Here is a 72,089-nt window from a genome sequence, read left to right as displayed (position 1 = left end):
GCATGATATGTGCGCATGAACGTTCGGCAGGCCCGATACGGCCGGCCAAACATTCATGTGCACATAGGGAGTGAAAAACACTCCTCCCCTTCAGCAGAGCAACCCCACCCCGCTTCCCAAAGCCACTGTGCCTGCAACAAGAAAACATAAAATGATAATAACATTGAGGTATTAGCATTTTTTTAAACTGCTGAATAGCAATGGGGCGACGCTCCTCCACCTTAGCGGATTAGCTGCCACTGGTCGCTAGTCATAGTCATACCACACAATCCTGCTATTCGCTCTGAAAAAAAAAAATGTCACTGGCTTAGCAAGGAGTTCCTGAGCAGTGATGCCCGCACCTCCTCTCAGGGCTGTAAGTGGAATGAAAAAGTAGGGGTCACTGACAAGGGCAAGGCTTTTTTAAATAAAGGCGTGGCTTAAGCATATATACTAAAACCCTACCCACACATTGGCATCAAATCACAATGTGACCATTGGTCTGTGCATTTTGTAAATAGGCCACAGATTAGAAGACCATGTAATCAGAACACCTTTCGCACCTGATAAGCACTGAGCGAAACTTACACTGCCTTTCGCCACAACTCAGTTTTGCCCCCTTATAAACACCTCAATTCGACTTAATTCAAATTATGCACAAGACAAGAGTAAAATGCTGCCTGAAAAAAACAAAAGTAAATACATCCTGGAAAAAGCAAAAACTCATATGCAAATTCAAGAGTAAGTAAAGCATGTGAAATGTAAGGAGGAATGACATGGATTACCTTAAAGTTTTTGCACTCATTGTTCAGAAATCGATCAATGTTTTTGCATGAGAATTCAAGGACATGAATAAAGGTCCCGAAAGGGACTAGTTTCAATGTCCATTTTAAAGTACTCCTGGGTTTGAGATCCAGAGAGACCTGGCCCACTTAACGCCCTGCCTCCTCTCCCTACCAATTGAGATGCTCAGGAGAAGAGAACTAAATCCCCATGAAAGATAAATTGGAGGGATGATATTTGAGGTCTAGCAACTTAAGCAGTGCATCAATGTTTTGGCAAAATATTTTTCCTGTGAGATTATTCCCCATTCACTGAAAAATTACCGTTATTCAGAAACTTACAGTAACCTGGTGCCACTGCTAGGTGGCGCTCGCAGGCCTTTGCCTGTGCTGGACCTATCAATCACTTACACATATTCTCAGTTCTCTAAGGATTGAGGTCCTCATTTTTGGAAAAGCCCACTCCTTAGAGTTCAGAAAAAGTTTCAGCAGTGTCACTCTCATAACCAAAGTGGAAGACGGGGTTGGCCTGGGATTCCTGTGTTCCAGGTCTTGTCCTGTGCTCCCTGGGAGGCTGTTCGAATGAGGCCACATAGTGCTTTTATGCCATTACTAAAGCATCTGGAAACGAATTACATGTGCAACAACTAGTTTAATATGTACCACACACGGGTTTTGGGTTACTTTACAGGTGATCCAAGGCAGTCAGTGATGAGATCACCTAAGTTGAGTTCACACCTGATTTGAGAGAACCACCTCTCCTCCACCACTGTATGGGGGCAAGGCTCTCAGAGCTCCATCATGCCTGATGTCACACAGTGCCTGCTTAATGCTAGGAGTCAGCATGTGGCACACTCCATAGGACCCCTGGTAGACTCCACTCTGAGGGCCATGATGTGGAATATCAAAAGCCTGGGTAATAAAATCAAGCATGCAATAGTCGTGCAATATCTGGGAAGACACGCCCCATGCATTCCCTTTTGCAGGAGACACATTTGAAATGCAACAACCACTACATATGGGTATACTCTACTGGCCCATGCAGGTTTCACAGCGGGCTTTAGAGGGGGTTCACTATAATGGTTAAAACATCTGTCCCCTTCATTCCTGGCCAGACCTGGTAAGATCGCCATGGCAGCTTACGTGGCACTGACAGGCACATGGGAGGGTCACATACTTAACCTGTGCTCAGTTTATGTGCCAGCGATGCTTCACACTGATACCCTGCAGGCACTCAGTGCCCAACTGCTTGAGATACCACATGGCACTCTAATAATGGGGGAGGTATGTATGCTACCATGGACCCAGAGAGGGACAGGGCGAAGGGGTCCCACACTGGCACGGAGCCCATATGGGATTTGTGGATGCAACGTGGCTCCTGGATTTGAGGCGCTGCGCAATCCCATGGAGCGGCAATATATATACTACTCTGCTGCATGTGGCAGCTACTCCCACCTGGATCAAATTCTTACCCACGGTACACACGCAGGTCTATTTCGTAACACAACGCATAGAGCACATGGCATTACGGACCACTCCCGGTAAATGTATTGCTACAGGGTCCTCTAAAAGACACCATTCTGCTGCCTGGTATTTTAAAGACAAAACATTTAAGAACAAAGCAAGGGAGCAGACGAATAAATATTGTCAAGATAACGAGGGAATGGTCATCTCTGATTGCACTCTGGTTGAAGCTTTTAAAATCAATCAATCAATCAATCAAAGCATTTGTATAGCGCACTACTCACCCGGAGGGTCTCAAGGCGCTAGGGGAGGGGGGGTCCGCTACTGCTCGAACAGCCAGGTCTTGAGCTGCTTCCTGAAGGCGAGGCGGTCCTGGGTCAGGCGGAGGTGGGTCGGGAGGGAGTTCCAAGTCTTGGCGGCGAGGTAGGAGAAGGATCTTCCCCCTGTGGTGGCTCTTCGGATACGGGGGACGGCGGCGAGGGCGTGGCCGGTCGATCGAAGCTGGCGTTTGGGAGCGTAGAAGTTGAGGCGGCTGTTGAGGTATCCTGGGCCTTGGTTGTGCTGGGCTTTGTGTGCGTGGGTGAGGAGACGGAAGGTGATTCTCTTGTTGACCGGGAGCCAGTGCAGGTCTCTCAGGTGACCGGAGATGTGGTGGTGGCGGGGGATGTCCAGGATGAGTCGTGCTGAGGCGTTCTGGATCCGCTGGAGTCTCTTCTGGAGTTTGGCGGTGGTTCCGGCGTAGAGGGAGTTGCCGTAGTCCAGTCGGCTGGTGACGAGGGCCTGGGTGACCGTCTTCCTGGTCTCGGTGGGGATCCATCGGAAGATCTTGCGTAGCATGCGTAGGATGTTGAAGCACGACGAGGAGACGGCGTTGACTTGTCTGGTCATGGAGAGGGAGGAGTCCAGGATGAAGCCCAGGTTGCGTGCGTGGTCTGTTGGTTTGGGTGCGCTGCCTAGGGTGGGGGGCCACCAGGAGTTGTCCCAGGCGGAGGGTGAGGATCCCAGGATGAGGACTTCAGTCTTGTCCGCGTTCAGTTTCAGGCGGCTGTCCTTCATCCATTCGGCTACCTCCTTCATCCCTTCGTGTAGGTTGGCTCTGGCGGTGGCGGGTCGTTGGTGAGGGAGAGGATCAGCTGGGTGTCGTCGGCGTAGGAGATGATGTTGAGGTTGTGCTGGTGTGCGATGGCTGCGAGGGGGCTCATGTAGACGTTGAAGAGGGTTGGGCTGAGCGAGGAGCCTTGTGGAACGCCGCAGATGACATCGGTAGCTTCTGATCTGAACGGGGGAATGCGGACTCTCTGTGTCCTTCCGGCGAGGAAGGAGATGATCCACTCCAGTGCCTTCTCTTGGACTCCGACGTTGCTGAGGCGCTGTACTAGGGTACGGTGGCAGACAGTGTCGAAGGCCGCGGAGAGGTCTAGGAGGATGAGGACCGCTGTTTCTCCGTTGTCGAGCAGGGCTCTGATGTCATCGGTTGCTGCGATCAGGGTGGTCTCGGTGCTGTGGTTGGCCCGGAAGCCAGACTGCGAGAGGTCGAGGGATCCGTTCGTCTCGAGGAAGGCGGCCAGCTGCTTGTTGACGGTCTTTTCGACGACTTTTGTGGGAAACGGGAGCAGCGAGATGGGTCGGTAGTTCTTGAGGTCGGTGGGGTCGGCTGATGGCTTCTTTAGTAGGGCGCTGAGTTCGGCGTGCTTCCAACTCTCCGGGAAGGTAGCAGTGTCGAAGGAGGTGTTGATGATGTCCCGCAGGTGGGGCGCGATGACAGCGTCGGCCTTGTTGAAGACGTGGTGAGGGCAAGGGTCGGTCGGAGATCCGGAGTGGATGGAGTTCATTGTGCGGACGGTGTCTTCCGTGCTGATCGGGGTCCAGGCGCGGAGGGTGGTAGTGGGGGGCGGTGGTTCGGTCGTGGCGTGCGTCGGTTGAGTGCTGAAGCTGTTGTGTATGTCCGCGATCTTGTTGTGGAAGTAGGAGGCGAGGGAGTTGCAGAGGTCTTGCGAAGGGGTGATGTCGTTGTTTCCGGCGTTGGGGTTGGAGAGCTCTTTAACGATGTTGAAGAGTTCCTTGCTGTTGTGTGCGTTGTTGTCCAGTTGTTCCTTGAATGCAGTTTTCTTGGTGGCGTGGATCAGTTGGTGGTGTTTTCGGGTGGCGAGCTTGAGGGCAGTCATGTTGTCCGGAGTTGGGTCTCTGCGCCAGGCTTTCTCCAGGGCTCTGCAGTTCCTCTTGGAGCTCTTGAGCTCGTCGGTGAACCATGGGGCTTTCTTGCTGCCGGGTCTGGTAGGCGGGGTCCTCAGAGGGGCGAGGTCGTCTGCGCAGTCGCTGATCCACTTCGTGAGGTTCGTGGCCGCTTGGCTGGGGTTCGTTGCGCTGGTAGGTGGGTTCTTGCTCAGGGAGGTCGCGAGCTGGTCGGCAGTGATCTTGTTCCAGCTTCTGCGAGCAACCTGTTGCTGTTGGTGGTGGATCGTGGTCCTTTTGAAGCTGAAGTGGACGCAGCTGTGGTCCGTCCAGTGGAGTCCGGTGGCGTGGCTGAAGGCGATGTCCTTGCTGGATGAGAAGACGGGTCGAGTGTGTGTCCGGCGTTGTGGGTGGGGGTGGTCACCAGTTGCTTGAGTCCGAGGTTGGCGAGGTTGTCCAGTAGGGTGGTGGTGTTGCGGTCGTTGTTGTTCTCCAGGTGGAAGTTGAGGTCCCCGAGGAGGATGTAGTCAGCGGAGGGGAGGGCGTGCGGGCTGACGAAGTCGGCGATGTCCTCGCTGAATTGTGTGCGTGGTCCCGGGGGTCTGTAGATGAGGGTGCCTCTGAGGGTGGTCTTGGGGTTGATGTGGATCTGGAAGTGCAGGTGCTCAGTGGGTGCGAGGGAGTCGTCGGTGTTGGTCGTGATGCGGATGGAGTTCTTGTGGATGATGGCGATTGCTCCTCCTGTCTGGTTGACGCGGTCCCTCCGGATGATCTTGTAGCCGTCTGGGATGGCGATGGCGATGTCGGGCGCTGAGGAGGCGTTCATCCAGGTTTCCGTGAGGAAGGCGACGTCTGGGGCTGTGGTGTCGAGCAGGTTCCAGAGCTCGACGGCGTGCCTGTGGATGGAGCGGGTGTTGAGCAGGATGCACTTCAGGTGGCTGCTGCTGTTGCTCGTCGAGGACTTGGGCCCTGCTGGAGTGGTGTAGGTCCGGATGCAGGTGAACTTGCAGGAGGTGCAGCAGAAGGGTCCGTGGGTGCGTCTTGGGGTGGCTCAGTAGCATCCCGGGATTCGGCCGGCATTGAGTGCGTTGAGGGTGGCGGCGTCGTACGTTCGGCGGGGGCCGGGGGTCCTAGCGCTGGGCGCGATCCAGACGCGGACGGGCGCAGACGGGCTTACCTTTGGCGCACCTTCGGCGCCAAAAAATGGTTATATGGTGCCATGCTCAGGCTCTGATATGAGGGGGTAGGAAGGAACAAAGACCAACATATGAAGACCTTGAAAGGGTGATAGCTCTACTGGAGACTAGGGTGCTGCATGCCAAGATGCATGACTCTCCCATAAGTCATCAGATTGAACTTAAACACAAGAAATGAGAGAGCTAGCCGAACATATAGCTTAGGCACAGGCAAGGGCAATGCAGCGTAGGCTCTATGACGTAGGAGATAAGGCGAATAAACTGATAGCTTGGTTGGAGAGATGGGATACGGAGAGATATTGGGTCCAGGAAACTCACATACCCGAGGGGATGGTGCATAAGACTGGAAAAGCTATTGCAGAAGAGTTCACAGATTCTTATAAACTACTCTATATGTCTACTTCCGTTGGGTCTGGGAGGGATTGTGCTGAGCTTGTTGAGGACATCCATCTCTCCACTTTATTGGCTGACAATGGGAAAGAGCAGGAACAAGATTTCACAGTTAAAGAAATAGAAGGGCCCATCAAGGATTTACAATCTGGCAAGGCTGTGGGGCCCAAAGGCCTTGCAGTAGAATTGTATAAAGGTGTGGCCGACAAGATAGTGCAGTATATGCTTAAGATGTTTCAGGCAGCTAGAAGGGAGGGTTGCCTGCCGGTGGACCAACGACTGGCCACCATAGTAGTCATCCCTAAAAAAGGTAAGCCCCCTGAAGTATGCAGTTCAAATAGCCCCCTATTGCTTCTCAATCTAGAAGTCAAGGTACTGTCAAAGGCCCTGGCAAATAGGCTTCATACAGAGATATCCTCTGTAGTCCATCCTGCTCAATGAGGTTTTATGCCCCATAGGAGCACTACATCGAATATTAGATGCCTGTGCGGGGTGCTGCACATGACTAAAGCTAGGCAGGGGGAGGGGGCTGTGCTGTTTTCGCTTGGCGCACGATTGGCATTTGACAGCATTGAATGGCCTTATTTGTTTTCTGCCCTGACAAGACTGGGCTTCGACCTAATTTTTTGTGAGTGGATTAAACTTCTTTATTGTGATCCACTTGTGAGAGTGCATGTCAATGATGCGGTTTCCCGCTCTTTTGTCTTACAATAAAGGATCGAGACAGGGGTGCCAACTGTACCCAATGATTTTGGCGCTCACGCTAGAGACTCTGGCTGCTTGAGTCTAACAGGATCCGCTAGTACTAGGCATTACTGGAGAGGGGAACTAGGAAGAACATATAACTTTATATGTCGGTGACATACTATTGTATGCTATGCATCCCCACCTCACAGTCAACAGACTCCTACATATATTCCAGTCTTTTTGGCAGTTACTCTGGGTACTAAATAAATTGGGACAAGTCTCTCCTCTTTCCTCTCTCGGGAGATGTCCACGACTTGTTGGCCGGGAGTACACCACTGACAGAGAAAGAAAAGTTTAAGTACCTAGCTATTCAAATATCGCGGAATGCCGATGACGTTTTGATTGATAACTTACTCTCACAGCTAGAAAAACTGCGGAGTCACGTGGCCAAATAGAGGAAACTACCAGTGTATTTGATGGGTAGAGCTGTCCTATTTAAGATAATGGCCCTGCCGTGTTTGCTTTATGTCCTACAGAACACTCCATACTAAATACCATTGGACTTCTTTCAGAAAGTGGACTGAGAACTGCAAAAACCCCTATGGGATGAGGCAGTTCAAGGATCGTGCTACACAAACTTCAGAGAGGAGTGTTCCAGGAGGGGCTGGTGGTCCTCGACATTAAGAAATACTACTGAGCTGCCCAGTTGATAGCAATTAATGATGGGGTGTTTGCGGACAGGGATGAGCCTACCTACGGGTGGATCGCCAAGAGATAGGAAGCTATGGCTCCCCAGTAGTGCTGTACTGCAGGAAGCAGCAGTGGCAACTACCACTCCACACACAGGCAGTGGTTTGTGCATGGCGCAAGGTCAATAGATTTTTCGGGTGGTAGGGCAAACTGACAGAAAGAACCCCATTGTGGGACAGTGACTTGTTGGAGGAAGTGGGGGGTCTGTAAGGATTCTATAAACGTGGACTCCAGGGTATAGATCATCTTGGGGATGTCTGGAGAGGTCAAGCAATGATTTCCTTGGATGATCTGAGAGTAGAATACCAGATGACCGACACAAAAATATTTCATTACTTACAGCTAGGACATGTGTTGCGCTGTCATTTGCCTGAGGGAGAGCAACTGCCAGAGTACTCACCACAGGAGGAACAGCTGATGTCTGACCAAATGACAAACAAGGCGGCCTCCTTAACTTATGTGAAGCCCATGAATAATTCACCAGACCCCTTGAGGGAGGCGTCGGAGATGAATCTGGGACTTTTGGAAGATGATGACTGGGTGGAGCCAATTCAGAGTCCTAGAGGGGTAACTATCCGGGCCCGCTACTGCCTCATACAACTATGAATTCTTCACAGATCATATTCCTCCAGGGACCTTATGTATTGGCTGGGATGATGTGACTCAGACCAGTGTGCAAGGGGCTGTGGAATGGTAGGGTATTTCTGTCAGATTTTATGGGCCTGTCCCAAAATCCCACTGTACTGGTGGAATGCAACATGGGTCTTGGCTGAGGTCAGTGGCCTGGAGCTACCACTGGATGCACAGCGGCATATATTATGTGTAACTGGGAGGTGGTATGGCCAAAGTATCATAAAAACGTGCTAATGTTGGTGGCCACTGTGGCAAAAAGGAATATAGCAACAGCCTGGGGCGCGGATTGCCTCCAAGAGTGGCAGATTGGTGTACCAAAGCTGAGAAAGTTGTGAATCAGAGTTGGGGATGCCCACAGAAGTGGGGAAAGGATTGGGGTTATTGGTAGGCATACATGGGCCACTGAGTACATATCATAGGGAGATTCTGGCCCAGGTGATACAGGTGATACAGAGACATCTTGGGAACTACCAATGTAAAGTTGTGCAAATCTTCTGGATACTTGACTTGGTTATTTATTTGAGGTTATCAGACACTGTTAATATGGTGTACTTTTATTCTTTGTATCATCTGTTTAACACTATTTTATATACGACTCTGTCAATGCATGCTAAGCAAATGTTCAATAAAAAGAATTTATAAAAAGGATACCTGGTGGCGGAATGGCGTCTCCTGTGTGAGCTCCACTTCAGTGCGGTACTCTTTGCGACTTGTTGAACCTCCTCTGCCTCCCGAACCGGAATGACGGGACAGACTTCTGTGCTGGATGCCGCGGGGAATCCGAGGAATATCTCCTGAAGGATTTCTACCGCGTTTTACCCCTCCAGCGGCACCGGTAATTTTACCGATTCTTGAACGCGAGCGGCCGCCGTTTTATGTCACTGAGCTCGCGTCCCTCTCCTTTCAATATTTCGATGATTTCCATATACATTTGATACTCTTGACTGCAACCGGCCATTGTAACCCTTTTTTACCCAATACTTGGCATCTTTTTTTGGATTAACTATGTGGGACTTCTGTTTTCATCATTAATGCTGCAGTGCAATTCTTTCTCCTCAGATGTGAAAAGCCGCCATTTCATGGTCGCTAGGCTTACTTCTACTCTTCTTTAATTTGCTTTGCTGCCTCTACTATCTGTGAAGTTTATGATATTATATCCCATACTGCCACGTGATGTCCCGCATTCATTTACTACAACGGGCACCTATGGTTTACTATGCTATTTTCATCATCCTCAAGGTTTTGACAAACATGGTGCTCCACAGCACATGTTAAGCCTCATATGTAGTGTATTTTGTAAAGCGCACAGCTGCCCCAACAGGGCGTCCCGGCGCTGTATAACGCTGTGGAACCCTTCCTGGCTCTCCCTGTGAGACGCCCCTCCTGGGCACTCTCAAGGTGAAGCCAAGCATCCCAGTGTTGTAGGGGCCGTTGTGGAGATTAAGCAAGCTATTGCCCAGAGTCGCAGCGTGGGACCCATGATTAGAGTAGGCGCAGAGGCGAGAATTATCGAGTCCGCGGACATTGAGCCCAAGGCCCTGCCGCGTCGGGACTTGAACCCTGGTCCCGGGCCTGATCTCTGCTTCAGAGTCTGCCGCTCTAACCAGTGAGCCACACTTTTCCATATGTGAGCAGTCCTGCTATTTCCTCTCCATACAATTATACTATTGTTTTTTTTTCCATACGCTGCAAAAGATATTGGCTGCATGCAAGCTGTTCTACTATACCAGTGACTTTGATTACATTGATGTCCCTGTCCTCATACTAGCACTGCCATTTCCTTGATTGCATTATGATTAAAGGCGACTCTGTATTTGCTGGAAACTCCGCACTGCTTTTCTGTTGAATCTCTTCAGTTGCCTCATGCTGGTATCATCACCTTGACTTACTTGTTGCATCTACCTCCTTGTCATTTCTTTGGTGTTCTCCTTTTCATTACACAATGGCAAGTGACCTACATTCTGCTAAATCTTCTGTAAACAAAAAGACATTAAAATGACCCACCCTCTCCCATTCATTTTTCTCAAAATCCTGTTTTAGACACCATACTTGACGAAGTCCGTGGTCTCCAACCTTTTACGACCAATGAAAAACTGAAGCAGATCGAAGATCGATGGATTAATATGGAGAGTAAGGTGTTGGACCTGGAACAACTGGTTAGTGACTTACAAGATGTCTCTACCAAGATACCTTTACTTGAACAGGAAATTCGCAAGTTATAGCTTCACACTTAGGACCTTGAAAATCGTAATCGTAGGAATAATCTACGCCTTTATGGTTTACCAGAAAATATTGAAGGTCCTAACATGGTCTTATTTCTACAAAAATTTCTTCTGGAACTTTCAGACCTTTAACCTACGTCAACTTCCCTCAACATACAGAGAGCACACGGTCTGGGTCGTCTTACCTCTAATGCTTCTAAACCACATGGCATCATAATGCTTTTTCTTGAATTTACTGAGTTGATGCATGTTCTGATGTGGAAAAGCAGTTTTTCTGTAGAAGTCTTTCAAGTACTGCTTGGCGGTAGTCGCCTCTGAACCATTCAATAATTATGAAATAAAGAGGCGGGCGCTTGAAACTGGAAAGCAGGAAACAGGTTTTTATTTCTCCAAAACAAAGCACGTCAGATCGGACAAACAGGGTATCGTCTCGAGGTGCTCTAACTGCATCTCTGTGGCCTGGCCTCCTTTACTGTAGTTTATTGCTTTATTGCATGAAGACACATTCTTAACATTACTTTGAAGTACAGTATGACATCTCAGGAATCCCCGCTCCAGGCCCGTTCCCACATGTATTCACAGCAGAGGCCCCCACCCCAATCTCAGCAGGTGATGACTATCGCACAGCTAGACATTCCGTTGGGAACCGAAATGTGTGCAATCGGTCGGATCTCATGGGGTGGTGACACTGATTAATCCCGGCTTCTTTGATGAAAGGCGAGATTCTACAGTAGGGGGGCAATAAACTGCATCCGCAGGGATAGGTGATGGCCTGGGATCGGGTCGGACAGTCGGGTACAGAGGAAGGGGTTATCAAAGGGGCTGTTCGAGTGAAAGGGATGAAAGAGAATGTGGGTCCGGCACAGGAAGTGGCTCTGGGGCAGGGTTGCGCTGCAGGTGCGTTTATGGTTCAGGCATGTGTGCATGGGGGCTGCCAGCACGCGGGGGATGCTAGCAAGGTCAGGGAGACGTGCAGGCAATCGGCAATGTATGAAGTGGCCATGGTGCCTAAAATGGCTGCCACTTACGCGCTCATACAGGCCTAGGTTTGAAACAAGATGGCGCCGGTGATGTTCATAATGAAATCTAAACTTTAACAGTGAAGGCAGTCAGACTTAAACGCCGTCTTATTTGGTCGGGTCATAACATTTTCATTTCCCAGGACATTTCTAATGCAACAAATGCCCGCCGCAAAGAATTCCTTGCTCTTTGTCCCCAAATGCGCCAACTTAACATCCAATATGGGATTCTCCACCCATGTCTCTGCAAGTTAACTCACGATGGTCGATCACGTTCATTTGAAGATCCGGGAAAACTTATATCTTACCTTCAAGGTCTTCCATCGTATGGAATGGATACTAATGCTTGAACTTTACCTCCAATGTTCTGTTATTATATAAATTCATGCTAATATTTGATTTTTCTCTTTTTTAGGAATGTCGCCTCTTTTTGACATATTTTCATAACCACTTTTTTCTTTTTCTTTTATGGTTCTGTGTCCCTTTGCTTCTTATGAGGTTCTTCCCTTCCTCTCATCTTTCCCTTTTTTTAGGGAGCCCTCCTCCACTGGCACTTCCATGCTCTCCTTCTGTCGACTGCTTTTTGTCTCACAGATCTGGATGTTATTCCTTGATCTGTTCTCTTCTTTCTTCCTCCTATTTCCTTTCTTTTCTCTCATCTTCTCTTGCGTCTTTTCCTCTCTGTTACTATACCAAGATAATGTGGGACTTTTTGTAATTTTTGTGTTATGTAATTTTTTCCTGTGGTGTGTTTTCTCTTGTAGTATCCTTGAAGTGTATCTGCTCCAAATGTGCCATACCCTCCCTTTCCTCCATTATGTGTAACTTTGTCACGTGGAACGTCAGTGGTCTTGGGAGTTCAGTCAAAAGACAAAAGGTACTGTCTCACCTCTCCAAACTTAATTCTCAGATTTCTTTTCTTCAGGAAACTCATTGTAATGATGTAGAGTCTCTTAGGTTGAAAAGACAGTGGGTGGGACAAGTTGTTTTCCCTCCTGCATCTAATATAAAAGGGGGTGTTGCTATATTGTTTCATAAAGCTTTATCAGTACAGATGTTATCCACACAAAACAACGATGATGGACGATGGATAATGGCGAAGATTGTGGTACAAGAGAAAACTTTAGTCTTGCTCAATGTTTACGGTCCCGTGAAACCAGACCCCAAATTTTGAAATGACATTAAAATCTTATTGTCCTCCATGGATTGCCCCACTATTATTGTTGCTGGTGATTTCAACCAATGGTTAGGTCCTTTTTCTGACAGATTGTCCAAATGTAAATTTTAACTTGATAAATCCCATAAAGCTTTTCAATCTGCCATTGCTTCCTGTTCATTATATGATGTTTGGAAAACGTGTAATCCTGATTTGCTTGAATTTACTTTTTTTTCTAATGTTCATTTCACCCGTTCTAGGATTGATTATATTTTGGTCAGTAAATCTTTACTTCCCTCTTTTCAAAAATCTGAAATTGGATCTATTTTTATATCGGACCATGCCCCTGATTATGCTGTTTTGGACCTCTCCCTCACCTCATCCCAATTTAGCCGTTGGAAACTTAATACTTTTTTGTTATCAGACACAATTTTCATTAAAGAAGCCTCCACTTTCATTAATTAATTTTTTTAAATTAATAACCCATTGGATACTTCCATTCCTAATAACTGGGATGCTTTTACCATCTCTTTTCGTGCCTTCACCATCTCTTTTGTGTAAAAAAAAAAAAAATCCACACAGGGAAAATATGAAGCTCAACTACAGAAACTTAAAGGCTTACAGCATACGTATTTTACCTCCAGATCACCCACTACCCTTCATGATTTGATTTCAGCAAAAACTGAACTTAACAAATTAGCAACGATTGGCGCTTGTAATATTTTGCTTAAAATTAAGTCTAAATACCATGGAGGTCAGAACAAAGCGGGTAAAATGTTAGCTAATTATTTAAAAATTCAATCTGAACGTAAGAACATTGGCCGTATTCTTGATGAATCTACTACCAAGCTAGTCTCATCAGATGAAGAAATTGCTGATGTCTTTCATATGTAAAAGGTAGGCAGATTTGAACCGATAACCTTTAAGTATTGCCCGGCGTTAGCCGCCTCTCATACCACTCGAAGTTATCAAACAAAGAGGCAGGCGCTGGAGACTGGAAGGCAGGAAACAGAAGTTCATTCCGACGGAGCAAAACACATCAAATCAGACAACAGGGTATCTTCTCGAGGTGCTCTAACCGCATTTCTGAGGCCTGGCCTCTTATACACAGGTTTATGGCTTTATTGCATGAAACACATCTTTGTCAATACTTTGATGTATGGAAAGACATCCTCGGAATCCCCGCTTCAAGCCCGTTCCCACACACATTTACAGTAGAAGTCCCCACCCCGATCTCAGTAGGTGATGACTGTCGCGCAGCGGGATATTCCGCCGGTTCCCGGAATGTGTGCAGCTGATCGGATCTCATGGGGTGGGGGGCTTTGATCAGTTGTAGATCCTTTGAAGAGGACAGCTTCCTACTGTAGGGGGCAATAAACTGCATCCGCAGGGCCAGGTGATGGCCTGGGATCGAGCCGGACAATCGGGCACAGAGGAAGGGGGTTCATCAAAGGATGTGTGGTTATAAAAGAGATGGAGGGAGGTGTTAGCCGGGTACGGGATGTGGCTCTGAGGCAGGGCCGCGCTGAAGGGGTGGTTTATGGCCCAAGCATGTGAGAGCGGGGGCTGTCAGTGCGAGGGGGGATGCTTGCGAGGTCAGAGGGAGAGAGAGAGAGACGCGCTGGCTATCAGCAGTGGGCAGAGAGGCCATGGCATTCAAAATGGCTGCTACTTAAGCGCACATATGAGCCTGAAAAGGGACAAGATGGCGCCGATAATGTTTACGTCGCAATCTAGATTTTAACAGTCCTCCCTTTTCAACATATCTAGCCAGCTTGTCAATCTATGTCTATCCCCATTATACTCCGGATTTCTACTTCATACAAAGCTTTCATGCGTTCAGCTTCAAAGTCCAGAGTCTTAGGGCAGATACAGTTAGCAAAAAGTGAGCACAGGGGTGGCAAGCATTGAACACCCAGGCAGAATCCACATATTACGACAATCGGTATCAATACGATCATAAACAACCTCCACCCCCAGTCCTTTACAGCACTCCAGAACCAACTCCCAAGCGACCATTCTTCTTGTTCCTGATGAACTTCTGAGGAAAGTCTGTGGAGGAGTTCAATGGCTTTGTAAACTGAGGGTGAATTGTCCGGTATGTAGGTGCAACAGCTGGACCCAATGATACGGCATGCTCCTCCACGATCCGCTAGAACCACATCTAGAACAAGGCGGTTCTGAAGAGCCACCAGGCGGACCGCCTGAAGCTCGGCTGTATTGTTCGTGAGGATGCCAGCTGTAATGTTCATTGTCGTTTCAACTGCCTGGGTCAAATATCGGATGGCACGGCTGTTCGCCATCGGACCCCAGAGTGGAACAAGTCCCTTCATTGCGTCCAGGAACTGTGCTCCGGTGGAGTCGGCTTGCTCAATGTCTCTTGCTCGCTTTTGTCGGTGATGGTTTGCTGGAGCCACATAGGTCGGAGGAAGGATGAAGGCAATGTAACAGGTACCTCCCCAGCCCTTGGGGAGCCAGGTGTAGGCTTTCGTACCACAAACAAAGTGCATGTTCGGAGAGGCGACAAAAGAGGGTGGATCAGTTGAGTCCAAAGTTCTGGTGATGCGGCAAGCGCTGTGGCCTACCAACTGTGTCCCAAGGCCTTCGATGCATACAAGGCCCGAGACATTGACGACAGATAGGGCCACAGTCAGGGTGGCAGCTGTTCGTTTCCAGAGGTAGGAGAAGGTGGGTCTGGCTGGGTTGTTGAACACCTGCATTTCAACCCGTTCTTTGACAGGGATGTCCATGTGAATAGAGGCGTTGGATGTCAGAGGGCAAAAGGGAGCAGCAGTTCTTCCAGTTTTGTTCTGCCAGACCCCATGATAAAAGTGTGCCACAGTTCTGCTGGAAGTGGCATTATCCCTGTAACTCTCTTGCAAGAGGATCAGCCAAGCAAGGCAGGAACCATGAACGGAGAAAGGTGAAGGGATGAAGGGGATGGAATGTCCAGTGGCATGTGGTAACAACCCACAGATCCAGCAATTTGTGGCATTGGCGGCAAGGTTGTGTTGGTGCAGCAACTGCACGAAGGAGTTGTTCCAGAACTCCTTACGTCTTTCTCGGAGTTGAGGTGAAAGAGAGACCAGGTAGTGTTCTTTGGTGGTGGTAGGTTGTGCAGTAGTTAGGAATGTCTTATGAGCTGGTGCGCTCTCTTCCACGATCCAGAGGGTGGTCATGAGGAGGAGGCAAAAGAGAAGGGCGATAAAGAGAGCAATAGTCTTTGAGCTATGTATTTTGTCAGTCTATGGGTTTCTGTAGTGGGTCTTCGGATGTCCGGTTGCTTCCATCATCTTCGCGTCGGGTGCTTCCATCATCTTCGTATCGGGCGCTTCCATCATCTTCAAGGGGCTCGGTAGCGGGCAGAACCACACACTTCGTTTGGCTTCTCTCCTGGCAGCCTTAGTAGTGTTAGGCCACCGCTCTGAGAATTGTAACTTAGTCAGTGGTCTGCTTAGCCGGAGCTCCCTCCTTTCGTCGCAGGTCATACCCTTCTCTGGATGGCACAGTGGGATCGGGGAATTCTGCCAGTTCAAGTATCTCTGTATCAGGGTAACAGCTCAGGGATGGCCAGTCTTTGTTCAGGAGCTCTTCTTGGGTGGCCACGTCTTCGTTCGGCATCAGGGTGGAGGAGATCTTCTTGCAGTGGTGTGCATGCAGCCAATTTTGCTTCCCTTCCACTCGAAGAGCTGTTCCGGTGGTGATCAAAACTTGCCAGGGGCCCGTCCACCGGGGTTCCAGACTCTTTGCACGCTGAAAGTTTCGGACTAGTACATAATCTCCGGGTTGGATGTCGTGTCCGGGGCCCCTGGAAGCATCAGGGATGGCCTGCAGCACCTGTTGATGGATAACAGACAGTGTCTTAGTCAGATTGTACAAATAGTCAGACATTAGGACGTCCGGGACGTCGTGAATGGATGTCGGTTTTGGTGCGGACCAAATGCTCATAGGTCAGCCAAAAACGACTTCGTAAGGAGTCAAATGATGCTTGGTGGGGGTGGAACGCATTGATAGCAATGCCAGTGGGAGAGCGTCTGGCCATTTCAGTCCTGTGGTAGCCACTATCTTAGCTAGTTTGAGTTTCAGCGTGGCATTATGTCGCTCAACCAGTCCAGCAGATTGGGGGTGGAAGACTGCGTGGAATTTCTGTTTTACACCCAACCCCTTCAAGATGAGTTGGATAACCTCGGCTACGAAGTGGGGGTCATTGTCGTTCCACAAAATTCGACAAAAGCCGTAGCGAGGGAAGAATTCTTTCAGTAATACCTTTGCAGTGGCAATGGCAGTGTTGTCGCGAGTTGGATAGGCTTCCACCCACTTGCTAAATGCGCACACGACAACAAGTACGTACTTCAGACCTTGGCATCTTTCTAGCTGGATGTAGTCCATCTGTAGGACTTCAAATGGATGATTGGGGACCCCAAACCCTCCCCGGGGTACTACAGTTCCTTTCCCAGGGTTGTGTTACAGGCATATCAGACATTGTTGTACCAGACGTTTAGCTGAATCTGTAATCTTATCATTGTGCCAAACTTTGGAGACAAGTTCGGCCATAGGGGCAGATCCTATGTGTGCAGGGGAGTGTGCCATGGTCAGTATGGGGATCATGTACGAATTGGGTAGCAACCATTTGTTCGTGTCTTTTGTCCGCCAGCAGCCTTCATCGTCTTTCAATCCCACCCGTGCCCATTCAGTCAATTCGTGTGGAGAGCTGGCCATCTGAATGTCCCTAATAGTTTCCCTAGCGTCCGTCCATTTTTCTGCTTGTCACCTGGTCACATACATGCGTGTCGTCCTATTCTCGGCTGTGGTCCGAGCAGTGATGTCGGCCAGTGCATTCCCCTGCCCAATGATGTCCGTCACCTTTTTGTGTGCATGGCATTTGATTACAGCAAGTTGTTTGGGAAGGAGGACCGCTTCAGTCAGAGCGGAGACTAGGTCTCCGTGCAGGATGGGTGTGCCATGTGAGGTGAGGAATCTCCTCTCCTTCCACAAGAGCCCGAAATGATGAACCACCCCGAAGGCATACTGGCTGTCGGTGTAAATATGTGCTGTTGTTCCTGCTGCTAGGATACACGCTAGTGTGAGGGCAATCAGTTCTGCTGCCTGTGCAGATCGTTGTGTGATGCGGGCTGTCTCTACTACAGTTCGGGCTGTGGTAACTGCATAAGCAGCTGAGGTGGTGCCGTCGGGGAGTTTGATGCAAGAGCCGTCCACCCACAGCTCTCCGTCAGGGTCTGGGAAGGCAGTGTCTCGGAGGTCAACCCTACTCCTAGTCTGTTCGTCCGTGAGGGTCACACAGTCATGTATAGGGGACGCGTTGGGGTCGTTCTCAGGTAGTGGCAACAGAGTGGCTGGATTCAGTGTGGTGCATCTTTTCAGTGTGATGTGGGGTGCAAGCAGTCAGTTCGTACCCAGTCAGTCGTGCACTAGTCAGATGTTGTGTCTTAGTCTGGTTCAGGAGGGTGTCAACCGCATGGGGCACTAACACCGTGAGGGAGTTCGAAAGCACGATCCCCTCACTTTGTCGGATAGAGACAGCAGCGGCAGCTACAGCTCGAAGGCAGGCAGGCAAAGCTCTGGCTACGGGGTCAAGAGTGGCAGAGAAGTAGGCACATGGACGTTGCTTGGGGCCAATGGACTGAGTCAGGACAGACAAAGCGCACCCCTCCCTTTCATGAGTGTAGAGGGAGAAGGGCTTCGTGTAATCGGGGGTTCCTAGGACGGGGGCTGAACAAAGGGCATCTTGTAGCTCTTTGAAGGAGGATTGGCATTCAGGGGTCCAAGGGAGCGGGAAGAGGACATCTTTAGCCAGCAGGGAAAGTAGTGGTTTTACAATGAGGCTGAAATTTGGCAACCACTGTCGACAGAAGGAGGTGAGGCCTACCAGGGAGCGGACTTGTTTCTGGGTCTTAGGGACAGGGGTTTCTAGAATGGCCTGAATTTGATCGGGTGTAAGCTTTCTCCCGTCTTTGGACAAGAGGTGGCCTAGATAAGTGACCTGGGGTTGGCAGAATTGCAACTTCTTCTTGGAGACCTTGTGACCATTTTCCGCGAGGAAGTGCAGGAGTTGGATGGTGGCTGTGACTGCAAGTAGAGTGGTGTCGGCCGCCAAAAGGATATCATCGACGTACTGTATCAACACCACTCCATCGGGTAACTGGACTGCGTCCAGTTGTCTCTTGAGGGCCTGGCTATAGATGCTGGGACTTTCAGTGTAGCCTTGGGGTACTCTACAGAATCTATATGAGCGGGCTTTTAAGGTGAAGCCGAAGAGGTATCGGCTGTCTGGGTGGATGGGGATAGAGAAGAATGCGTTCTTGAGGTCGATTACAGTGAAGGTGGTAGCAGTGGAAGGAATCAGAGTCAGAATGGTGGTGATGTCTGAGACTACGGGGTACTGAGGTACAACTACTTTGTTGACCTCTCGTAGGTCGATGATGAAGCGGTACGCTTTCTCATCTCCCTCACCCTGCTTCTTTACAATGGGTAGGATAGGGCTGTTGCAAACATTGCTAACCACTTCTTCTACCACTCCTGCATCTATCAGGGACTGGATAATCTTTACCAATGCCTTCTCACCCTCGGGCGATATCCGATATTGTGGAAGTTTTGGGAGTATTGCGTCCTGTCGAGCAGTTATGTGCACTGGGTCGATCATCATACGCCCTACGTCCGAGTCAGTTTTGGCCCACAGATATAGAGGTAGAGTGTCGAGCAGGGACAAGTCGGCATCAGTGATGGAAAACATGCATTGAGTGGGACAAAGTCTGAGCAGAGTCGGGTTGTCGTACAAAAAGACTCGAACTCCGTCTTGCGAACACCTAAAAGTAGCTCGGAAAGGCTTCAATAAGTCAAGTCCCATAATGGCATCGGGGGTGTTGGATGAGAGCAAAAACGTTGTGTCAGTGGTGTTATTTTCCAAGTCACAGGAGATCGGTGTGGACAAGGGATTAGTGGAGGGCGTTCCATCAAAACCTATTGATGTTACGTGTGAGCCAGACAAGGGTGCCCTTGGAATCAGTCGTTTAGATAACGCACTACGTGTTGCGCCAGTGTCTACCAAAAATGGAGACTTCGTACCCAGGACCTTAGTGGTGACATGAGGACCTTGCTGGTCAACATAGAGCTCGACTGGATCCCTCCCTTGCCCTTGGCAGTCCTATGCGAAGTCGTGGGTGTCGTCGCAGTCAGACTGTTGGTACTGGTTCTGTCGGGGACGGTCAAACGTGTTCGGTCTGCCTGGCCTGTCGTTGTTGGTGTCTTTCGTGTACCCTCATCCCTGTCCTCTATTTCTTGGCCCACCCGCTACATCTCTTGTGTCCCTATTTTTGTTCATTTCTAACAGGACCGGACACTGGGACTTCCAATGACCAAATCCTTTGCAAAATGCACATTGATTCTCGTCGATGTCTTTACGCCCAGCGTAGGGTGCGGGTGTACGGTCGTTAGGGGGTAGATTTCTAGGAGCATTCGACTGGTAATTTCCTTTGTACTGCTCCCTTCCTATAGTCACCCCCTGCGACTGTGCGATCATCACCCTTTCCTTCAGGTGCTTTTTCTTTTTCTCAGTCACCCTATCATTCTCGTTCTTCTGATGCTCATAATACTGGGCCATCTGAAGGATGGCCGCAGGTTTGGAGGCCGCCCAACTACTCTCGCTAGTCTGTAGTTTCTGTGAGACCTCCTGTGACAGACCTTTGACATAATTCTGGACAAACAGATGATGTCCGGTTGCAGTGGTCATGTCCTGGCCACTATAATCGGAAAACACCGTCTCGAACCGGGAGAAGTATTCTGATACGTCTTCCTGGGGTTTCTGGTGGCAGGCCGTTACTATCGACCAGTCCACCTTCTTTTCTGGGATCAGGGTTTTCAATTTCTGGACAATCTTGTCTGGGAGGTCTAAAATGGATTTTAAAGGTTTCTGTCCAGGCTCTCGTTGTCTGTCTATGCCATCGAGTTGTGACCAGGTATGTCTGAACAGCTCAAGGTGGTCGACTTTCCGGATTTGCTTCCACACATCAGCTGGCAGACATAGCCCGAAAAACAAATCGATGTCCGCTAGAGTCATAATCGTCGAACCCAAGGCTGTGCCTAGTTCAGTATAAAAGGCAGTGGGGTTCTTTCGTAAGTCGGGCAGGGATTTTCGGAAAGTCAGGATGTCTTGTCGATCCCATGGTTGGTAGACCCAGTTATAAACTACCCTCCCTCTTGCATCTTGGTGGTTAATGTCATCATGCGTTCCCTGTCCTCGTGGGGGGACCCAGTAGGGAGCGGCCTCCTTTATAGGCATCATTGTGTCGGTTTTTTCTGTTCGGGGTTCGGTCGCTACAGGAGTCGTAGTTTTAGTTTCTAACCTCTGTTCAGTGAGGTGGCGGAAAACTTCAAGCGTACGCGTGAAGAGATCCGTCACATCACACTCGCCTTCATCCCCTATGTCGACCTTCCTATACAGAGTCGTTAGGTTTTCAGGATCTTTGTCTTGGTATCGGTCCTCATAGGCATTGAGGGTGTGATAACAAAATCGCACAACAAAGTGTTGTCTGTGGCTATCAGCATATGAATTGTACATATCCGTTACGTATTCCTCGCTCTCCTTCCGTTCCACCAGTGTCCTTACTGTCTTATCGATCCCTGCTCGTTCATCCTTGCTCAACTGGTTCATTCTAGTGGAATCTTTCTTTCGGGTCTCAGGGTTGTCTAATGTTACTGCTTGCGCTGCGTTGAGTACAAGGGGCTCGGCCGGCGCGGAGGCCGTGAGGACCGAGGCCCTGGCACTATTCTCACCTGTGCTTGGGGGCTGCGGGTGGTGTGCTAAGGGTTGGTAAGGGGCGTATGGAGAGGGCATGTAGATGATTGGGGGACCCAATAATAAATCGTCGTTTGCTCGTTGTTTCGAGGGTAACTCAGGGTAGAGCGTGGAGGGTGTTCTAACGGGACACTGGCCTGATGTTTCGGACTCTTGCTTCTGCTTGGCTTCCTCTCTCTCTTTTATCTCTTCTTCTAACTTTTTGGCAGCTAGGTGAGCTGCTTTTCGTAGCTCTTTCTCTAATCTAACTTCGTTTCTCTTTTTCCGTTGTTCTGCTTCTTTGCGCCACATGCCGAGACTATCAAGCATAGTGGGCGTTGTCTTATTGTTACGAAGGGCTGTTTCCAGCACGTTAATTTTATCGTCATCGAAGGATCCTATCAGTGGCCACTGACTTTCCTGATCCTTTCTTGTATATTTGTGCCATAGCTTGCTATAAGCTACGGCGACTAATCCATATTTGGTGAACATGTCCTTATTAGGGGTGTCTTCCAGTGGAGCTGGATGGTTCATCTCTAATAAGCGGTCCGGGCTGAACCAACTACCAATCAGTGGGGAGAAGATAGGCATGACAGATTACAAAGGGGACAAAGGTCCGCACTACCTATCCTTCACTACTTGCAAAGACTAGACAGAATATTTCTATTCTACGTTATTTGCAAACAGAGAATACCTCAAAGAACCAACTTCGAACAATCAATGTTCGGACAATCAATCAATCAGTGGGGAGAAAAATAGGCACAACAGGTTACAACGGGGGAAAAAAGTTCGCGTTATCTACCCTTCACTATCTGCAAAGGAAGAGAGAATATTCCTATTCTTCCCCGTTGGCAGGCAGAGAATATCTCGAAAACAATCAATGAGCAATACTAGTATTTTCAAACAATCAAACTATCGTTTCGCAATTTGTCGTGTTACACAACCTTACCCGGACCGCATGGACAGTTTCTCGTCTTCCGCTTCCAGCGCCCGATCGTCCTCTATTTGCCGTCATTGCCGCGGCACTCCTGATGGTTCCCAGTCAGGACTGTAGATCACTCGAGAGAGGTCTGCTCGGAACAGGTGAAGTTCGGATGATCTGCTGCCAGACGAGGGTCTATCGGGCAGGTGCACTCCCGATTGTTGCAGTCGTTCACTCAGTCATCAGGACCTCTCCCACTGGATCCACGTGTCGCTGATGGGCCCCACGTTTGGGACGCCAATTGTAAAAGGTAGGCAGATTTGAACCGATAACCTTTAAGTATTGCCCGGCGTTAGCCGCCTCTCATACCACTCGAAGTTATCAAACAAAGAGGCAGGCGCTGGAGACTGGAAGGCAGGAAACAGAAGTTTATTCCGACGAAGCAGAATACATCAAATCAGACTACAGGGTATCTTCTCGAGGTGCTCTAACCGCATCTCTGAGGCCTGGCCTCTTATACACAGGTTTATGGCTTTATTGCATGAAACACATCTTTGTCAATACTTTGATGTACGGAAAGACATCCTCGGAATCCCCACTTCAAGCCCGTTCCCACACACATTTACAGTAGAAGTCCCCACCCCGATCTCAGTAGGTGATGACTGTCGCGCAGCTGGCACAGCGGGACATTCCGCCGGTTCCCGGAATGTGTGCGGCTGATCGGATCTCATGGGGTGGGGGGCTTTGATCAGTTGTAGATCCTTTGAAGAGGACAGCTTCCTAATGTAGGGGGCAATAAACTGCATCCGCAGGGCCAGGTGATGGCCTGGGATCGAGCCGGACAATCGGGCACAGAGGAAGAGGGTTCATCAAAGGATGTGTGGTTATGAAAGAGATGGAGGGAGGTGTTAGCCGGGTACGGGATGTGGCTCCGAGGCAGGGCCGCGCTGAAGGGGTGGTTTATGGCCCAAGCATGTGAGAGCGGGGGCTGTCAGTGTGCGGGGGGATGCTTGCACGGTCAGAGGGAGAGAGAGAGAGATGCGCTGGCTATCGGCAGTGGGCAGAGAGGCCATGGCATTCAAAATGGCTGCTACTTACGCGCACATATGAGCCTGAAAAGGGACAAAATGGCGCCGATAATGTTTACGTCGCCATCTAGATTTTAACACATAGATATTATAAATCTCTTTACTCTGACGATACATTCCCACTGATCACAACTTAACCACCTTTTTTTCAGGCCTCCCTTCACCACCTTCTCTCCCTGATGAATTTAGTGCATTAGAGAAAGACATCACTCTTCAAGAAGTCACCACTGCTATTAAAGCCCTGAAAAAGTCCAAAGCCCCAGGACCCGATGGTTTATCTGTCGAAATTTATAATACCTTTACCTCCGTTTTTGCCCCCAAACTTCTCCAACTTTTTAACTTCTTTATTTCCGACGCCAAAGCTTCTGGTTCCTTTATGGATGCATTAATTGTTATAATACCTAAACCAGATAAAGACCATTCTTACTGTAAAAATATAGCCCCATATTGTTAAATAATTATGACTGTAAAATCTTTGCCAAAATACTTGCATCCCGACTTGACACTATCATTCCTCTTCTAATCAAAACTGAACAAGTTGGTTTCGTAAAAGGCATGTTAGCATCTGATAATGCTCGGATGTTTGCTAATATCATTTCATATGCCAAAAAATATAAATCTCCCCTTGCAGCCTTGTCTTTAGATGTGGAGAAGGCATTTGACTGTATTAATTGGCAATTTATGTTTCAAACTCTCCAATGGTTTGGTTTTGGGCCCTCTTTTATTTCTTATGTTACATTTTTATACTCTTGCCCTAGGGCCAATATTTTTGTTAACAACTATTTCTCCAAATCCTATGCCATGAGTCATTTTTAGAACGTATTCGTATTAATTCCCAAATTGCTGGATTCAAACATAACTCTACAGAAACTAAAATATCTGCCTATGCAGATGACATATTGATTTATATGTCTAACCCTGTTGAATCTCTCCCTCATTTTTTGAATGAAGTTTGATTATACTCCAGTATTTCTGGTTACAAACTCAACCTTTCAAAAACAGAAGTCTTACCTTTAAATTCTATATGCTACCAATTTATGTTTAGTGACACTGTGGAGAAGCGTGGCTCAATGGTTAGAGCGGCAGACCCTGATGCAGAGGTCTGGCCCGGGACCAGGTTTCAATTCCTGCCTCGGCGGCTCTTGGACTCAATCTCCCCGGACCTGATAATTCTCGCCTCGGTGCCTAGTCTAATCATGGGTCTCACTCTGTGACTCTGGGCAATAGCTTGCTTAATGTCCACAACGGCCCCAGCAGCGCTTGGATGCCTGGCTTCACCTTGGGGGTGCCCAGGAGTGGACATCTCACAGGAAAGCCAGGAAGGGTTCCACAGCGGTATGAATACAGCGCTCCGAGACCTCTGGGTTGAAGGCACTATATAAATACAAACACATTTACATTTACACTAATTTTGCTTGGTGTCCTTTAAAAATTAAGGGGCAGATTTACAAGCCCCTTGTGCCTCATTTACGCTGTTGTTGCGTCACTTTTGTGACTCAGCGGCGGCGCAAATCCTGCTCCATGGTGCGGGGTTACTTACAACGTGATGCATCTGGGAGATGCGTCACGTTGTAATGCCCTGCGCCACATGTAGGCGTTCCTGTGCAAGTGGGGCGCTCCGGCGCAGGAACGCCTCCTATAAGTGGCTGAGTGAAATCTACAAGATTTCACTCAGTCACTTTTAGGCCCATGCTGTGTCAAAACCCTGCGCTTGCCTGAAGCAGGCGTAAGGATTGACGCAGTATTAACTAGATAGGGCCCCCAGAGCATTGCTGGAGCTGCGTCGAGCTTGCGACGCAACTCCAGCAATGCGTCACTTTTACGGCACAGATGCGTCATGCATCTGTGCCGTTTTTGCACCATGGTGCACCGCATTGTAAATGTTGTGCATCCATGATGGCGGAGCTGTGGCGCACAATAACTGGCGCATCCCTGCTGATTTGCAGGGATGCACCAGTTATTGTAAATATGCCCCTAAATACCTTGGCATCTGGTTCTCGTCATCTCTTAGTGATACAATTAAATTCACGTTCACTGCATTAATGAATAAAATCCAATCGTTCCCCACTACATGGTCCCCCCATACCTCTCCTGGTGGGGCAGGTTAGATACTATTAAAATGATGATTGTACCTCATGTTTTAAATACATTATCTATGCTCCTATGAGAATCTATAATGTATATTTTTCACGAATTAACTCTACATGTACCAAATTTATGTGGAACAATAAACACCCTCGTATTGCCTTAAATAAACTCATTCGCCCTAAGAACGAAGGGGGTGTTCGTTTCCTAAACTTTAGAGCCTATCATTCTTCTTTTTTGATTAAACAATCATTTGCGTTAGCTTATGACTTTGTGGATACTCCTGTCCCCAGGTGGATTCTTTTTGAACGCTCTTTATTAAGAGATTTTTCTTATCAACATGTAATCTTTATGTCTAACTCCACCTTTTTGTCCACTAGTCCAGTTTTAAAATACTCACAAACGTTACTGTATGATACATTTTCTAAGGATTTTACTCCTCTTCAATGCTTTTTATCCTCTTCTGTATGGTATAATATGTTTCTTAAATATAAAGGCAAATCATTTTATTACAAATATTGGAAGGAAAAGGGTATTATTTTTGTTCATCAATTACTTCACAATTACTCTATTGTTCCCTTTCATGCCTTACAAACTTGTTATTAATTACCTGACTCCTCTCTTACTGAATACAATATTATTGTTAATGCCATACAATCTCACCTCACTACTCTTCCCCTTCCACCTCACGCACCATCTATATCACCCTCTACTCCTCTATACCCCTTATTTTCGACCCACAGACCTAAAGCCGCTTTTGTATATAAGTTATTATTATCAAATGCTACTGAAAGACCTAAGTCTCATATTGAACTTGCATGGGAAGCTGATTTGTCTGTTTCTTTTCCTATAACCACCTGGGATAAACTGTGGTCCAAACTCTTTAAAACTTCTGCTGCTACCCGTATAACCCAATCTTTATATTTTATTTTTCAAAGAGCTATTGTTTCTCCTGCTAATATCTCTAAGTTCTCGTCCACCTCTTCTCCATTATGTTTGTCATGTTCCACTGAAAGGGGCACGTTAACACATCAACTGTATGACTGTTGTAATGTTTTATCTTTTTGGAAATCTGTATGGAATATCTGCATGTTAGTTTTTCAATTCAATTCTATTTTAACATTACAAAATGTTTTTCTAGGTTCCTTATCACCCGATGGCAACGTATTATCTTCTGTTTCTAAATTATTTGATCTTTTTATAGCATTAGCTTTTAAAGTTATTATTTCATCCTGGAAAGATAACTCTAAAATTTCTCTATTAACCTGGTGGAATTTTGTATGTGATGAACACAGGATTGCTTCCGTTTCCTCTTCTTCTGTTTCTCATTATTATGGCTTTTTCTCTCCTTCATTTTATTGTTCCCATTGTTTCCTAATCTTATGTATCTGAAAACTTTAATAAAAATTTCTTTAAAAAAAGAAAAGAATACCGAACCAAATAATTAATTTGAATAGTATGTGCAAAAGGCTTCACATTAGTGATACATTATTAGAAAGTGGTAAAATAAACTGTCCTCTCAAACCAAGAGGCAGAACAAATGTGGATACTCCAGTACGGGTATAGTGAGGTGAGCAGTACTGCTAGCTAGTGCTCAAGTAGGTTTACCGCGAGACGATCGGAAGCCGCAAGTGACGGACACTTGCCGTCTTGGAAGTTTCGATGCCCATGAAGCGATAGTTACTGCCTCAAGTGTTTTTCTCCTGAATGGGGAAAAGACACACCCTTTTACACCAGATCACAATTTTGTGGTCTCTAAATTGAACAAGGGTTGGAAGCACCTTAGCGTGTGCGGACCACCCCGTCCAATCTTCACGGTCCTGACGAAAACCTAAGAATCTTTTTAAATGGTTGAAACATGTAGACCTTAATATGTATTTTTTCTTATAATATTCACATAGCACACTTCGCTATTTTTAACGTATTACACTTCTTGATACACCAAAGCCTTCCTAACTAGGCACGGGTGCCACACTGGTTTTATAGGGGTTCAAGCACTCAGGAATAAAGTCTTGAAGTTAGTAGTTTTGGTCCCTTTTTAACACACTTGTCACTGTAATTTTATGGACCTATAAAGAAATAAAAGAAACCCGCTCCACTGTAGTCAGGTGTCGCAGCACACCCTTTGGGCACTCGGCCTATGGGGTGGGACCCCGATGATGAAACATGTCACCAACCAGGTTGGTGAGTGAGGGGTCTTCTTCAAGGACATGCATTGTCCGGTAACGGGTTGGGGCACACTGTGCTGACCTGAGCTTTCAGCTCTAGAAGCAGAGATTTCTCTGTTTTTTCCCTCAGGGGGTACTCCTCCATTGTTGTTACGACTTTCATACATATGCTTACCTTGACAACATGTTGGTCGGAGGTATGTGAGTACATGCAGATATTCAGTGAGATTAGTGGATGAGATAGAGGACATAAGCAGGGCACAAGTCTGGGATACACAGGTGTAAACGGCATCTACCCACTATTTTTACAAGGTAGATGCCTTCCCCTCTACTCAGAAGATGGGGCCAGTGAAGTAAGTTGAACTTGTCCCGGTGGAATTTTCCAACATATGGACACATTCAACAGCACCTACACTGTTGACTACTTTCCACCGAGCAACAACGTGCAGGCGGTGAAGGGGGTCTTATTATTTTCCTCTCCAGCGCGACCCAAGACAAAGGGCTGATTGAAAGGTCAACAGCTCTCCTTTTGCGCGAGTACAATCCTGTCAGGGAGCAATTTGCAGCCTCACACCTAAGTGACAATTTACAAGCTTCAAAGAGAAACTATGATTTGGAAGCAAGCTTTTGTCTTTGCTCAATCTCTATAAAAAAAAGAGCATGCACTGTAAGAATGAAAACTGTATCTGACTCTATGAGTACACAAATAGCCATTTAAATACCCCCTTTTTTTATTTAATTCTTTTATAGATGCCACTTCCTGTGATGCCACGTGAGATTTCAGGTGAAGTGATCCCACATGCCATGATGTCTCAGTGCTTAATTTAAGTCAGTGGTTTCCAGTGCTCAGCACTGGCACTTAATTGTCAACACTGACACTTATTACAGTCTGCCACAAGGTGGTGCTGTCAGTCGAATTCTGAGATAAGCACAACAGCTGTGTATTACTTCAATGCACAATACAAATGATTAATACCTAATACCCAGGATGTTTGAGTAGCTTTGAGGGCCTGGAATTGTCACAATTTAAAGAGTGTGATCATTAATAGTGTGCTGGTGCTGCTATTAGTCTGGCAGGGGCAACGGGCGGTGCAAGCTGCAGTGGCCTCCTTTTTTATTACGAATTAAAGACTGTAGTCACGTGCATATTAACTTAGTTAGTCTCCCCACTTCTTTCTAGAGGACCTGTGCCCTGGACATAAGGAATTTCTAGTTTGCAGGGTATGACTTTTAAAGGAGGACAGGATCTTTTAGATGAGGTATAGGCAGTGCTTTAAATGGGCCGGTACTCACCGGTACTGAGTACCGGCACTTCTTAAATTTATCACTCTAAATACCGGCACTTCTCTACTGCCGTGGAGAGTACTGATACTCATGACAGGGTAGGCTCATTGGCTGTGAGTGCTAATCAGCAGGAGTGGAACGAGTCTCTGGCAGTGAAGGTTCTGAGTTCTGCAGCCCTGATCTGAGCCCCTGCTGAGCTATTCAGCAGGGCCATTTGAATAATGTCCGGTGCTCACTGTCACGCTGTGCATGACAGAGCAGAGTCGAGATTAATTTTACCTGCTAGTGTGCGCGTCTGATTTTCAAAGCGCAGCACTTCAGATAGTGAAAAGTTAGTGCAGGGTAACACTTTGAACATAGAAATGTTATCAGGGACAAAGGCGCGGACTGTCTCACTTCCAGTACTTTCTCTCGATCGGAGGGTGAATGCCCAGAAAATACGATTGAAGAGGCCCCTGGAGCGCTAATCTAACTGCTTTCTGTACTGAGGCACTTACCTTTCTAACACCAAATGCCTCAATTACCTGGTCTGTGCATAGAATGCTTTCTAATATGCCCAATAACCTCAAAACTAGCGCCGCCAACCATGCTTGATGTTACTGTTCCCCGGGTCATGTTAGGTCCCACATTGACACACTGGATGGCTTTCTGAAGCAGAGACAGGCCAGCAGTTCCTCTCGATCATTCTGACAGCTGTAAAGAGATTCAGGTATTGTTATTTATTTATTTATTTATGCGTTTTTATATAGCGCAGACTTTACCCGAAGGTGTCAGAGCGCGTCACAATAGGAACAGAACTGATACATGAGAGCATTACAAGTGAACAAATTACAAAAGCAAACGCTAAGTTACATGAGGCAAAAGTGACAATCGTGAGCAAACAAATACAAGAGGTAGCAAACGGTGCATTACAGGAGGAAAAAGTGATATGTGTGCAGGTTACAAAAGCGTACAAAGTACAAGTAGAGGTAAAATACTGCAATACATGGCAGACACTCAAACACAAGAACAAACGTTACATAGGCAATGGTGGCACTTGTGCAAGTATCGAAAGCAAACAAAATGTAAGAGGTAGCAAACAGTGTGTTACAAGAGAAAAGTGATGTGTGCATGTTACAAAAGAGTACCAAACATCTGCTGCTGACATTTAAAATGTGCGTTACGGAAATGATTAAGGGGCTCCAGCACGGCATAGGGCCTTGCAAATGGGCACACTAGAGTTGCCTGTCTATGCTGCAAACGTGCTATGTTTTATCTAAACTAGCAGTTTTGCTAATTTATTAGTAGTGCAAAGTGTTTAACGTCCTTGCTTGACAAGTGACATTATGAAGCAGCACCCTTTATTTTCTCAGCACAGTTAGACTGTAGTAGGGAAGATTGTGGGTGAGTGAGTGATAGGATGGATGGCTGAGCAAGAGTGGATGTATAGATGGATGGATGGATGGATGCATGGATGAGTGAATGGATGGATGAGTAAATGGATGAAGGGGTGAAAGAGGGTGGATGATTGGATAAAAGGGCGGATGATGGGTGGATAAGTGAAAGATTGGATGGATGAATGAAAGGTAGGGAGGGGGATGGATGAAAGTGTGGATGATGGATGAGTGAAAGGAGGGATTGAGTGAAAGGGTGGAAGGAATGAAAGGGTGGATGGTATAAAGGAGTGAAAGGGTTGATGGATAGATGCGCAAAAGGATTGATGATGAGTGAAAGGGTGGATAAAGAGATGGATGAGTGAAAGGATGAATGGATAGGTTTAAACATGGATAGATGGATAGGTTTGGATATGAAGGGTGGACAGACGGAATGGTGAAAAACTGAATGATTGATTGAAAACTGAATAGACGACAGAATGAAAAGGGTAAATAGTGGACATCAGCAGGTAAATGGTAGGATGAAAGAATGAATGGATAGATCGATGGAAGAGACAAGAGATATCTTGTGGGGAGGGTCATGATGATTTGCTTCATTTGCTTGGTGCCATAAGAGCTTTGGTTCGAAGTGGGGGTATTTTCAGTTTCTTCCTACTCACATGCTCAAAAATATAGAGTATTGTGCCAAACAGCAATTAACAGTATGGCATTAAGAAGGTGCAACTATTGCTAAAAAAAGGAAATGTTAACATATTACCACATTTCTCTTTCGTTTTGTGTAATGAGTTAACCTGCTTTGTTTATATAAACGCATCTATCATGTGTTTTGTTGTGTGCTGCAACTATTATAGAAGTCATTAAGCATCATCATGTCTTACCCTTAACCCCGCCCACGCATTGCACCTCTAGCTCATTTTAATGAGTACCTGCACTTATTTTTTCCCATTTAAAGCACTGTGTATAGGCAATTTGCAGAAGCACAATAATAAAGATGAAATCAAAGGCCCGCTAAGGTTGGTTGGGCAGGCAGACTGAGGTGCTTTGGTAGAGAGTGGAGGGGGACATGGAAGGGAAGGGTAACTTCGATGTAAAAGCGAGGTGGTTTCGTTGGCAGAGGTATATTAGGGGCCCATCTTCGAAAGGAAGGTGTGCGGTAGGACTGCGGTGGTTGGGCTTCGGTGCAGTGCTTCAATAGTTACAGCATGCACCATTGAGGTACTTTGGCCGAGCGCCAAGAATACCTGCGGAACGCAGTTTTTCCTCTCTCTATGCACTCGTATTGAATGAATTAGCGCTTGCATGAAAAACGAGACTGGTGATTACAGAAACGTAATATGGACGTCGCCGCCTCTCGCTTGCCTTTCAGCGCAGATGAAATTATAGCCCGAAATCACAGAGCACTCATATTTTATATTAGGTGAATAATTCCAAAATGAGAGCCAGACAGAGGCCTGCGTCGTCGCCAGTGAAGATAAAGTGCCACCATTAATCTCGGAGTTAATGGATGAGGCTCGCGGGCTGCGTCCCCCCTCTTCTTCGCCTCACACCACGCCGCCTCATAAACAAGCCAGGGCCGACTCCCAAGAAATTTGATTTGCAATGCAGATGGATGGCATCTGCGCCGGCTGCATGCGCGCGCGGCGCCCAGGAATACTCCTCTCCCGCGCGCTCTGTTCGGGTTGTTTATGTAAATCAACTCTGTCGTACGGCACTCTCATAACTCTTCAGCCTGGCGCAGCTCCTACCGGTAGACAGCGAGCTTGGCTTTTGCATCGTATTTCCCCTCAGGCAGTCTTCTTCCCTCTCTTTCGTAAACTTTTAGAGCCAGCTGTAGCCTTTCACTCCCTTGGCGTTGACTTGCCAAAATGCCGGGAGCAGAAGAAGTGACTTCACTCCCATTTAACCGTCAATGTCATTACAGTGTTGACCCCCTTTGTCCGACCTTTGCCCGGTACAATTTATATGCTTGTAAGGAGGTTGGAAAGGCAAGGAGCCCTTGAAGCCCTGTTTACTTTCTCTTCCTGACTTTCCTTTTGAAACCTGTTTACATCATCATTACCAACACAACTTGTATAGAGCGCAGCTAGTCACACGTGAGGGTATCCAGGCACTGATAATCCGGCTGCGGATTAAGAAAGAGCTCAGTCAAACAGCCAAGCATTGAGTCCCTTCCTGAATTCAAGCAGAGAGCGAGAGGCCTGGAGGTGACGGGGAGGGTGTTTTAGGACTTGACTGCGAGGTAGAAGGAATGACCGTGGGTGTGAGCTCGGTGAAGGGAGTCGGAGCGCAGGTCTCTGGAGGGTTGGTGGAAGTTCAGTCGGTGGGTGAAGTAGGCTCGTCCTTGGTTGTGCAGGGCTTTGTCAGTGTGGATCATCAACTTGAAGTGACATCTCTTCTGAATGGGGAGCCACTGAAGCTTCCTGAGGTGGGGGGAACTGATGTTGGTCCACTTGGGGAGGTCAAGGTTGTTTCTGGCCGCAGAGTCCTGTATGGTCCGTAGTCTCTTCAGTAGGTGTGAGGTTATGCCTGCGTAGAGTGCATTGATGCAGTTCAGCAAGCTGGAGACTAGGGCTTGGGTGGCGGTATGCCTGTTGTTGACGGGTAGACATCTGAAGATCTTGCAGAGCATGTGGAGTGTAAGGAAGCAGGTGGAGGAGACTGCGTTGATTTAGTTTTTCATGGTGATCTTAGACTCCAGTATAATGCAGAGGTTTTGGGCATGGGTGATGGTCGCAGATCAGAAGGCCGCCAGGAGTTGTCCCATGGGGAGGAGTTGTTCTTGAAGATCAGTACTTCAGTTTTGTTGGCGCTGAGTTTCAGGCAGTTGTCTTTTATCTATCGGCGATGTTGGTCATGCACCTGTGGAAGTTGCCATCGTGGTGGATGGATCTTCTGATAGCGGGTGGATGAGCTGGGTGTCCTCGGTGTAGGATATGATACTGATCTCTGGGATCTGACGATGTTGGCCAGGGGGGTGATGTAGGTGTTGGACAGGGTGGTGCTGAGGGATGAGCCTAGATGGATGCTGCAGGTGATGCTCTTGTGCTCGGAAGTGAAGGGAGGTAGGAGGATTCTCTGGGTTCTTCCGGGTCGGTAGGAGGCGATCCACCTGATGGTGTCTCCTTAAATTCTGACGTAGTGGAGCCTGGCGATAAGGGTGAGGTGGGATACGATGTCGAAAGCTGCAGAGAGGTCAAGAAGGATCAAAGCTCAGATTCTAATCAGTCAAGGAGGGCTCTGTCTAAATTTGTCTGTGGCCACAAGGAGGGCAGTTTCAGTGCTGTGGCTGATGCGGCATACTGACTGGGAGGTGTCCAGCAGATTGTTGTTCTTGAGGTGTTCTGTGAGTTGGCGGTTGATGGCTTTTCTGAGGACTTTGGCAGGAAAGAGGAGGAGAGGGATGGGACAGTAGTTCTTGAGTTTGCTGGAGTTGGCAGACTGTTTCTGAGAAGGGGTTTGACTTCTATGTGTTTCCATTCTTCGGGGAAGGTGGCAGTGGCGATGCACATTTTGAAAATGGTGGTGAGTTTGCTGCTGATCAGTTTGCTCCCAGGGTTCAAGATATGATGGGGATAGGGGTCCATGGGTGCTCCTGAGTGGATGGAGTTCATAATGGTGGTGGTGCACTGTGTGGCGAGCTGGTCCCAGGTGGTAGCAGGTCGGGCCAGTATTTATGGGAGAGATGAGGTTGAGGATGACAGCGGCGGTGGGTTGGGGCTCATAAGTTTTGTAGATGTTGGAAATCTTGTCTTGGAGGAAGTCAGCAAGGGTGTGGCAGAGTTCCTGGGAAGAGATGAGGATGTTTTCGGAGGCTAAGGGGTTGGAGAACTCTAACGATGTTGAATAGTTCTTTGTTGCAGTTGGAACTGGCCTTGATGCAGTTGGCAAGGGCACTCCTTATTGTCCTTTTCAGTTGTCAGTGGTATTGAGTGAGAGATGTTTTGAAGGTGGTTCTGCTGTGGCTTTCTTGCTAGTGCACCGCCTTCTTTCGAGTTGCTTGCAGTTGCATTTGGTGGTTCTTAGTTCTGTGATGTACCAGCTGGGCTGTTTGGAGGGTCTTTCTGGCTTGGTGTGTTTGATGGGGGCGGCTGCCGGCGCAAACGGTGATCCAGATGGAGAAGTTGTTCTAGGTTGGGTGAGGTGTCCGCGGGGGAGAAGCTGAGGGCGTTGGTCCATTGGTACTGTGATACTTTGTTTCAGCTTCGGTGAGAGGTGCTGGGTGGCTTGGTGGTGGTACATGGGAGCTCTGTGATGGTGAAGTGGACGATGGCAGAGTCAGTCCAGATTGAGTTCGGTGACGTGGCTGTACTTGACTCTGTCGCTGGCCATGAAGATGGGTCAAGAGTGTGTCCTGCGATGTGCATGGGGCTGGTGACCAGATGAGTGAGGCCGATAGTGTTCATGCTCTCGAGGAGGTTGGCAAAGGCTGTGCCTAGGGGTACCAAATGCAAGTGAGTGGTAGCGTATGCAACACTTAATTGATGTTTGTACCAGAGGAAGATCCAACTGAAAAGTGGAGGCCCTGGTACTTTTTCCCCAGAAAACAGCAATCTTCCGTTGATCCACTCAGTAAAACAATCATAGTCATGTATTTACTGCAGATATGCAGGAGCAATCGCTCAGTAGCTGAAATTGAGGTTTTAATAAAACACACCTTTCTGGCAACAAGACCGGGCATATGCAGACAATATGCACAATTGATTCACCCTAGGATTGGCAAAGCCTGCAGAGTGAGTTAGCACTTTTTCTTTTCTGAAATGACGTAAAGTCCAAGGTTGGCAGACAACCTAACCTATAATGGATGAGTTTTTGTTTGATTTGTTTAGACATGCAGACACTTAAAATTGGTTGCGGGCCCAGTTTGTCGTAGTTGTTCAAGGTCATCCAAGCGTGCGTGTGGTGAGCTCTTTTGTTTGTCTGCTAGTTGTGATTTGTGATGCACAACTTTGGAGGTTGGCTTTTTAAAGGGTATTAAGATGACTGGAGCTGACCACAGTGATGCTGCCTGTAAGTTCTGTAATGATTGCTCCAGAAAAACTCAGGTTGCTGACTCACTACCTGCGCTTGTTATTTCTAGCCATAGTTGGCTTTCCAGTGAGTCAACCCTTGTGGAGCATAGCTTAAAGCAGGTTTTCAAAAAGGCCCCATGTCTTTCCAGTATTTGGTTGGAAAGGCCAAATTCCAGGTGAATTTCTGCTGGAGAGCAGTGTTTTGGAAGGTAGAATACCCTCCTGTAGGTGCTATGAGTTTGTCCAATAAATTGGAACCTCTTCCAAACATGGCCTCTGATCCGTAAGCTTGAGTGGGCAGTAGTTTGGCACAAAGAACTTTCATGAAGGCTTCGAGAGAAAGCCCTACACTTTTTTTCAAAAGCTTCATACTTGATACTTGAACAGAACAATAATAGATGTTATCTTATACATACGTATAAGGTGCTCATTTGGCAGCAATATGGTCTCGCTTTGTGATGTGTATTGTGTTGTAGTCAATGTTTATATCACATCATTCCATGTCATGTTGCTTAAGTGCACTTGAGGACAGATAGCATGTTACTCTGTGGGAGTGTTATGGATGGAACACTGTATGTCTGCCATGTAGTTTACATGGAAAGGATATTGACGTTGTGTGAGAAGACTAGTGATGGACACTTTTCAGTGCTCATGTGCATTGATTTAATGCAAAAAAAGAACAAAGGATAGAACACTTAAGTATTAGAAGTTAGTGAATGGATAAATAGATGCGTGTTAGTGCTGGGTAGCCAACGTGTGAAGTGCCTTGGTGTGGTCCATATATAGCAGACTGCTCAAACCGTGTCGCAATCATGTAGCTGCACCTAGCCTGTGTAGAAGAAACATCTGAGAGAAGACACAGGTGTTTCAAACATCTGGATACCTACCAGATGGACTGGTCCATATCATACAGTTAAAGCACATCAAAAAAGGACAGAGTGCTTAGATGAGAATGCTACCACACCGTGGGTGTAATATTGCATCAGCTGCAGTATATGCTATGGAATGCATCGAGCATGGCCGATCAACAAACCATAGGAATAGGGATTGTGCAACCAGAGCAGGTGTGGGCTCAGAAAAGTCAGCCCAGAAGTTGAAGGACCAGCCCCTAGGAATGAAAATTATATAACCAGCGACAAAGGAATAACCATTATATGGGCAGCCTATTATTTGCCTAATGAGTCTACAGGAATGGTAGGAAGCAACCTAAAGGAAAGGCCATTACATAGCCAGCGGCAGTATATGCTCTGATAAATCCACCATAGGTAATCAGAGGACCAATCATTATAAGAGAATTCTTAGTATATTCATGTGGAGCCCACTGAGGTGAGGTGGGAAACAAACAATAGAAATGATTATGATTTAGCTAATCACTTTATAAGTAACTAGCAGTCCGTCCCGACGTTGTCCGGATATAAATTGCTGCCGGCCAGTTGTATATTGTTTTGTAGGATTTCGTTTTGATAGCATTTCTTATCTGTGACAGGCCAGTGAAACGCTCCGATTCACAGTGCACTTGTGATGCACTTAAGAGTGCGCGTTCAGTAGTGTGTGAACTCGAGTACTTTATTTTTCCTTGCAATATTATATAGCGCGAACTCAACAACATGGCATGAGCACAATTTACATTACAGAAGAACACATTCTTTTGTGGTAGGCACGGGAGACAAAGCGATTTGCCTGGAATCACAGGATGTTGAGCTGAAGCCGAGATTCGAACCTAGCTCCCCAGCTCTAAAGTTCGCAATTCTAGAACTTGTAGCGGGAGGTGTGTCTAAAAGTGTATATCGGTGCTGGCCATCAATGAGAGAGACCTGTGCATTTTTCAAATGTGTGGTGAAAGTATGTTGCTGGAGATGTGGGCCGCCGTGCCACCAATGTACTTACCGGAGGAGGGTAAACACCCATTTTTCCGCTACATTCTTTCTGCATACCATCACTCCGCATACTTTCATTACGAAAGTACCATGATTCCGCAATGCCATTATAACGCATGGCATTACACTTCATATGCTTTTACCACGCATACATTTACAACGAAATTCGTTGTAAATGCATGAATGGTAAAAGCATGTTTTTTTAAATATTTGGATAAGGTAAGTATGGGTATAGGGGTATATGTTTTGGGGTACTGAGGTATATGTTTTGGGGTGTTTAGGTATTTTAACGGTTCCAATATAGTTTTGGGTTATGAGGTACAGGGGTAGTTTTAGTGTTTAGGGATAGGTATGGGTTTGGGAGTACAGGGGTATTTATTTTTTAGGGTTCAGGGCTAGGTTTGGGTTTTGGGGAGTAGGGGTATTTTTAGGGTTCAGGGGTAGGTTTGGGTTTTGGGGTACAGGGGTATTTTAAGGGTTCAGGGCTACGTTTGAGTTTTGGGGTACAGAGGTATTTTTAGAGCTCAGGGCTAGGTTTAGGTTTTGGGGTACAGGGGTATTTTAGGGTTCAGGGGTAGGTTTGGGTTTTGGGGTACAGGGTTATTTTTAGGGTTTAGGGCTAGGTTTGGGTTTTGGGGTACAGGGGTATTTTTAGGGTTCAGGGGTAGGTTTGGGTTTTGGGGTACAGGGGTATTTTAAGGGTTCAGGGCTTGGTTTGGGTTTTGAGGTGCAGGGGTAGGTTTGGGTTTTGGGGTGCAGTGGTATTTTAAGGGTTCAGGGCTAGGTTTGGGTTTTGGGGTACATGGGTATTTTTAGGGTTCAGGGGTAGGTTTGGGTTTTGAGGTGCAGGGGTATTTATAGGGTTCAGGGCTAGGTTTGGGGTTTGGGGTACAGGGGTATTTTTAGGGTTTAGGGATAGGTTTGGGTTTTGGGGTACAGGGTATATTTATAGGGTTAAGATGGGTTAGTGTTTAAGGGTGTTGTGGTATTTTAAGGAGTAAGGGTGGGTTATGATTATGGGGTGCAGGGGTATTTAAAGGGAGCAGGGTGGGATTAGCACAGGATATGAGACATGGCATGAAGGGCGAAACGTACCACACGCCCCCAGCATTTGTCACGCCCCCAGCACACGCCCACAGCACAACGCAGACACGCCCACAAGGGACTACTTTGCTTGTCGTGTTCTATCTAGGACCCCGATCAATATTGTGACCTTATGCCCCTATACGGCTATAATCAATCCATACCCCTATAATGGCATAAACGATCAGAGCCATATTTCAGAAACTCGTCTCTGCAGCTCATTACAGTATATGACACAGCAGAAGCCACTATCTTAGATTCCTGGATTACACACCGAGTTCTTTCAACAGATAAAACCCCCAGCAACCTGGGAAAGCCCCGCTTGCTTTGTTTCCATTAGTAATAGAACTCTAATGAGCACTGTAAGAACGACCAGTTCTTAGTGACATCTTTATTGACGTCTTATGTTCAAAAACGTACGTCAAACAAGGCACCTTCCAGGTATAAATAATACCAACGTTGCCTTAAGCAAATGCGATGGTGGTGGTGAATACAGGAGCATCCCGTAGAGGGGTGCGAAGGCCCCGATGATGAAGCATGACACCAAGGGGCCTGTTGGTGTGTGAGGGGCATTTAAACAATGATAATCAAAAGAGAACGGACACTGGTATCTGCAAAAAACCATTAGTTTTTATCGAAAACCCTCATAGACATCCTGGAGTTGTTGTAGCGGTATATCTTTTCATCCGCCCCATCAGGAGTCTTGGCATCGTCATAGGGTCAACGATTGACGTGCAGTATGCCTGCCTCACCCGAGGCTACTTCTGGTGAATGCAGAAGTGTCCAGAAATGAAAAAAGGAAATCTAAAATATAATGACTCAGCCAGAGGGACTTGGCTTTTAATATAGGAAATTGACTGGTCACTAATATTAAAAACGAAATTGGGATATTGAGGTAGTTGAGTTACTAAACTACCATATCGTTATTGAAAAAAGTCGACATGTTTCAGCTCATCGTGCCCACAGAGGGTCAGTGGAGCTTTCGTCAGGACATAAACAGAAAAACACACAAACAAAAATAGATATGTATGGCACATACACCCTTTATGTGTATGGTGAAGATAACACAATGGAATTTCCAAGCTGTGAAAGAAATCAATGAAATCATTGTATCAACAATATGTTCACTGGGTTTAGGCAGACATATATTAATAATTGCATTGTTATATGCAGGGACGTGGGTTAACCGGATTACGGCATAACCCTCGTAGTGTGAGTATCTAGGAGAAGTATCATGGGTTTCAGAGTAGATGGTGCATGTTATTAAGCTTTCTATTTTTAGGATTTTGTGACAAAACTGTGTTTACAGGTCTCATGTGGGTATAAGATGCAGCGCGAAATTCGAGAGTGCACTTGTAAAATACGTTCAATAGGAGTGATTACGAGCACAGATAACAATTCCGGTTAAATTTGCAGAGTCACACGGAAACAGTACGCTAAAATATACATCGTAGCTTTAGAGTCTATACGTTGTGTAAGTAGCGGCTCGCGTGTGAGTGAATCGCGAGTGTTGGGAAACCAAGGGTTTTACAACAGGGGTTTACAACATTTGTGGTTTTGTGCTACCAACTTCATGCACACCCCATAGAAAGCCCGTCAGGTACCTGGTGTTTTCTGAAGTTAGGTATCCAACAGGGTATCAGAGTCGCTTCTGGATTTTCTCTACATTCGGAATAATATATATTCATACAAGTTAGTTTGGGCCGTCATCTTACCTCTTTTCTTCGGAAACACTCAGAGATCGCCATTCTTACCCATGCGGCATCAATCTGTGAGCCTTGTGCTGACTCTGCCCCCGGCTGTGGGCGGGTCAGAAGTTATTGGTCTTTTGTATTGGCCACCGACACAAAGGTAGGACCATTTGTTTACGTAATCGCTATAGTGGGCTAATATGATGAACTTGGAGAGCCCGGTTCTAGGAACAGTTATCGGCATAATTCAATGTCGATCAGGTTAACTCACAGTATTTCCTGTGTGTATATTTTTTGCATGGCTTATTGATCCTTCTAATAGCATATGAGGGTTAGGGCACATTTATGTAGAATTCTAGGATGCACTATATTTACAGAGACAGATACTCATCATTTTTCATGGATAAGATCAGTATAGTTGGGTCCATGGAATGTGGTCATTCATTCCTATTTCATCAGTCTTTAAGCGATCCACCCATCTCTGTTCTTTATTGAAAAGAACTTGTTCTGCGTTCTGATCCTTAGTTTGAAGCATTTCTAGTACTGTCCACTTGAGCTCGTCACATGTATGTCCGGCTTCTATGAAGTGGGTGCATAATTTGGTCGTATTCTTTTTTAACCTGACGTTGCTCCGGTGTTCCCCTATGCGGAGTTTCACCTTCCGGCATGTCATGCCCACATACTGCTTTTGGCATGGGCATGTGATCAGATATATCACGTGTGAGGAATTACAGTTTGTATGGCTCCTTTGAGTCCATTTGAGATTGTCATTCAGCTGTAAGGTCTTTGTACTCGACGTGAATTTGCACACTCCACAGGTGCCACAGGGATAATGTCCGGTGACTGGTACCATATGTACATCTCTGATGGTTGACTTAAGAGATGTTTTTCTCGGTCTTGTGTGTACAAGAAAGTCTTTTAAGTTCTTGGTTCTTCTGTTAGCAAAGCGGGGCTTTGGCCAGTTCAATGTTCCAGAGGTTAATATCTGCCAATTTTTCTTTATGAGTTTTTGCACCTCATAGGTCGCCGGGCAAAATGTAGTCACGCAGGTGACGAGATCTTTGACTGGTTCTTTTTGTGTATTTTGTAGCAGGCAGTCTCTAGGTTGATTAGAGGCTCTTTTTTTGCATTTTGATATTATTGATGGTGTGTAGTTCCTTTTTTTTGAGTTTTTGGCTCAATTCTTCTGCTTGTTTTTTGTAGTCCTCTTTTTTGCTACAATTCCGCTTGTGCCTCAGGAATTGGCTATATGGGAGATTGTCTCGCAACGGGCGAGGGTGGTAACTGTAATAGGACAGCAAACAGTTTTTGGCTGTTGGTTTGGTAAATGTTTTTGTCTCTAGTCTCCCATTTTCCACAAATATGGTGAGGTCTAGGAAATCAATTGTCTGCCTGTGTGCTGTAGAGGTAAATTTCAGCCAGCGATCTCTGCTGTTAAGCCATTCCAGAAATATTGTGAGGTCAATTTTGGTATCCTAGATCAGGAGGACATCATCAATATATCGTTTCCAGTATTTGATACTGGAAACGTATGGGTTGGTATCGTGAAGAATGCTTTCTTCTTCAAGGCGGCTCACGTAGAGTCCGGCCACCGAAGGCGCAAATGCGCTCCCCATGGAGGTACCATGGCGTTGTAAAAATAATTGGCCATTATACTCGAAGTAATTTTCTTGCAGGGCAAGTCTGCAACATTCGAGTATGAAGTGGCGTGGGGTTTTGTATGTCCAATCTAGCTTGAAGAGGAAGTCCTCCAGCATTTTGAGGGTGTCTTCTTGGGGTAGGCTGGTGTAGAGGGATTCTACATCCAGCCCTACCAGTAGCATAGTTTTTTGGTCAAAATTTACATCTCCAATCTGGTTCAGCAGATCTCTCGTGTCCTTAAGGTATGTTGGCGTTTTTTGTACCAACGGCTTTAGAAACTCGTCAGCGAATTTAGACAAGGGCTCGAGCAAGGAACCGATTCCCGAAACTATCGGGCGTCCTGGGGGAGGTGTTTTGTTTTTATGGATTTTTGGTAATGAATAGAAGAAAGGTATTTTGGGTGCCTTGGGTGTTAAAAATTCGGCCTCTTTCTTCGAAATCCATCGATTAACCTCCGCTTCGTGTACCATAATTGCGATCGTGTTGGTCAATCTTTCAGTGGGATCCGCATCCAGTTGTTGATAAAAGGTTTCGTTGGACAGTAAAGTCAGGCATTGTTCATTATATCCTTCTTTTGTGAGGATTACCACCCCGCCACCCTTATCAGCGGGTTTAATTATGATCTTCTCATTGTCTCTTAGTTCGAGCAAAGCCTGTTTTTCTTTGTTGCTCATATTGTGGTAGACCTTTTTGTTTTTGTCCATTTTGTCAATACCTTTCATTATGGCTTGTTCGAAAGTTTGAACTTCAATGGGCACTGTGGCAGGGGGAGGACAGAATTTAGATTTTCTCCTTAAATTAGTATCTCCCTCCGTCAATGGATTGTCGGAATTCCCAAAGAAAGCCTTAAGTTTTAGGGTTCTGCAGAACCATCGAAGCTAGCTTCTGACCCTTCTGAGGAGTTTCCACCAGATGAGTCTCCATCTGAGCCATCGTTGGTAAAGGTAAAATCTTCCTTAGAATACGGGTGCATTTTCTCCTGACTGAACTTTTTCAGTTCTTTAGATAATTTCTGAAGTTTGTTCTGTGTGAAATATTCTTGCATATCATCCATTTCTTTGGTTATTTCATCCAGGCGTTTCTTGTATACCTGCGGATTTATGCTTTTTTTAAGTTCATTCTCGCACTCTTGTATTTCTTTCAAGAGTGCGTCCGATAGTCTTTTGGCTGTTTTAACTATTAATACAAGGTAGTCCAGTGTGCATTTCCACGAGATGGAAGACCAATCGCGTCGGAAGACCAAATCATGCAAAAAGATTCTCGGTGCATTAGTGAATGAACTTCGATGGTTCAGCCCCAAGAAGAGGCCGGAACAATTTTCGGTTTTCACGTCCCCGACGAGGCAATAGATGGCAAAGACCACCATTTTTTCATGGCAATCCTATGCCCTACTATCCTCCATACATGCCTCCTTTTGCTGGATGGATGAATCCTTACCATCCGAACGCTAACCAACAACACCAAATGGAAAGTCAACATATGCCTAACAATGTTACTCAACACCAAACACAGCCTTTTTTAGGGAGAGGCCAAAGCACCACGAGAGGCAAGAAGAAAAATCTCAGGTGGCAAGACCAACAGCCCAACGTACAAACGAGAAGCATGGCCTCTGCACAACCGGGACCGAGCAAGTAGACTCACTCATAGTGAACTTGACGACAATTACTTTAACCGAAGACCAGAAAAATGTCCTCAACAAAGGACTTGGATTTGTGCCAACGCCTACAACTGATCGCTTTAAACTAAAATGTGAAGCAGCAGAGTTCTGCAGAACCCTAAAACTTAAGGCTTTCTTTGGGAATTCCGACAATCCATTGACGGAGGGAGATACTAATTTAAGGAGAAAATCTAAATTCTGTCCTCCCCCTGCCACAGTGCCCATTGAAGTTCAAACTTTCGAACAAGCCATAATGAAAGGTATTGACAAAATGGACAAAAACAAAAAGGTCTACCACAATATGAGCAACAAAGAAAAACAGGCTTTGCTCGAACTAAGAGACAATGAGAAGATCATAATTAAACCCGCTGATAAGGGTGGCGGGGTGGTAATCCTCACAAAAGAAGGATATAATGAACAATGCCTGACTTTACTGTCCAACGAAACCTTTTATCAACAACTGGATGCGGATCCCACTGAAAGATTGACCAACACGATCGCAATTATGGTACACGAAGCGGAAGTTAATCGATGGATTTCGAAGAAAGAGGCCGAATTTTTAACACCCAAGGCACCCAAAATACCTTTCTTCTATTCATTACCAAAAATCCATAAAAACAAAACACCTCCCCCAGGACGCCCGATAGTTTCGGGAATCGGTTCCTTGCTCGAGCCCTTGTCTAAATTCGCTGACGAGTTTCTAAAGCCGTTGGTACAAAAAACGCCAACATACCTTAAGGACACGAGAGATCTGCTGAACCAGATTGGAGATGTAAATTTTGACCAAAAAACTATGCTACTGGTAGGGCTGGATGTAGAATCCCTCTACACCAGCCTACCCCAAGAAGACACCCTCAAAATGCTGGAGGACTTGCTCTTCAAGCTAGATTGGACATACAAAACCCCACGCCACTTCATACTCGAATGTTGCAGACTTGCCCTGCAAGAAAATTACTTCGAGTATAATGGCCAATTATTTTTACAACGCCATGGTACCTCCATGGGGAGCGCATTTGCGCCTTCGGTGGCCGGACTCTACGTGAGCCGCCTTGAAGAAGAAAGCATTCTTCACGATACCAACCCATACGTTTCCAGCATCAAATACTGGAAACGATATATTGATGATGTCCTCCTGATCTGGGATACCAAAACTGACCTCACAATATTTCTGGAATGGCTTAACAGCAGAGATCGCTGGCTGAAATTTACCTCTACAGCACACAGGCAGACAATTGATTTCCTAGACCTCACCATATTTGTGGAAAATGGGAGACTAGAGACAAAAACATTTACCAAACCAACAGCCAAAAACTGTTTGCTGTCCTATTACAGTTACCACCCTCGCCCGTTGCGAGACAATCTCCCATATAGCCAATTCCTGAGGCACAAGCGGAATTGTAGCAAAAAAGAGGACTACAAAAAACAAGCAGAAGAATTGAGCCAAAAACTCAAAAAAAGGAACTACACACCATCAATAATATCAAAATGCAAAAAAAGAGCCTCTAATCAACCTAGAGACTGCCTGCTACAAAATACACAAAAAGAACCAGTCAAAGATCTCGTCACCTGCGTGACTACATTTTGCCCGGCGACCTATGAGGTGCAAAAACTCAAAGAAAAATTGGCAGATATTAACCTCTGGAACATTGAACTGGCCAAAGCCCCGCTTTGCTAACAGAAGAACCAAGAACTTAAAAGACTTTCTTGTACACACAAGACCGAGAAAAACATCTCTTAAGTCAACCATCAGAGATGTACATATGGTACCAGTCACCGGACATTATCCCTGTGGCACCTGTGGAGTGTGCAAATTCACGTCGAGTACAAAGACCTTACAGCTGAATGACAATCTCAAATGGACTCAAAGGAGCCATACAAACTGTAATTCCTCACACGTGATATATCTGATCACATGCCCATGCCAAAAGCAGTATGTGGGCATGACATGCCGGAAGGTCAAACTCCGCATAGGGGAACACCGGAGCAACGTCAGGTTAAAAAAGAATACGACCAAATTATGCACCCACTTCATAGAAGCCGGACATACATGTGACGAGCTCAAGTGGACAGTACTAGAAATGCTTCAAACTAAGGATCAGAACGCAGAACAAGTTCTTTTCAATAAAGAACAGAGATGGGTGGATCGCTTAAAGACTGATGAAATAGGAATGAATGACCACATTCCATGGACCCAACTATACTGATCTTATCCATGAAAAATGATGAGTATCTGTCTCTGTAAATATAGTGCATCCTAGAATTCTACATAAATGTGCCCTAACCCTCATATGCTATTAGAAGGATCAATAAGCCATGCAAAAAATATACACACAGGAAATACTGTGAGTTAACCTGATCGACATTGAATTATGCCGATAACTGTTCCTAGAACCGGGCTCTCCAAGTTCATCATATTAGCCCACTATAGCGATTACGTAAACAAATGGTCCTACCTTTGTGTCGGTGGCCAATACAAAAGACCAATAACTTCTGACCCGCCCACAGCCGGGGGCAGAGTCAGCACAAGGCTCACAGATTGATGCCGCATGGGTAAGAATGGCGATCTCTGAGTGTTTCCGAAGAAAAGAGGTAAGATGACGGCCCAAACTAACTTGTATGAATATATATTATTCCGAATGTAGAGAAAATCCAGAAGCGACTCTGATACCCTGTTGGATACCTAACTTCAGAAAACACCAGGTACCTGACGGGCTTTCTATGGGGTGTGCATGAAGTTGGTAGCACAAAACCACAAATGTTGTAAACCCCTGTTGTAAAACCCTTGGTTTCCCAACACTCGCGATTCACTCACACGCGAGCCGCTACTTACACAACGTATAGACTCTAAAGCTACGATGTATATTTTAGCGTACTGTTTCCGTGTGACTCTGCAAATTTAACCGGAATTGTTATCTGTGCTCGTAATCACTCCTATTGAACGTATTTTACAAGTGCACTCTCGAATTTCGCGCTGCATCTTATACCCACATGAGACCTGTAAACACAGTTTTGTCACAAAATCCTAAAAATAGAAAGCTTAATAACATGCACCATCTACTCTGAAACCCATGATACTTCTCCTAGATACTCACACTACGAGGGTTATGCCGTAATCCGGTTAACCCACGTCCCTGCATATAACAATGCAATTATTAATATATGTCTGCCTAAACCCAGTGAACATATTGTTGATACAATGATTTCATTGATTTCTTTCACAGCTTGGAAATTCCATTGTGTTATCTTCACCATACACATAAAGGGTGTATGTGCCATACATATCTATTTTTGTTTGTGTGTTTTTCTGTTTATGTCCTGACGAAAGCTCCACTGACCCTCTGTGGGCACGATGAGCTGAAACATGTCGACTTTTTTCAATAACGATATGGTAGTTTAGTAACTCAACTACCTCAATATCCCAATTTCGTTTTTAATATTAGTGACCAGTCAATTTCCTATATTAAAAGCCAAGTCCCTCTGGCTGAGTCATTATATTTTAGATTTCCTTTTTTCATTTCTGGACACTTCTGCATTCACCAGAAGTAGCCTCGGGTGAGGCAGGCATACTGCACGTCAATCGTTGACCCTATGACGATGCCAAGACTCCTGATGGGGCGGATGAAAAGATATACCGCTACAACAACTCCAGGATGTCTATGAGGGTTTTCGATAAAAACTAATGGTTTTTTGCAGATACCAGTGTCCGTTCTCTTTTGATTATCATTTACTAGTTAAGGGGAAACGAATGGACTCTTTATCCTCTTCCCTCCTTTTTGTTTGATATTGGGCATTTAAACAACACTGTGTGTTCCCCATCACTCTAGGGATCACTATCACTCTGAGTGGATTCCACTTTGTTTATTCATATGACCCGGGAGACTGAATCCACTGACTCTCTCTCTCCCCCCTCCTGTTAAAATTTGAATACAGGAGCAGAACAGCTGTCCCTTGCAGAGCCCAGCAGATACGAGAAGCACACGGACGCTGCCCCTCCTCCTCCTTGACGCTGTCTTTTCTCCTGCCGAGAAAATCCAGCTCCGGCGTTTCCAGCCTACCCTTGCGGGTAACTGGAATATCGAGTCCTGAGGGGAGATACCAGACCTCCAACATTCTATTCCAGAGGTACAGTGGTGACTAAACCCTTAGAGAGAATTCTTGAAGCAAACCCTTGGCAGAACCAACTTAACTTAAATTGCTACTTACTTACTCCCTCCCAAGTATTAGGCTTAGGTCAGGTACACTGAGGTAGGCGTAGTTAGAAGCACCAGTTGAGGACGTTAGCTAAATGTATATATGAATCTATATATTTTACTCATTTTAACTATCGTATGGCTAAGAAACCATATCAATGCTTTTACAGTATTATTTTGCAATACTCCTTTTACTGTACGCACTTTTTATAATAACAAGTCTTGCAATTGTGGCAATTCATTTCTCTTGCATGAGAAGAAAGATTGTTCAATAAATAATACCTTTTATTGAAAACGCCCGTCTCTCTATTCTCTGCATCCTGGTGAAAGTAATTCTTGCACAACTGACTGAGTGAAATAGCTGTCTATTGTTTCACACGACTCTAGAGATTGACTCTTATTCTAAGGAGCAAAGTTGTCATGTTTATGCGGTTGTTGGAAAACTGAATCCCTTCTTGTCTGAGCCAGGGAAGCTGATCACTTCCTATTCAGTCAAGAAAGTTTCCAGTGACCTCTGAGCTAGTTGGTACAAACCCAATTAAGTCTAACATAGTCAGTAGAGACCTGGAAGATCGCACTTCTACGTCTACACTGCTGTTTATGTTATTCCAATGCGCAGGGCCTATAGGGAAAATAGGAACTACACTACATGGCGCCCAACGTTTGATAAGGCGATAAAACTAACGCAAGACGTTAGAGTAACTCAGTCGTGCTTTTTCATACAGACCCTTTCTCCCGTAAATACTCCAATAGACGTCTGGAGTAGGTAAAAGGCTAAAATCCGCCCGAACTTAGTAGGAAGAGATTCCTATGTATTATTCAACGTTGAAGGATACAGTGTTCCAAAATATTGTGCACCTAATCTTTGTCCTCCTTGAAACCTGATCTGCAACAAAAGACCTTCCTGACAGTAAAATGCCAGGAGATGGCGGGAACAACGGAACCGCTGAAGCCGCAGTAAATGCGACTCAGCAGGGTCCCGATGAAACAGGAATTAATGAACCGGGTGCGATTATCATCCCGGACAACATAAGAAAAACTATGACGTTAAAACTTATGGAAAATGGACTGACCACACAAGGTGGCACAGTCGTCTTCGTGATAGAGGCACATGAATATCGGCAGACAGAGGTATTCTATTCTTGGATAAAATTTCCAGCGGCAAACGCTGCAACACACGAGTTCCACTATTACAAAATAGAGGATCCACCGGATGAATACGCTCCTTTCGAGGAGATTGAAATCCCATTAAAATACCAAGAGCATCTGCTCTGGTTTAAAGGCGCCCTAAAACACAATGATCATATTACCAGGCTCGGTCCACTAGGTAGATCAGGAGCAACGTGGCCGGTTCTAGCCAGCTACACACCACATCCGGACATTGCAAAAATGTCGAAAGAAGAACTTTTAGCACAGCTAAAAACATTAATTAAAATACATAGACAATTAGTCCAATATGTAATGCGGACTGCAACAGTCCAAACAGCTGTTAATGTCCCACAGCTGACCCCTCATCAGGGGAACACAAATAAAATTACACCACAGAACATACAATCATGTCTTGGTAAAACACCCATAAAACGGGAACAAATTCTTTTCTGGTTAGCGCAGAAAATTACTCAAATAGAGGCAGTATTTCCGAATACTACCCCTATTGAGAAACACAGAATTCTGACCATCTGCCTTCCAATGGGCGTCGCACCACATGTGGAGGACTGTGACACTTGGGGTACAGTTTTTGCTTCCATTTACACAAAAACACATGGTGTTCCGTCAATGGCGGTAATACCAGATGTGCTAAAACAGATTCAGAATGAATACGGTCCAGAACCTGCTTTAACTCTTGGTATGAAAATACTGAAAGACTTCAAGCAGGTCTCAGCTATATTACTAGCCAACATAAAAGGAGAAGCAGCATCTGTGGTGATCCGCCAGAAATTGAAAGAAACAGATAACAGAACAACCAATTGAGCTTGCCAGAATTATAGAAAAATGTTATGAAGAATTAGGTAGAGACAGCTTGGGTGGGAAACCAGTAAAACCCCAACTACTCGAAAATCCTGAAAAATTATTTATTAAAAATAATTCAAACACTCCTAAAAAGAACTGGGATGGAAATAAACAATCCACGCCCAAGGAAAAAGTTTTCCAGTCCAGAGGAAGGTCTCCTCGATGGAGGGAAAGAACTCCGACTCGAGAACACCAATCTCCCCAGATGGAGCCCTCTGAGAAAAGATATAACCTTAGAAATAGGGATAACTTGACGAAGCCTGATAGATATCAAAGTATTGATACACGTCCCTCTCGATCTTTTTCTCAGAAATCGGAAAGAAGAGGACGGTCAGACCCAGGAGAGCACACCAAGTCCAAAGACAAGGAACCTGCTCAAAGTAAAAAATCACAATTTCCAAGAAAGAAGGTAGCCAGTATTAGAGTAATCCAACATGCCGAGAATACTGAGGACACAGCTGAAAAACGGGGAGTGGGCACAGACAATGCTAGACAGTGCAGCAGAAATCACCATAGCTCGCAAGATCCTGATGAGTCATCTGGAGACAGTGGACACGAATGAATACATTCAAGTAGAAACTGCCGACACCAGAGTTAGCGAACCTCATAAGATATACGAAATAACACTGCGTATAGAGGGAGATAAGACTAGGAAAATAAGGGGTCTAATCTGGGATAAACTCTCAAAAGGCTAGGACATCCTGTTAGCTGAAAAAGATTGGCCCCCGGAGTTTGTCAGGGAGTGCCCTCGTGGCGAAGAAATGATTAGGCCTGCCTTCTCGAATCACATTCCGATTCACACTAAATGTATATATGCGAGGAAATGGGCAGTAGCCCAGGCACCAGCATTATATAAAAATCATGTAGGATGGGATGAGGACTCTCCTCCTCACAAAATCCAGTTAAAAAGTCAACCGACTGCACAAAGGCAGTATCCAATTAAGCAAGAAGCTAAAAAACAAGTCAGGGAGATTTTAGATCAACTTGAATACCAGGGGGTGATTGAAACATGCACCTCTAAAATGAACAATCCTTTGTTTCCTGTCTCCAAACCGGACGATTCATATCGTCTAGTCTTGGACTACAGACACCTTAACTCATGTTGCAAAACATTTGCAGTACAAAATTCGCATAGTGCTGCACTAATGAATAACATCGTTTGCAAAAAATATAAAACGACATTAGACATATCTAATGGTTTCTTTTGTCAAAATATTGCACCAGAAAGCAGATACTTGACCGCTTTCTCAGTAATGGGGTCACAGAAAAATTTCTGTAGGCTCCCACAGGGATTCAAGAACAGCCCAGGACTATTCTCAGCCAGAGTAACAGAGTTACCACAAATATATGATGATGAGGCATTATCTTACGTCAATGACATCTATCTAACAGACGACGACTTGGAGACTCACTTGAAAAGGGTGAACACCATAATACTTGGGTTCGCTGCAGAGGGTTACAAATTCAACTTTAAAAAGTCAAGAATTGCCCATCTGACAGTCTTATTTTTAGGATACGAAGGAAAAAGCCTAGCGGACAACTTCTTAGAGAAGTGCGCTGTACTCCAAGCACCAAAAACGCTGAAGAACTTACAATCATTTCTAGGCTTCCTGAATTTTGGAAGAACTTACATTCTAAATTATGCGGAGAGGGTTAAACCTCTCTACGAACTAATTAAACCTGATTTTAAACCAATCAACTGGACTCAAAAACACACAGAAATTTTGAGATCATTGCAAACAGACATGTTAGCAAAAACAAAATTAGATAAACGTGACAATACAATCAACCTTGTAATCCAAGTCATCCCAGGAAGATGCAGATTCACGTACCTGACCTCTAATGAGGGAGAAACGGTACCAATAGCTTACAAATCTCATTTGTACACACAAGCAGAAAAAACATTCAGTCTCACAGAAAATACTGTGAAAGCAGTGCAAACTGCTATAGCTAAAGAACGAGAACTAGCACAAGGCAAAAGGATCACTGTTCTCACAGCAGAATCCGCCTTCGAGGCACTATTCAGCCCAGTAAACCTGCCTACAGTGTCCTTGGATCCGAAATGGATACAGTGGGAAAATTCTCTTGCTGCGGAAGACGTGAAATACTATTTCGCCCCGCACATGAAAAAACGAAATGATTTAACTTATGAAAAAGAATATCCTCTGCCAATCGAAATTCTTCCTCTACAACAATACTCCTGTATAATCTACACAGACAGATTTGTACAGCACTACAATGTAGAAAATAAATCCTACGATGCAGCCTGTGCGATTGTTAAAGGTCGCTGGCTCTGCGGTAAATTCAGAGCGAAAATAACAAAAACTGAATCACTGAGAAAATGTTCGGCTCAGCGAGCTGAAATCAGATCTTTAAAGATGGCGCTTGAAAATGCAGAACGTGAATTCCCGACACGAATCGTGTGCGATTCGCATTTTTGCGTCAACTCTTACAATAATGAGTTGCAGAGCTGGATTCAAAATGATTACAAAGATGACACAGGTGCCACAATCAAGCATAAAATGCTTTGGAAACAGGTAGTTCTTTTACAGAAAGAACTACAAAAGACTCACGTGATACACACTCTGAGTCATCAACGTGATGGCGTTCACGTTGCAGGGAATTCATTGGCTATTACAGCCACAGCGGAAGCAACTAAACCGGCTTCCGTAGCCACAAAAAAGCGTTCAGAAAAATATATAGACGGGGAAACCATGCTGGTAGTAAAAACGTCCTTAAAAAGCGACTGTGCAGCACTACCCGTGAACTATCCACTCAATTATACATACGTAATTGATGCAAACTCCGTTCCTTTTGCTCGAATCCCTGGAGTGGGGGATAGGGTAATTCCAAACACGAACCGGAGAAAGTTATTAATAGCTGACGCACACATGGGTGAAGGTCCAAGGCACAAACAAATGAAGGAATCGCTGACTGAATTACAATCAGTATACTGGTGGCCGGAGATGAGCCTGCACCACTATAAATATGTAAAGAACCGTCCGGACTGCGACAGAGATCGCACCAGCGAGTCAAGCGGAGTAATGCCATGGCCTGGTATGTAGGTAGCGTAATGCTGTCTATATTCAATCCAGCGTCCTATTAATTGTTTAAGACTACATTCACTTAAAAAATGTGGCCCCAGCGCTCGGCTGACGCCAAAACTGTTATAAAAGATCTGCGAGTCTTTATCGGCACATACGCAATTTCCATGTTCCATTCTGAGCAGGGTCCCGCTTTCAGCTCTCGAGCTTATAAGGAGGCCATGACCAGTATGGGCGTTGGGTTGCGATTCTCTTGTCCATTTCACCCTGAGGGGAACAGTGTAGTGGAAAGAAAAAACCGGGACATAAAGCAATCTATAACGGCGAAGGTATTAGGTTCGGGTGATGGGTGGGTCAAACATTTATTAAGTGTCCAACTTAGTCTAAATAATTTGCCAAGAAATTCTCTAAAAGGTTTCAGCCCGTACGAACTATTGTTCGGAACTAGAATGCATATTCAGGATCTTGATAGTCAGGCTTCAGTGGTAAAAGATAAGAATAAAGACTTTGACATCAAAGATCGTTTGGCTGTTTTACAGGGCTTGAATGAAACAAGAAAATACTTAAGCAACATAAAAATAAAGCAACAGCCAACTACCACTGAAGACACACCACCAGTCCCAGCAAGACCTGTCTGGTTTCCAAAGATTGGGGATCTAGTCAGAGAGAAAATAGCGGTGAAGAAGGAATTTGGGCCTTCTTACAGAAAAGCAGTACCTGTCTTGGCAATCAACGGAACAAGATCAGTAGTACTACCGCCTCTTGCTGGTAAAAAGGAGAACCGAGTTGTATCAATCGACCTGGTAAAACCATAATCATGTGGCCTATAATCAACAGTAGGCCAAGTGGACTCCCAAGAAATAACAGAATACCCAAATTTGCAACAATCCAAGAGGTTCAAACTGAAAGACTAATCACATTTGATAAACCTGCAGTGCACAGAGAGGGACTATGCAATAATGCCATGGAACTAGTGCCTCTTGAAACACAGATTGAAACAGTTTGTCATGAAACACCAGTCTCCAATGATGTGGCATCAGAATGTGCTAACGAAAGACAAATTGAGAAAACAATTCCAACAATTGACAGAACTGCCTCTGGCTACTTCATCAACTTCGATACCTTTTCTGAAGATCAAAACGACCCTGAAGTGACGCCAGAAACAAAGACTCTTAAAGAAAAGACAACAGAACTCTTTCATCAACTAAAGGAAACGTATCTTATTTCTCCATGGTTAGAGTTCTGGTTTGGGCTAGATGTATTTTTCCTCCTGCTTTGGCTCATCATGATACTTTGTTTGGGAAAATTAATTGAAGGTAAATACAGTTCAATGGACACAGCAAGTCAGAACATCAACTTAGTCCTGAAACCACACAAATCATCTCACGTCAAGAAAAGAGGACTATCATCAGTAAATGTCACAGCCATTCCAATACCCGGCGGGGTAGTGTGGGACAAGACTGACTATGAAGTATATGGCCCGGTCGAGATCTTGAAATATCCTCACCAGTTAAAGGTTTCATTAAGTGACTTTGTAAAACCGAGTACATTCTCTGATGATTGGGATTTTGAAAGTATAAATAATATGATGTCGGATTTAGTGTTGTTAGCAAGATCTACAGAACATGATTATTTACAAGGTTCGTCTAATTATGAACAGATGTACTGCTTTTCACATTACGCAGACCACTACTTACATAAATTTGCACAACCTAGAAATGTTTTTAAATATAACCAATGGGAACATTGTGCTACTCCACCTAAAAGTAGTTCGAAAACATTCTATGAGAAATTCCAGTACTTCTCAGGGTTTAACACAAGTGATGCAGAAATGTTTTATTATAAACTGTTGGATAAAACAGGGTTGAAAACAATGCTGACAAATACTGAATTGATATATTCAGAAGCATTTTATGAAAAAATGATGACATTTGGTTTTGATTTCTGGAAAAATAACATTGAAACAAAAACCATCTGGGGTACGAAAGATTGGCAGGTACAAGGCCTAGAAGCATTATTTTGAGCCTGCTTGATCCCAGAACAAATAATGTTCTTAAATGACACAATTCACCAAACAACCTGTCTTGGCCTAGCTAAGATTAAAGACCATAACAAACTTTTTATTCCAAAGCCAATACCTGATAATGCAACAACAGAAGTTGAAATAGACGTTTCAAAAATTTTACATCTAAATAGAACACATCCTGATTGGAAAAAGTGGTTAATCTGGCCTACTGACACGAATAACTGTCAAGATAAATTCCTGAACAAAACACAGGGGTTAACAATGACCAGACCAGACCCTAGATACTCCCAGAGACAACATCCAGGGATAGTAACAACATACAGTGTAGGGAAACTGTGCCTTGAATGGCTAGAATCATCCACACTGGCAGAAATTAAGCAACACTTATCTTTACTTAAAGATGGTGCTGATTTGCGCGATTTCATTATGGGACCACGCAAGCAGCGTCAAAAGCGTTTCATAGCGGCAAGTGTATATGCGGCTTACAACGAGGCATGGAAAGTAATGCAAATTGAAACAGCTGAAAAAATACGAGAAATTGATCGTATTAATTTGGAAAAATCACTTTCTGTTGTGGACAATGGGTTAATGACTCTGTCCTCCAGAATATATTCACTGGACAGTATTGTATCATCTGCCATCGATATAATAGATAAAGACTTGCTAATGTTACAGCATGGCCAGTCGCAATTACGTTCTATTGTACAGCTAGGCTGGACGCTGCAAAATCTTCGTTCAGGCTATGTGCCATGGCGTTTAATCAACACAACGTCATTGTTTTCCATCTTTAACCTTACTGATAAACAAATCAGCTTAGCACAGAAAGGAGCAGACTATACAATCCTGAGCATCGAAAAACTTGAGAGATTGCCATTGACAATGTCAGAAAGACCTGTCATTGAATAGATAATACACGGGATTATCACAATTCCAATAACAACTTTCCAATTTAAAAATTGCCTTGAGTATATACCGACTGGCCAGTATGAACAATTGGGTAAAGGGTATATTAAGTCAGCATGGAAATTACCATATACACACACATGCTATAGTGACAGCAACAAAAATGTATTTCTTAGTGGTGAAAATTGCAAACATTCACTGAGCGGTATACTTTTGTGCCAGGGTATTAATTTACACGGGGCATGTGAAGGAACTTCAAACAACCTTTCATGCCACCAACATGTCACATCTGCAACGCAGATAGAGACCTTCTTTAGGCAGCTTTCTAACGGGAGTTACATTCTAATAACGGATCACAGCTGTTGTGGCTTGGTGCCAGGGAAAGCAGATCTCGTAAGCGTAACTTCCATGGTCACTTGCTGTATGCAAGCATTGTTTCCAAACGGCCCTGGAGATTCCGAGACGCCGATTTGGCCTCCTTTGAATGTCTCTTCTATACGAATAGATACTTTAAGCAGAATGAAGTCTGTGCTTTTACAGACAACAGTACCCATCACGTCATCAAAAGAGACGTATGATCTCCAAGTTGCAAGGACAACATCGGAGATACATGACCTTTTATCAACAAATTGCCCCGTGCATTTCACAGAAATGCTTAGCCAAATTCTAAATATGTCGGATGCCGTAGGTATCTCAAACGTATTTAAGACGATTTTTTCGGGACTGTTAACACCATTCAAAACAATCCTGGGAATTATTCCTAATTTTGTCCATTCAGTCTTTGGCGGCATACCCCTAATTTTGGGACTTGTAGCAGGCATGTAATTGTTGACCCTCCTGCTCCGATATGGCAAGCCAAAACACAGACATGACTCCGGCAAGGATGGAAGAAATGATCCTAGCAGTACGCTACCGGGACCGCATAACTAGAGTCCTTGGATTGGCCAGGCTGAGAGATCTGAACATGAACTGGTTTCTTTCATTCAGACCTATATGTCTTATATTACCTGTGCTTCGATGTATGCTATGCAGAGAAGAATGCGTGTTAGACACCTGTCTTGCACTACCATCAGCAGTTCCAATGGATATCGATACTTAGCTAAGTCCTGTAACGGCTCATGCATCGTGTTGTCCCCAGCGGCTACCAATCCTGATGACGGCATTCGTTGAGACTCCTGTGCTACGACTAGGTGGCGGCAGTGAAGCGATACATGAAAGCAACATCACCCAGGTACGGCCTTCTGTGAGCATTGCTGATCCAGACATCGATGATAGCAATCATTCTCACACCTGCCAAGTTACAGCATTATCGAATTTGGTCGAACTGTCACCTGAATATGTAGACCTATTCTTTAAGAGCCTGTCTGATATGATGTTCTCCACTGAACAACAACAATGATTTTTTGGAAAAGCATTCCGGCGCACAGCGTTCCCATGAACTCTGAATTCGGCCTTCAGTTTTGATCAACAAAAACTACTGAAAAGCGTTGGAACTCTATTCCCCTGCTCACCATGAACATTTTTAAGTTGAACATTTTTCAAAATATTTACCTTTTTTTCCTGGCACGAATACCTTTGCTTAAAGTAGAACTATTCATAAAGAACAGAACTTCTATTTTTAGTAAATCTAGAGACAAAATAACTTTACCTCAGCCTCTAGGACATTTTACAGCAAATGCATTTATATGTGATGAAATAGTCTTGCCCTTCTTTTCTGCATTAAGAGACATTTCATGTGTAATTTTTTCGCAAAATCGTTCGACTGGTTACATATGCTATAATTTTTGAATGATTTCTATTCTTAAAGACGTACAGTACCTATATTTTCATGTATTTCAAATACGCCATTTCAAATGCAATATGTATTTTGGGGTGGGAAGTATTACACGCACATCTTATTGCTTTAGTTTTTAGTAATTTGATGGACATAAATTCGTGGAGTGGGTGTCGTGTTCTATCTAGGACCCCGATCAATATTGTGACCTTATGCCCCTATACGGCTATAATCAATCCATACCCCTATAATGGCATAAACGATCAGAGCCATATTTCAGAAACTCGTCTCTGCAGCTCATTAAAGTATATGACACAGCAGAAGCCACTATCTTAGATTCCCAGATTACACACCGAGTTCTTTCAACAGATAAAACCCCCAGCAACCTGGGAAAGCCCCGCTTGCTTTGTTTTCATTAGTAATAGAACTCTGAGCACTGTAAGAACGACCAGTTCTTAGTGACATCTTTATTGACGTCTTAGGTCCAAAAAATTACGTCAAACAAGGCACCTTCCAGGTATAAATAATACCAACGTTGCCTTAAGCAAATGCGATGGTGGTGGTGAATACAGGAGCAGAACAGCTGTCCCTTGCAGAGCCCAGCAGATGCGAGAAGCCCACGGACGCTGCCCCTCCTCCTCCTTGACACGCTGAGAAAGACGCTGTCTTTTCTCCTGCCGAGAAAATCCAGCTCTGGCGTTTCCAGCCTACCCTTGCGGGTAACTGGAATATCGAGTCCTGAGGGGAGATACCAGACCTCCAACATTCTATTCCAGAGGTACAGTGTTTACTAAACTCTTAGAGAGAATTCTTGAAGCAAACCCTTGGCAAAACCAACTTAACTTAAATTGCTACTTACTTACTCCCTCCCAAGTATTAGGCTTAGGTCAGGTACACTGGGGTAGGCGTAGTTAGAAGCACCAGTTGAGGACGTTAGCTAAATGTATATATGAATGTATATATTTTACTCATTTTAACTATCGTATGGCTAAGAAACCATATCAATGCTTTTACAGTATTATTTCGCAATACTCCTTTTACTGTACGCACTTTTTATAATAACAAGTCTTGCAATTGTGGCAATTCATTTCTCTTGCATGAGAAGAAAGACTGTTCAATAAATAATACCTTTTATTGAAAACGCCCGTCTCTCTATTCTCTGCATCCTGGTGAAAGTAATTCTTGCGCAACTGACTGAGTGAAATAGCTGTCTATTTTTTCACACGACTCAAGAGATTGACTCTTATTCTAAGGAGCAAAGTTGTCATGTTTATGCGGTTGTTGGAAAACTGAATCCCTTCTTGTCTGAGCCAGGGAAGCTGATCACTTCCTATTCAGTCAAGAAAGTTTCCAGTGACCTCTGAACTAGTTGGTACAAACCCAATTAAGTCAGTAGAGACCTGGAAGACCGCACTTTTACGTCTACACTGCTGTTTATGTTATTACAATGCACAGGGCCTATAGGGAAAATAGGAACTACACTACCTGCTGGCACGTTTCTTTTACCTTTTAAATGTATATGGTGGGCGTCTGTATAGCCTATGTCCATCTGCTGCAACTGCCCTTTCCAACGCTGTATTGGGTGTTGTGATTGGTGCTGTGGTTCCTGAGATTACCCGCCTCAAAGGTTTGGGCTCTCTCTTTATTATATTAGTATGGATAGGGATACACCTTTACAACGCATTCTAACACCATTCATGACACAACACATTTTTCACAATTCATCTACATTTACAATGTTGTAATTTTAAATGAGGTAAGTTGGAACGCATTACATTTACCACACATTGTATAGATGTTTACATTAATGGGCATTTAGGGTTTAGGGATGGGTAGTGTTAAGATGGTAGAAGGGGTTTTATGGTTCTGGAAAGGTAAAGATAAGAGTTAGTAAAGAGGTCTCAGAAATCAGAAAAGATTAGCATTAATGGGTAGTGCAGAGTTGTTAAGGTTCAGAGAAGGGTATTGTACAGGGGCAGTAAGAACCTTGTGGGGTTCAGGATTGGGTGGGGTGTAAGGGGTCGTAAAAGGTTTTAGGTTTGATGAAAGGTAGCATTGGGAGGTAGTGAAGAGTTTTTAGGGCTCAGGGAAGGAAAGCGTTAACCAGAAGCAAGGGAAAGTTAGGGTTCAGGAATGGGTAGCATTAAAAGGTAGTAAGGGGTTTACAGGGTTCAGAGAAGGAGTGCATTAAGGGATACTAAAAATGTTAGGGTTTAAAGAAGGGCAACATTGAGTAATAGGGGTTTTTATGGTACAGGGATGGTTAGCAATAAGGGGTAGTAAAGGATTTTTTGTATTCAGGGAAGAGTTGCTTTAAGAGATTGTAAGGAGTTTTAGGGTTCAGGAAAGAGTACCATTAAAGGATAATACGGGATTTTAGGGTTCAAGGACGGGTAATGTTAAGGGCTAGTAAGGAGTTGGTAGGGTTCAAGCTAAGATAGCGTTAAGGGGAGGTAAGGGGCTTTCAGCATTCAGAGAAAGGTTGTGGTAAGGCGAAGCAATAAAAAAAAATATATATATAGGTACTATTTACCTGTAGCTGAGGCCCTAACCCAGAATACGGACAAAGTGTGCGATAAACAACATGGCTGCATTTTAGGTTTGTAAAGTCAGACATACAAGTGCACTCTATGCCACTCCACTCCACTCTACTGTATGACACACTACTCCACTGTATGCCACTACAGTCTACGCCACTCCACTATTCAACGGTACACTACTCCACTGTATGCCAACCCACTCTATGGTATTCCACTGCATGCCACTTTACTCTACACCACTCCGCTCTACAGTATTCTACTGTGCACTACTCTACTCTAAGCCACTTCACTCTACGGTATTCCACTGTATGCCACTCCACTTTACGCCATTTACTCTATGTCACTTATCTGTATGCCACTCCACTGTACGCTATTCTACTCTATGCCACTCCAGTCTACGGCACTCCACTCTCTGGCATTACACTGTATTCCTTTCCACTTTACTACACTTTACTCTATGCCACTTCTCTGTACACCACTCCATTGTATGCTATTCTACTCTATGCCACTCCAGTCTATTCCACTCCACTGTACACCACTCCACTGTACACCAGTTCACTTAACGCAATTCCACTTTATGCCACTCCATTGTACACTATCCCTCTCTACGCCATTCCACTGTATGCCTATCCACTCTACATCTCTTCACTGTACACCACTCTACTCTACACTATTCCTCCACACTTTATGCCTATCCACTCCATGCCATTTCACTGTACCCCACTTTACTCTATTCTACTCTGCTCTGCGGTACTCCACTATTCACCACTCTACTCTACACCACTTCACTGTACGCCACTCCACTATTCGCTATTCAACTGTATGCTACGCCACTCCACTCTATAGTATTCCACTGTACGCACTTTACTCCACACTACTCAACTCTACAGTATTCCACTGTAAACTACTCTACTCTACACCACTCCACTCAAAGACATTTTACTCTATGGCACTTCACTCTATGCCACTCAACTCTATGCTATTCTACTCTATGCTACTCCAGTCTACGCCACTCCAATCACCACCACTCCACTGTATGTCACTACACTGTACACCACTCAACAGTACGTCAGTTCACTTAACGCTGTTCCACTATATGCCACCCCATTGTACACTATCCCTCTCTACGCCATTCCACTGCATGCCTATCCACTCTACATCTCTTCACTGTACACCACTCTACTGTACACTATTCCACTGTACGCAACTCCACTCTACGACACTTCACTCTACACCAATCCACTTTGAACTGTTCCACTCTACACCACTCCAGTCTGCGCCTTTCCATTCTATGCCACAACACTGTATGCCGGCCCACTCTACATCATTCTATTGTAAGCAACTGCAACTCCACTCTAGAGTATTCCACTGTATGCCACTCCACTATACATTCTCTACTCTATACCCCTCCACTCTACACAAATACATTCTACATCACTGCCACTGCACTGTGCGCTGTTCCACTCTATGCCGCTCCAATCTATGCCACTCCACTTTACATTACTCCAGTGTATGACACTCCATTGTACAGCACTCCACTCTGTGCTACTCCACTGTCCCCAACTCCACTCTATGTCATTCCACTGTATGCCCCTCCACTCTCTGGAAATCCCATGTATGCCATTACACTGTATGATATTCCACTATACGCCACTCAATTCAATGGCACTCCACTCTACGCCACTAAACCCTTAATCTGATATAGTGTGCCGAGGGAGCTGACAAGACTGTTTACGAATGTGTGCAGCCTATAGTAAATTGAAGATGGTGGATACATTTTAAGTTAAATTTATAAATGGTGATGCATAAATTATAAATTGAAGTTATAACTGGTGGTGAATAAATAATACATTTAAGGTATAACTATAGATTTAGAATTTGTAATGTTTGCATAGTCTAAGTTTGGTTTGTGCAGACATAATAAATACAGTTTTCCTAACTATAACTAACCTTTAACCTTTGGTGTTTTTTATTGAAGTGTGTGTGTATGTGAAATAGTGCAATATAAATGAGTGGTTTGCGTGATAGTGGTAAATGTCATTGTTCTTATGTGAACGCTTTGTAAGTGTACTCATTGTAGTGCATGTGTGGTACAACTATGTGTGGTGTTGGTGTGCATGGTATTGACCTATATTTATTTTATATGTTCGGGCGAATCCAGCATGGAGCAACAAAGGAGACGCCATTCTACGAGGTACCACATTATATGCCTGAGTAGTCCCAAAGTAAGCTTGGCAGTATGAAAAATTATTCACCTCCCCAGACGGCCAGGACGCCGGCCAGGAGTACCGACGGTTAGAGCGGTGCTTCATTTTCCCCTGAGCCTCTGCCAGGTGGGGTGAGGCCAGCCAACCTTACAGATTGAGTGACTTGCACAGACTGTAAGGGCACCCGGAGCATTCAGGTGACCGTGTGCACTTGTTTATGTTTCTTTGGTGTCACTTTTTGCTTTTGATTTACTTCTTCACCTGGTGTAGTAGCATTTGTTTTAATTCTGGTCCTGAAGAAAGCAAGGACAAAAATAGTCCTTTAATTGCTGAAACTAGTCGACCATATTGACCTGAGGCTGTCTACATAAACAGACAGTTTGCGGGTGCATTGTTTTTAACATTGGTATGTTAAGCACACCTGGAATAAATCTGTGTCTAGTGCTTTTTCTAAACCAATTTTAAACACACCTTTTCTTGGTTTCTTCTTTTTCACACCTTCTTTTGCACTGCACACCCCAGTCCCACTTTTTCTGCCACTCACCTACATCGAGTGGTATACCACACTGTCGTCTCTTGTACTCATTGAGGATACCCCCTACCACCGGGTTGACCTCTGAGGAGAGTACTAGTAACCTCTGACGGGTGGTACGGATAAAATCCCAAATGATGAAGGGCGGATCCGAATGGTGACTGATGGGTATTTTTCCTCATCCATGGAGAGCTCTCTGTGACGTAACCTGTGAGTAAGGGTGAGTTCTCGGTTGGTTTTCTTTATTTATGGGCACATTTATCTGAGACCCTCTGGTACCTTTGTTGTTTATTTGAAAAATTATTGTACCTGAGAGTCTGAAACCGCCTTGGGGAGGTACATTTATAAAAATTGAGATTTCAAGTACTGCCAAGAAGTTGAAGGTGCTAGGATAACTGTGCGATTTATTTCCATTGGATGACAGAGAACCACAAGTTGCAGAAAAATGCCCTAAGTGGATTGGAAACCTCCCAGAGCCAGATTTGGAGCCCTAGAGAGGGTTGCATACGAATGAGTTGGCAACACAGATGTAAGTATGCATTGGATTTATATCATGTAAATCCTGGCCATAAGGCAAAGGAACACAGTGCAGGGGAAAGATTTACATCACAGTGGGAAAAGAGGGATAACTCTTTTTGGCCCAGAGGGGCATAGCATGCAGAGATAATAGAGCGCTGAATGGAAGGGGATCCGAAGGGGAGGGTAGCACATCCAACATAGTGGGATAGAAAGGCTCGGAAATGATGAATTGATGTGAGGATTCACCTCTTTCCGGACAGGAAAGGGTTGTTGGTCTGCTAGATTTGAACTAAGATGTTGGTTCAGATTCTTGGTTAGCAGCAAAAACTTGAGTTTGAGGGGCATATTTACAAGACCCCTGCGTCACCGTAGCATAATTTTTTGATGCCCCAGTGGCGCACAATGCTGAACCATATTCAAAAGGCCACGGAAAGCCACCCTGCATGGCTTTTCACAGCCTTGCAAATATGGCTCCCTTCCACGCATTACTCTGCGTGAAAGGGATGTTCCATCGATGTTGCCGTGGGTGTTCTCACATAACAACCATGGATTCTGATGCATTCCCAGATTTACATGTTTACATGGTTTTGTAAACCTGGGAATGCGCCAAATTTTAACTCCTCCTCAGGAAAGGCGTTAAAATGGCACAACAAGGAGACATACCTTTATTGCTACTCTTTTTCTGCTCTTTTGTGGCTGCATTTTGCAGCACACATAGAAGGAGGAAAACGCCATCAATTATTGTTTTTGTGCAGGAAGGTGCCCCTTTTTTCTCAAAAACAATCATCCCTGCAATACAGGCACCCTTGCACCATGGTACAAGGGTGCCTGCATTGGCACTAGGCAGCCAATTGTGCGCCAGCACAGAAAAAGTAAAGGGACGCATCTCATTATTGTAAATATGATGCATCCTTGCACTTTCCTAATGATGCACTCAACGCAATAAAATGGCTTGCAGCGCCGCGCTATTTTCCAGTAAATATGCCCCTGAGTCTTTTCCTTCTATCAGTCTGTATTTCTAGTTTAAAACTGTTGTGGCTCTGTGTCGTTTGGCTTCCAACTGAGATCTTGATGTTGGTTACAAAGTATGAAGAAATGCTGGTATTGATAGTTTTGTATATGATACAAGCAGTGAAGCAGTGGCGGCTGCAACCGAAAGAGGTAGTGAGGGAAAGGGGCTGGTGAGGGAGTTGAGTGAAGGAATGAAAAAAAATATAAATCACTTACCTGGCTGCAGTTGCCTCCTCTCCTCATATCTTCTGACTCCTGGTCCGAAGCAGGAAGCACACTCGTGATTGGTCTGAAAGCCGTGGTTCGGCGCTCAGACGGGGATTATGAGCCTGTGCATGTTCTCCACCCAGGATGTTGAATACAGCAGGGTGGAGAACATGCCAACTACGCATGACTGTTTAGCTGGCTCAAGACGGCCAACCACACCTTCAAGCGCACTTAGAGTGCTCACCACTCCTCCCAATGCTCTGCACAGTCCAGCCCCGCCCTACCCGCACCTAGAACCTAGCAAAGTACAGAAAAATTAAATGATAATAACATTGCATTATTATAATTTTATTTTCCCTTTTTTAACTGCTCAAAGAGCAGTGGGGCCATGATCCTCCGCCTTAGCAAAGGAGCCGTCACTGGATACAAGCTTCTTTGCTTGTGATGCATGTGATTATATTTGCAAAGGTCTTCCATGAGGTGATCTGCTTCACGGAGAACACTCTTCAGTGGTTTCCAGTGTTAGTCGGGATGTCTGCTGCATGGGCTTTGCCACCTTCAATAAGACTAGCTCCTGTAGGGCTTTCCTGAAGTCAGTTTCTGAAAGGAGGGAATAAATACACACTGTGACACAGGGTCAATTAGTGTCACCCAGTCTTTGTTTTGTGTGCAATTTGGGTCTTGAAGTTGAGGTTGAACTTAGTGTGAAAGCCGAGGGACTTTGCAGAGTTCATGAGTTGAAGAGAGAATGGAAAGGGGCGACCACTCGGTCCCCCCGAACGTATGGTTGGGTGCCCCGATCCCCCCGGGAAACCATTTTGGGCGGGAGGCGTGGCTCGGCTGGTATGCCCGAAGTGGCGTAGCCGGGGCGCGCCCTTTCCCGCCCAGGAGGGGTTGTCCTAGGCACCCGCACGGAAGATCACGCCCAGTAGGCGTACCGGAGGAGGGTCCCCGCCCTCCCGCAGATGAATAAATAGAGCGGGAATCCGAAGAAGCGTCCTCTTGTTCCTGTGCTCTGAAGGCTGCACCAACTCGTTGCTCGTGAGCCCTCGACGGAACAAGCGGCAATTTTGAGAACTTGTAATCTTGTTGTTTCTCTTTCAGTTCTTTGGAGTATGGAAGATCCAGTCCTCGTTGATCAACCAGCACAGAATACACGAAGCTATGGCCGGCAAGAAAGCAGGAAAGAGCTCTGAGTTGGAGAAGGTACTGCTCACCTTGTCGAATCGAATGGCGATTATGGACCAAAAACTTGGGAAAGTTGACTCGATCGGTCGAGGTTTGGCCGATGTTAAGAAACAGTTAGCGGCCCAGAACAACTCAGGCCGTCCTAAGAAGGTAATAGGCCCGGCCTTGCCGGGAGTCGTCCCTGAGGGTAGGGGGAAGCGTGTTAAGAGGAGGGCGGTTTCTGGGGAGGATCCGGTTCCTGAGGTACCACCAGTCGCCCCCATCACACCGGCGGACAGCCCGGTACCAAACCCAGATATAGGTTTACCGATCCCGGTTGTAATTACTCCTGTTAACGATGAGGAGATGCCCCCCGAATTGGCCATCCAGTTAGCGGCGGTGTTGCTATGGCTCAAGAAGAAAGCGGGGGGGGCAGTGGCCGCGGGGGACCCGGCCGAGGAGGCTAGACTAATAATCGAGCAGTTGCGGCAGTCGAGAGAGGCCGCGACGGCGAATGTTCCTCTTGTTCCCCCACAGGTGGCGCCGGGAGGACCTGCGGTTAGCCGGGAAAAGGCGGCAGACACGATGGCCAAGCCTGGTAAGCACACATTGCCAATGGCAGGGGAGGGTTCATTACCTTCAAGGCGCGAAAGGGTGGCAAAGCACATCCCTGCGGCCACAAAAGAACTGATATGGGGGGAGAAATATGTGAATATGTTTTCATTGTTGACTGACCATCGCGAGATGGAATATGCAAAATCCCAGAAAGATTTATGGCACCCCAGTGTATGGCGGGCCAAGATGGCGGAATTTAGGGTCGATGAGACGGTAGCAAATTGGGTAAAGGCCTTTTCCATATTTACGGCAGTCATGGGGGAACGAAAGCCTGAAATCATGACCGAGTTGACCTGTTATCAAAATAGGATTATGGATTTTTATACCATGTATGAGGGGGATGAGTGGAAAGGTTACGATATGAAATTCCGAAAAGCAAAAGAGTTTGATGCTACTTTGACCTGGGATTGCCTCGACTCGGTGTCATGGCACAAGCAGCTCTTGCCTGGGGCGGCAGGTACGTCCTCGCCAGGCGGGAGCGGGTCGGGGTCAGCTCGCCAAAAGCCCGCGGTGCCCTTTCGAGCGGGCGCCGGTGGGGACTATCAGCCCAAGACCGGCGGGAATGGCGGCAAGCGGGGGGTTTGTTGGGGCTTCAATAGAGGCAACTGTAACAGGCCCCAGGGAACATGTAGGTTCAGGCATGCGTGTGCGGGCTGTGGGAACTCCTCACACCCGGAGAGTAGCTGTAGATCTAAAAACAGCGGAACGGGAGGAAAAGGGGATCTAAGCAAGAGTGAGGTGATACTTTGTAACCGATTGCCTACACCTGTCGATATCATGGCTCTGACTCCTTGGTTGAACACATACCCTGATCATGTATCCGCCGGGGTGTTGAGGAATGGATTCCTATATGGCTTCAACATCCCGGGCGGGGGATTTTCGGGGGGACTCCTTTTGTAAAAATCAGTTATCTGTCCAACACAACCCAAGCGTAGCTGCAAAGAAGATTTCCAAAGAAGTCAGCTTGGGGCGGGTGGCGGGGCCTTTTCATCGCCCGCCGGTGGCGGATTTCGTGTGATCCCCGTTAGGGGTGATCCCGAAGAAAGACCCTGGGGAGTTTAGACTCATTCACAACTTGTCTGCCCCAAGGGGTTCTTCGGTGAACGAAGCCATTGACCCAGACATTTGTTCGGTGCGGTACGCATCATTCGATGATGCTGTGGCCATGTTAAATCACCTGGGCCCCGGAGCGCTGATGGCGAAATCGGACATCGAATCGGCATTCCGGTTGCTCCCGGTACACCCGCAAGATCAGCGCTTGCTAGGTTTTGCATTTCAGGGGAGTTATTACATGGATAAATGCATGCCTATGGGTTGCTCCATTTCTTGGGCCTATTTTGAAATGTTCAGCTGTTTTTTAGAGTGGGCATTCACCGAGGCCACAGGGCATAGGCATGTTATGCACTATCTGGATGACTTCTTGTTTTGGGTGCAGCCGGCGATACAAAATGTGCGCAGGCGCTACGGGACTTCTGCATCCTCATGTGGGAGTTCGGAGTCCCACTGGCACCAGGTAAGACGGTCGGACCATCTACTTCACTGGAGTTTCTGGGAATTGAGCTCGATTCTGTGGAAGGATGTTTCCGTTTACCGATGGAAAAGGTGGCCAAATTTAGGGCTTCAATGCCTGGGCAAGGAGAAAGTGACCCTGCACCAGTTACAGCAAACGGGGGTCAGCTTAACTTTGCCTTGAGGATGATACCAATGGCCCGCCCCTTCTCACGCTCTATTGCACAAGCTATGGTTGGTCTCAAGGAGGGACACCACCGTACAAGACTGTCGGCAGAGGTTCGCCAGGATATGCGCATTTGGTTGGCATTTCTGGCGGACTTCAACGGTCGAGTTGTGTGGAACAAGCCACCAGCATCTTCGGATAAACTAGGTTTGTGGACTGACTCAGCTGGGAGCGCGGGATTTGGCGCCATTTTTGGTAACCGATGGTCGGCGCAAGTATGGCCGACGTGGTGGCACTCCAGCGGTCTGACAGGTAACATTGGGTTTTTGGAGCTATTCCCCATTGGGTTGCTCTGATGGCATGGCCAGACGACTTCAGGGACCGCTCGGTGGTGTTTTGGTCTGATAATATGACTGTGGTTGAGTGCATTAACCAGCAGGCAGCCCGCTGCAAGTGGATCTTGAGATTATTGAAAGAAATCGTATTACGTTGCATGAGATTGAATGTACAGTTCAGGGCAAAACATGTGCCAGGCGTACTGAATTATGCAGCTGATGCACTCTCTCGTTCACACATGCAGGCTTTCAGGGGCTATTTACCCACAGCGGACCTAGTGGCGGCACCGTTCCCCGAAGCACTATGGCTAATCGGTGCCCCGGATTACAAGACCTCGTGGCAGCAAGCTTAGCGCCCAGAACAAGGAAGGCATACGAAGGAGCGTTTCGTTCCTACTGCACATTTTTGGGTCCATCAGGGAAACAGAGCTGGGGTCAGGAGGACTCCTTCCTGGGGTTCCTGGTTGCGCTGCACAGAGGAGGCCGATCAGCGGCAACGGCCAATAGACATAGGGCGGCCATTTCGTTCATGGCACAGGTGCATGGCATAAGAGACCCGACGGATTCCTTTTTGGTTAGGAAGGCACTCCGCGGCTGGCAACGCCTCGAGGGTCGCAAGAAGGATACGAGGCGCCCGATTGGTTTAGACAGATTGTCTCTACTTTTAGCAAAACTAGATGAGACGTGCTCCTCCCTTTACGAAGCAGTTCTGTTCCGGGCAGCTTTCGCCTTGGCATTCCATGGGGCTATGCGGGTGAGCGAACTGGCCGCAAGGAACAAGAAGGATATAGAGGGAGGCCTGGGCAGGGATCACGTCCAAATAAGGGGTGATTCGATGGTAATCTCGATAGCCAGGTCCAAGACTGACCAGGGAGCCATGGGTGATAGTGTTATCGTGCAGCGCACACAAGGGTCCCCCACTTGTCCGATAAAATGCGTAGAGGAATACTTGGCATTGAGGACGGCTACATGGGGGGGGGAGCTTGCTGAGGCACAAGGATGGCACCCCACTGACGAGATTTCAGTTTCAGAGGGTGCTAGCACTGTCAATCGCTGCTGCGGGCATGGACCCGTGCGATTTTGGGACCCACTCATTTAGGATAGGGGCTGCTACTGAGGCTACAGCCCGGGGTCAGAGTGTGGAGGAAGTAAAGCAGCTGGGCCGTTGGTCCTCAAATTGCTTCAAAAGGTATGTGCGATTGCACATGTTGTAAAGATCAATTGACATGCACTCACGCTTCTTGTCTTTTGTTTGAATTACAGTTTCGCGAGCCTGTCACGCGGGGCGGAATTGGAAGTCGACCCAGCATCAGGAGATCAGCGGTCGAGGATCACCGACTGGAGAGAGAGTGGTATGGGTCGTGGGCCACTCATATGTGAGGCGCGCCGGGGACGTATTCAAGGCAGGTGACGCGACTCACGCATCTGGGGAATACGGGTACAGAGTGACCTTCCATGGGAAGGGCGGGCTCTGTTTTGACCAATTTCAATCGTTCTTTGAGGGTCTTTTAGGGCGGCAAAGGTCACGCCATCTGTAGTCATAGTACACCTGGGAGGCAATGACTTAGTGAAGCTGGGAAGACGAGTGTTATTAGAACACATCCTGTCGGCAGTTAGCTGGTTGGCTAAGAAACTCCCGGGGTGCACGATTGCCTGGTCCCACATGATCCCCAGGAAGAGTTGGCGGGGGGGCATTTCAGTGTCAGCGTTGAACCACTCTGTGAAAAGGGTTAACAATAAAATAGGGAAATTGTTTGGCTCAGCGCAGTTGCATAGCATTCCTCACGGGTGTATTCGGGGTGTTCACATGTATCTGAATGATGGGGTTCACCTGTCCAGGGAGGGAAATGATTTACGCATAGGAGACTTCATAGCATGGCTAAGGGGTTTGAGGAAGCTTGACCTTTAGTAGGAATGGGGGGGCCGGATAGTCGGTCAACTATCCGGCCTTTGGCGGTAAGGTCATGATCGATGAGCAGTAATTTCAAGGTCCCTAGAGGGGGGCACCACCCAGAATGGATGGGAGCGCCCGGGGGGAGGCGGCCATTGGCCCCTTCCACGGGGAGGCGGCACCCACTAAGGATGGGTCGCCTAGGGGGAGACGGCCATAGGCCCCTCCCAGGGGGGAGCGGCTAGATGCCCCTCCTACGAATTTCCCGGGGGCCGGATATCCGCGACGGCGGAGAGAGAGTGTGGGGATGGGGGGGAGTCCACGCTGTCCTTCCTTTAGATACCTCACACGGGAACTCGGACGACCTTTAAGATGGCGTCGAGTGAAAAGTGGGCCCCCACGACAAGGGAAGTTACAGGTGGCAATGAGGGTAAAGTCCTCTGCGCATGCGCCACTCACACCGTGAGGGCGGGATTTTGGTAGTAGGGATCTGACACCGGTTAAGACCTTGCCGTTGGCCCTTAATGCTAGGATGTACAATTTTAATTTAGAATGTATGCATTTTCAGGATGCTAGACTCGGCTAGGAAACCTTTGTATTAGAGATCTGTTAAGGTTAGCCAAAGAACATGTCTTCATCGAAATGTAATAAATTTAAAATTGTACATAATTCATGAAATTTTTATTTAATGTTTTAGATTTTGTTTCATATTTTAATAAATACGGCCGGGGGGTGTAACTCCCCCCCGCCTTCCAAAAGTTCAAACCTGTGTCTGTCTACTCCCATTGGGAATTGGTGTTGGGAGGGGGTGGCGGGCATCCCGGCCATACTGGCCCATGTTGATCTTTGCGAGCCATTCTTACACTGTTTGCTACGTGATATAACTAGCAACGAGCATAAAATGGGTCTTCTTGGGACTCAGTATATGGAAGGATTTGGACATCAGTGCTTGGATGGTGGTGCTACTACTATTGTTGTGATCTATTTTTATGTTTAAGATGCTTAATTGTAATTTATTTATGGCAAGCAGAGGAGCATTGACAGAAAATTATTTTAAGCAAAAGAATATAAGCAATGTAATAATCGTGTAATGCTAAAGAGCAGGAAATAATATGTCTAAACTCAAATATCAGCAAAAAAAAGAAACAAGCAATTACTCCATCTTTAATTGAAGCATTTAGCATATTTAGATTTTTTGTTCACAGAATGAAAATAACAAGCACTGGCAAAGCCAAATAGGTCTTGCCTATGCAAGAGCTATTTGCTTTACCAATGTGTTTTAGCCATGTAGTACACTAGCATGGCTGCTGTTCAGCATGGCTAAAGGTTAGTGATAAAGAGGAGAGTGTTGTGGAGTGTCATAGAGTGGAATGGCAAGAATGGATTAGAGTGTTGTAGAGTGAAGTGGCAAAGAGTGTTGTGTATTGTAGTGGCATAGTGTGGAGTTGCAACGCGTGACACACTGGAGTGGCATAGAGTAGAGTGGACTAGTGTAGAGTGTAGTGGTGTAGAGTGCTATAAGGTATAGTGGCATAGAGTGCAGTGGCATTGAATTCAGTGGTGTACAATGCAGCGTGATAGAATGCAATGGCATAGATTAGAGGGGTCCATAGTAGAGTGCAGTGTAGCAGAGTGGAGTGGATCTTTCATACCCCCAGTATTCAACAAGATTGTCACATAAAGCGCCCTCAGAAAACAGTGGCTGACATTTGACCTCTGTCTTTGAATGCACAGCAAATATGACCAGATAAGAACAAGATTTACAGGCCTGTTTACAGAAAGGGAGCATTCGGAAGGATACTGTAAATAAGGTTTGGGCATTAGAAGGTACAAATTCAAATTGGACAGCTTAAAACAAAACAAAAACGGCAAATGGAAAGCTAGAAAACATGAGTTACAAACAACAAAGCCATTGACAAGCAACAGGCAGAATGCATTTCTTCTAAATGTTCCCAAGATGTCTTTTGCAGACCAGACAATTGTGACTTAAAAAGGAAAAGAAAAAGAGAAAAAAAAGACAAAGGAAGAAAAGGCCTTGCAGATAAATTAATAGAATAGAGAAGAAATAAAATATGTTTTATTTGTTTGATGCATCATGCAAATGCATTAAAATCAGAAAATCAAGAAGTGGAGTCCTGAACCATTGACTGTACCCGAGCCAGGGTTAACCTGCTGATCTTTCCTTTGACAGCAGTTTGTTTAAGACTGTAAAGAAAAAGACCCAAGCCTTTCTATTCTCTGTTCCTTGATTAAGAATGACTGAAGAGCTATCATGGTACAGCGTGGCTGGCAGGTGGGATGAGTAGACAGCACACAAGTATACA

The sequence above is a fragment of the Lissotriton vulgaris genome, chromosome 1_1 (assembly GCF_964263255.1).
Source record: "Lissotriton vulgaris chromosome 1_1, aLisVul1.2, whole genome shotgun sequence".
NCBI classification, from domain to species: Eukaryota; Metazoa; Chordata; class Amphibia; order Caudata; family Salamandridae; genus Lissotriton; species Lissotriton vulgaris.
This window is presented reverse-complemented; position numbering follows the sequence as displayed.